Source organism: Nuphar pumila, chromosome 4 (genome assembly GCF_984573655.1).
Source record: "Nuphar pumila chromosome 4, dmNupPumi1.hap1.1, whole genome shotgun sequence".
Classification (NCBI taxonomy): Eukaryota; Viridiplantae; Streptophyta; class Magnoliopsida; order Nymphaeales; family Nymphaeaceae; genus Nuphar; species Nuphar pumila.
In genome coordinates, this window is record NC_143252.1 from 116,824,438 (window position 1) to 116,896,526 (window position 72,089).

General features: G+C 36.8%; 3 protein-coding genes across 3 annotated transcripts; 1 reads left to right on the forward strand and 2 right to left on the reverse strand.

Moving 5' to 3' along the window:
- Nucleotides 1-976: 976 nt before the first annotated feature.
- On the reverse strand, nucleotides 977-10,630 carry LOC149840756 (ribosomal RNA-processing protein 8-like). The gene is made up of 10 exons (XM_090004544.1): nucleotides 10,308-10,630; nucleotides 10,162-10,223; nucleotides 9,890-9,941; nucleotides 4,095-4,209; nucleotides 3,507-3,601; nucleotides 1,892-1,998; nucleotides 1,650-1,764; nucleotides 1,526-1,570; nucleotides 1,326-1,424; nucleotides 977-1,248 (listed from the first exon to the last, which is right to left on the reverse strand). Exons 1-9 carry the CDS (start codon nucleotides 10,521-10,523, stop codon nucleotides 1,356-1,358), a joined length of 876 nt encoding a protein of 291 aa, XP_089860670.1. The 5' UTR covers nucleotides 10,524-10,630; the 3' UTR covers nucleotides 977-1,248; nucleotides 1,326-1,355.
- Nucleotides 10,631-13,518: 2,888 nt separating this feature from the next.
- Nucleotides 13,519-27,829, reverse strand: LOC149840757 (serine/threonine-protein kinase STY13-like). Its single transcript, XM_090005132.1, has 5 exons — nucleotides 27,691-27,829; nucleotides 16,923-17,047; nucleotides 16,640-16,798; nucleotides 16,155-16,527; nucleotides 13,519-13,750 (listed from the first exon to the last, which is right to left on the reverse strand). Exons 1-4 carry the CDS (start codon nucleotides 27,827-27,829, stop codon nucleotides 16,213-16,215), a joined length of 738 nt encoding a protein of 245 aa, XP_089861258.1. The 3' UTR covers nucleotides 13,519-13,750; nucleotides 16,155-16,212.
- A 32,899-nt stretch (nucleotides 27,830-60,728) lies between these two features.
- Nucleotides 60,729-67,650, forward strand: LOC149840758 (scopoletin glucosyltransferase-like). The gene is made up of 2 exons (XM_090005133.1): nucleotides 60,729-60,920; nucleotides 66,232-67,650. Exons 1-2 carry the CDS (start codon nucleotides 60,729-60,731, stop codon nucleotides 67,648-67,650), a joined length of 1,611 nt encoding a protein of 536 aa, XP_089861259.1.
- The last annotated feature ends 4,439 nt before the right edge of the window (nucleotides 67,651-72,089 follow it).

Sequence of the window (72,089 nt, forward strand, 5' to 3'; positions counted from 1 at the left end):
GTTACATTAAACAGATTCAGATATCCATCAAATTTGGGTATTTGTCAGGTTCGGTAGCAAAAAATCAAAACCATATCTGTGTCTGATTATAATCAGATATGGTTTGGGCTAATTAAATGCATGTAAATGGAAGTGAATTTGGTCAGATATCAGATAAAATCCTATTCATTGACATCCCTTGCAGTTTAGGAAGGTTTGGATCCCACCTGCATAGGACCCAAATGTGGACCCATCCAAGTGGGCCTGATAGCTTGTTGCAGTGGTCTAGTAGCATCCAGATCTAGTTCGATCTGGACCAGCTTTCTGTATCACTTCAACTTTCTAGGCCATGACTCGACTATTAACTCAATCCTAACCACGAATGCCTCTCCAGTTCTAAAACCTATCCTTAGGCAAACAAACCCCATGTATGATTTGATCAAAATTTGGAGACCAAACCTCACCCAGACTGCTAGAGTGAGCGCTTCTTCCATTGTTTCACAAATTTCTACAGTTACCCATGCCAATTACTAAAAGTGTTAATAAGGCCTATGATTCGTATAGGTAATACCAAAAGATACTCGTCAGTGGTTTCACCTGAGTCCCCCCAAGTTGAAAACAGAATGCTTAAAATACTCCTATCAGTCTCCATATTTTCCAATTTGCCTTTCTAAACTATTTAGGAACAGTGCACAAGCAACAACAACTACGCCTTCATCTCAAAACAATTGGGGTCGGCGATATGAACCAACAAAGAAAATCATTCTGGGTTAGGAATATACCATATAAAAAGTGAAAAACTTTAGCAGAGAGGTGGATTCTGTTTTTTTTTTCAAGAGATATATAACGACAACCACAAGAAAGTGATGCATGCCTCTACGCATAGATCATCATCAACCCGTTTTCAAACAAAATGGCACTACCAACTGGTGGCTGATAACTTCTCTGGGACGTGTAAATGGCTAACGATGACACACTGTGGTGTCCAAATGTTCAATTAGCACACTAGCAAAATATTAAAATTGCAATCGGAATTTACAAACATCTGACAAACAAGAAATGAGACAAAATGATCCTCATGGGCTGATGCATATACCACAGATCAGATGAATGGTAACACATCAATGCCTTGGCTGACTTGATTATGGAAGAAGAGTAGCATAATTTGCATTGCCGGATAGCCTGTGCTTCTTGGATCGAGCACCTGTTTCTGTTCTGGCACATGAATGCCGAAAATGCATCCTCATACACTTCTGATTTACCCTCTCCCTGAAGATCGATTCGGTATGTAGAGCAGAAAAGAAAAACCACCGACTGATATAAAGCATAACCAGAATGGGCTTTACCAACGCTATTGCTGCTTTAAGCTCCCTCGTTCAACGTCTCTTGTATAAACAGGGCTTCAATCTTGGCCATAAAATAGCGCTCCTCAATGAATTTGTCTCCTGCAATATCAGCAGCAGGAAAATCTGTAAAGTTTCTGGAATGTTATGCATATGAAAAACAGAAAGCGATTGCAAGACAATCAAAATATGATGTATTATACCATCTTCTTGAAGAAAAGAAGGATGAACATTTTATTTGAGAAGTCCTGCACAGTAGTTAAATGATTATCACATTGTGATCTATTTCCACAGGTGTATGAAACGGACGTATATGACTAAACTTACCTTAGACACTGCAGTGAAACCTAGCTTGTGGACACATTTTGAGAACATACTGGGATCCGCACCTCCACTGTTTGGGTCAAACCTGCTCTTAACTTCTGCTATCAGTAGCCAACCACTGGAGACACAAAGGAACAAACACAGTTTGATGGGATTAAAGCAACTTTTAAAGATATGGATATGCTTCTCATAGAGAGGACACACAGAAATTCGCAATTAATAAATGATTGGTGAAATATACTAACCCTGGTTTAAGAACCCTGTGAGCCTCCTCGAGGTAACCTGGAAAGTTTGTTCCCATTAAGGAAAGGCAGAAAACAGCAACATCTATCGATGAAGAAGTCAGGGGTGTCTGTCATCCAGATTACATGCAAAAGCACATTAACAAAATGATTGAAATAAAAGTTTCAAATGCATAGATCAATTATGTTCAGTAAAAGATGATTTGCTGACAGTGGCAGCCAGGAGCTATAAATATGAGCATACATGAAATCCATCTTATTTTTATGGACTGAGTTGCTCAACTGTAAAGCATCATTTGTACCAGGATCACTTTAAAGATGTCTGGGTTTGCAGCATTATGCAATTGACTTTATTCAACAATTCTGCAATCACCATTTGTTTTGATGTGTCATATATTGATGAGGAAATTGCGAAAAACTGTGTTAAAGGAGAGGAATGAGAGGAGAATCACAACAGGTGGTTCCTTCTCAAAAATACCTCGGAAGGATGACTAGGCCTTACTTGCACCCTCTTTCGGGCATATATCACTGAAATATCCTCATAAAGTAACAATATACAATAATTATGATACAAAACAAATAAGACAACAGAAACAAAAGATTATTAGAGAAATAGCACCACCATTAACATGTCATCTATTTCTAGAACAGATTATTCTTAATTATTTCTTATAAAAAAATCCTTCAATATTCAACCAAAAAATGTGTAACTAGGACTGTCATTTAGTTGCATGAATGGTACAATGTTTGTTGACTATAGAACAATTCTAGCTTCTCAGCACCAATGTTTCCTTAAATGGTAGGTTCTATCAGGTTGGGTTGAATTTACAACCTGATCCAGATTATAATTTACAGGTTGAACAACATGTTTCAAACAAATTTGAGAATATGAAAAGAAAATAAGGTCGTATATGGTTTTTCCCCATCTCAAACTAGTAACCAAGTTTGAACACGATTCTGGCTTATATATGTAGGGTCGGATTACGGTTGAACCCAACCCAACATTGATCCAACCCATTGACAGCCCAACTACTTACTTGAAGTGCATAATAGATAATAAAATCAGAAATTTGAGATGCAAAACATCAAGACAATAGGGGAGCTAAATGAAAAGATGAAAGAAACAATGACTAGAAAGCACAAAAACAAAAAGGAAAAAGAGAACCAAGATTTAATAGCAAGTTGCTATCCCAAAAATTCATGGCTGCAACTCCAATACCATGTTAGGAATTAATCCTAGCTCATACAAGTTGAGATATCCCATACTTCTATTCTTCAGATAACGCAAACTACCATTAAACCTCGTGGATATATTACCAACACAATTACATAAAGACTACAGGAACACAACTAACAACCTGAGAATATTAAGAATGCCATAGTGACAATTCCTGTCATGAAATAGTAGATGGGCAGATTGATCACAGAGCATGACAGAGAGAATTTACACAGTAAAAGACAGACCCAAAGGCACATCATACGATTTTATGGAGTAATCCATTATATGTTGGGATCCAACATGGGAATAAAAATGAAGTGTCCACATGATATAGAACATATAAAATCACTTGATAGATCATAATATTAACCAAACAAAACCAAGAAACCTTACACATACCTTAGACATGTCACAAGCAATTACAAGAGGATCATTTGAGACAAGATCAATGGAGAAGACAGTATTCTTTATACTTTTTGCAATGCGTGCATCTCCTACATTAATTACAGATGAGAGTGAATCAGAATCATAGTGTGTGTGTGTGTGTGTGTGTATATATATATATATATATATATATATATATATATATATATATATATATATCATAGCTTATATATTGGTTTACAGGAAAGATCGTGTAGAAATATAGTTTTCTGATTTTTTTTTAGAAAATATTAACATTTAAAAATATTAAAATAAAAAATAATGCAAAAAATAAGAAAAATGTGTTTCAGTAATATTTTCAGCAAAGATGTGAAGAAATGTTTTTAAAACATAAAGAATATGAAGAATAAAGAAATATCTTATTTAAACTGTTAAAAAAGAAAAGTAAAAATATGAAGAAAATAAAAATATCATGGTAAATTAAACAGTGAAAATGAATACATTTCGATTTATCTTCAATATCTCTTGGAAAAAATCAATTTTTCTACTTTTAATTTTATTATTTTAAAAAATTCACAGAGATTTATCAGAAAAACTACTCACCACAGCCAAAATCAGCAACCACCAATGAAGGGCTGTGATCCTTGAGCCACTTGATTATGCTATCCACGGGCTGTTCTGGCCAGTGAGACATCTGCTCTTGGTATCCTGCATGATACTGAAACCATACATTGTACATCATGAAAGGCAGAAAATCCATTAAGAAGAAAACAAGCTCTGAAAATATTAAACTAGCAGTTCACAAACACTGCATAACGGACAACACATTTAAAAATAGTTAATAAAAGAAACAAAACAGAAGCTTTGAACACAATTCACAGACATGTTATTTCAATAGAGCACACAGTTTCAAATTCGAGGCATGAATGACATGCTACAAGAGTACCATAATGGGCCCATCACTAAACATAATTAATACCGTTTGTAAAGAAGGAAAACTTGAACTTCAAAGGCATCCATGGCATTATTATTTTGCTACAAACAAATGCACCTTTAGAAAAGAAAACTTGTTTGGACTGTTTCAACACCCCAAAAAAATCACCCATAAGCCAATCAGAGCAAGTTTCCATCACTCAAAGTGCAAAAACTTGGGGAAATTTTGCAGCTGTTTACAATCTTCCAACAGAATCATCTAACTGTTCTAGTCATTTCCCAACTTCATTTGAAAATGAGAGATAATAACGTTAACAAAAACAGGGTTCATAAGGGCAATTCTGAACGCCCATGGTATTTTCTCCAAAAAAAAAGGAAAAAAATGTTCACCAACAATACCCAATGGAACTACCATAAGCAACCATTGTGCAGACCAGATAAGAATGCGAAGATACAGCACAGCTGAGGTCTCCTAAGAGCACTGGGAGCTTCTTCTCCTTTTGTCACTCTTATGCTTTTTTTTTCAGAAAAGGAAAAACAAAACTAGTTTGACTCAAGTACATCACAAATTTTTGCAAAAAAAATATTTTTCCTAAATTTTAAGAAGCTTAATGACCTCTGACTTGGATCTTCCAACGAAAAAATAAAATATAGCACTGCCTAAGCAGAATAACATTTCAGGGTCACGACTGTAATTCCTATCTCATTTATTTCCACAAAATATAGATTTTGTTCCCACTTTCATCTCTAATCTTTTGAAGTGACAAGGAGTCCATGCCTTATAAGGAGTCTTCATGTGATGAGTCCAAGAGAGTTCAACGTGAAAAAGGCCACAAGAATTCTAATTGTATCCCAAATTGATGAAATCTCTATTATTAAGGAGACAAAGGTTGTAAGTATCGTATGGTTACCCGTATCGGTCAGGCCCAAATTAAGACAGTAAAATATCATATCGTAAAATTTTAATAAAAATTTTACAAAAAAAACTAAAAAATCAAGAAAAAAAAAGCAAAATCTTTAAAAAAATCATATCACATGAAACAATGATGAATTGCATAAAATCACATATGAAGAATTTATGTCTCTATGAGCTGCATAAGACATCACCAATCATCAACTATTATATAATCATAGATAATATTGCATGCATATCTCACAAGAACAATGCAAAATATTAAATATCTTGCAATTAAGAACATGCCACAAGACTCATACTTTAATATTACATAAACAAAATTATTACGGCAATCTATGTCACCTGAGTACGAGTACGGGTACAACAATTCAAAAAAATGTGGGTACGGAGACACAACTAAATATATACAAAAAAATATATTATATATCTAAAATATATACTATATATTTAAAATATATATTATATATTTAAAATATATATTATATATTAAAATATATATTATATATTAAAAATATATAATATAATATAAGACACGGCATTTGCCGTGTCCAGATACCAGTACCCCTGTCTACACGAGTATGACACCCTAAGTGTCGTGTCCTAGCTAAATAGATGGCAATAGTTGCGCACTCGATTTTCAATTGGTTTGCATTCATTACTTGAGTGCCTCATTGCCATCTATGTAGTCAAAAGCACTAGGCAGTGCCTAGTGAGTAGACCCTTTAAAAGACTAGTCAAGAACTAGGTGAGACTAATCGAACTAGTCGGTACCCCAATTAAATATAAAAAAATACACAAAATATACATAAAAATATGTTTAATTCTTTTACTAATAAGATGATTTCATTACACAAGTACAAAATTACACATGCTTTCACAAAATATATTAATATACATAACTAAAATATACATATATATATATTTCAATTATTCATAACATATTCAATATAATCAACAAAATATGCTTTCAACCTTTCACAGAAGCACAATACTACATACATATATAAATAACATATTACATAATTCATAATGTTAAACATGCTTTCAAGCTTTTATAGAAAAAATCATCAGAAACAAAGTAACACACACATATATAAAAAACATAATCAATTAAAATTAATTGTGCATGCTTTCAATGTTTCACAAAAAAAAATCCCAAAAGCAAAGTAGCACACACATATATAAATATAATAACTACGCATGTTTTCATGAATTCACAGAACAAACCACACAAACACACATACATACATACAATGATATATATACAAAAAATAATAAAATATATATATATATATATGAATAATAAATAACTAAACTACCCTCATGCCTAGGGAGAGGCAACTTAGTCGCCGACTAGGCACCTTAGTCAGTGCCTAGTTGACAAAATTGGTACCTTTTAAGGTACCCACCTAGAAATTGCAAAGCCTAGGTGTTTTACTTAGCCTACACTGACTAGGCGGACTAGTCAGTGTCTAAATGGGCTTGCTTGTACAATGGAAAGAGCCATTGGTTTATCCTTCCAACGAATCAAATTAGCCAAAGGTGTGCATTCATGAGCCCATGCTAAAGTTTCAATCAATTCCTGTCAATATCCATGCTAGAAAATTAAGAACATGAATCCAGTAGCCCAAACAAGATGACCAAATAAGAACATCCACGCCCAGACGGATAAACTATTCATACCTAAAGGATTATATATGTTGATAAGTTGTGAAGATTTTAACCATAGATAATCTCTTGACCATCCCATCAAATAAGTGGAAGAACTATTCAAATAATCTATGCAGCTTCAACTTCTCTCGGTCAACGCAATTTAAAAAAGAGAATAGCCTATTCTTTCGTATCTCATATGGGTTTAGTAATAATAGGAATTAGTTCTATAACCGATACGAGACTCAATGAAGTCATTTTACAAATAATCTCTCATGGATTTATTGGTGCTGCACTTTTTTCCCTGGCAGGAACAAGTTATGATAGAATACATCTTTGTTATCTTAACGAAATGGGAGGAATAGCTATACTAATGCCAAGAATCTTTACGATGTTTAGTAACTTCTCGATGGCTTCTCCCGCATTACCAGGAATGAGTGACTTTTTGAGCAGTCATAAGTCCTAAGAGGCAATTCTAATTGATCAATAAAAATATGTTTTAATATGATTTCTTTTTGGTTCATATTGCCGACCCCAATTGTTTTGGGATGAAGGCGTAGTTGTTGTTGAATATGATTTCTCCTGGGTATGGGTACGAGTACGGAGGGTACAACACGACAATTTTAAAAATGAGGGTACGGGGGCATGGCTATATATATAGATATATAAAAGGTTTGGGTCTAGATCGTATGTGGATCCATATTGAGGTCTATATGTAATTTTCCAAAAAAAAAAAGAGGGGAATGAAAATTTAAAAAACCATAGTTTTTGTATTTGTGTAATTTCTAAAAAATTGAGGAGGAAAAATGAAAAGTTTTCATTTATGAGGGGTCTTTTTCAAAAACTCCTGCCCCCACCTTTTTTTTCATTTATGAGGGGGTAGGGGTTCTCGAAAATACCCCTTTTTTTTCTCCTTTTAAAAGTGAAAGATAAGGGTATAATTGAGAACCCCCTACCCCACTCGTTCACTTTTTGTTTATGAGGGATGGGGGAGGTTTTATTTATGAGAGATGGGGAAGGTTTCTCGTAACCCCCTCTCTCTCTCCACCAAGGAAAACAAAGAGAAGACAAAGACGATGAAGACGCCAGCACACCTCTCTCTCTCTCTCTCTCTCTCTCTCTCTGATGAGGGTGGGAAGGGGGAGGTTTCACAGGAAATAAAAACAAAAAAAAACGAGTGTCCATTTTGGGTTGGGTTTTAGTTGAACTCTACTTGAACCACAAGCCCATGTACCCGTGTCGCACCTAGTACCCGTACGCATGTCGGGTCATGTCGACACGAGTATGTGGCCTGATCAGCCGTGTCCTAGTAACATAGATCCAATCCATCATGAAAGGTAAAAAATGGTTGATTTTATAAATAGAACTATTTTGATAACCCATCTTATTTTCTTTGAAAATCTCTAGAAAACCTTTTATGTTGTCTTTTAGAATTTTTAAAAAGAAAAAACCTTTCTTTTTGACTTTTCTATTTTTTTTTCGAGTGTTTTATGTGTCATGCCAGATCATTTGATGTCATCTTTGTTGGAGTATGGAGCTTGATTTCTACCTTGATATAAATCTCTAATCTCCACCTCCGAAGCAAAAAAAATTGGACGATAACTTTGTAATTTTACTCATAATAAATATTTTTTACCTTAACCCACTTCCTTGAGTGAAAAAATAGTGAAAATGCATTTTTACTTTAGCAAACGGCAAAATTCTTCTCTCTTGTGCACGGATCAGCCCCCAAATCGCTGTCACAAGTCCTAGGGTGCGTGGATATCTGTCTAATGGCTTGTAAACAAATCAGGGAGTCAACCCTCAAGAGGTCTTTAAAGCCCAAAACTGAACAATTATGATTTAGTCATTTTTTAAGAGTGTTGACCTTGTAACGTATGATACAATACAATACACCCTATATCGTGCGATACAATACGCACTCGTATCGCGATACGAGTATGTATCATATCGATATTCTAAATAGTAACGATTTGTGTCATACGGCATCGTACGATAAGTACAACATTGAAGGAGACTACATGTGATCATACCTCTTGAAAACAAAGGAGTCCCAACCAACGTAAAAAGGAGAAGTTGGTTGGAGACCTATCCATGTGTACCGCCCCATCCATCTATAAATACAAGCTCCTCACTCTCAAAGGAGCATAAGAGAGAGAGAGAGAGAGAGAGAGAGAGAGAGAGAGAGAGAGAGAGAGAGAGAGAGACCTTATTGGTCGCGGACGTAGGCATCATTAAGCTGAACAAAGTTAAGTCGTTTCTTGCATGTGTGTGTATGTGCTGATCAATCTGTGATCATAGAGTGCGTGTGAGGATCTTGTTGCCTATGGTGATTCATCTCATAACCTTTACATAATCTACTTACAATTCCTCACTATCTTTTCCTGCCTTTTTCTTGCTCCCCATCTTACCCTCATCAACTGTTTCTTTTTCTTTTCCCCTCTTTCTAATCATGATCCCTCAGTCCTACCAGAAGATTTTGTAAACGCTTACTCGAAATCTCATTCATCAATTACATTGTGGAAAGAGATACCCACAATATCATAAAGTCAAGATTGGTCTAACGCCAAAAATCTGATGCAACGTGGGAGTAGGCATTACAATTGAATTAATTTAACCTAACAACAAGAAAAGCAGGTCGATTAGTTAAAGTGTGTAGGTTTCAGTCCTTTGTATGCCAGAAGAGGTCAAACTGCTTGAATCTAATTTGGCTTCTCTTTTTTCAACATTTGAGTCCTTATCTTTACTGTGGAATATTTGGTATACATATTCTTTAATGAAGTCATCAACCCACATATTCTTTACTGGCGTAGCGGTCTTGCATGTTAGTCTCATCAAGCACAAAGCCACTTTAAGTAAAAAACAGATAATAACAAAGTGTCAAAGCGACAAAAGGTACCGCATCAAATAGTGCTGGGTCCTCTTTGAAGAGATCGAATGCTTCATTTCCACTGCAAAAAAGTAAAACACAGAAAAAAAAATTATCAGAGATAATGCGCCTGCAAACAAGGAATAAGCATATGACATAGTTGTCTAAAGTAGCAACAATAGATCTAGCAAAAAACTAAGCCACTCTTACTAGTCTTCTTCGACGAAATCCCATAAAAGAATCAAACGTTAGATAAACCGAACAGTTAAAAACCCAATATGATTCAATCAGAAAAGACCGACCTGCTAGTGTACAACTTCTCGTTGAGCATCCGGAAATGACCGCCGGACAACTTCGCTCGCATCTGAAAGATTCGCAGCATGAATAAAGTCCACATTAGAAGGAGAAACGGACTGAATTGTATCGAGAAAACGACGATGATGGATACCTTTTGGAGAAGATATGAGGCGGGTGGCTTTGGGACGGGTTGTGAAGGGGCATTAGGATTGGAGCGATGGGATTCAGATGACGATGATGATTGCCTTTGGCGCTTCGGTGGGGTTGTGCGCTGCCGGGCGACGTCGTCGGTTGCGCTTGCTCTTGCTTGGGCGAGAGGGGAGTCGTTGCGCTTCCCTCTCTTGCGCTCCCTATCGGAGCTCTGCATCTGCGCCCGCTGCCTTTGTGGTGCTTGTCGACGGAAACGAAACACACTCGAAATCGGTAATGAAGGTAGCTGGGGAGAGCGGATCCTGTAAAAAACGCTGGGTGAGAAGCAATTTCACCTAGCGTTTACCACCACAAACCACACCCCTCTTTGGGTCCCACTTGTATTGAGCTACAGTCGAAAGAGGTAAGGTTTTGCAGAGTCTGGGTGCAATCACATGGCACAAAATTTGTTCATTAAGCACCACAACTGACATGCCCTTTCCCGAGGGTGATCAGGTGCACAAATATTTGTGCAATCATATTGCACCTGATCTTTTCACGATTTTGCAAGGGGTGGAAAATCAATGGCCTATAACGTATCGAATTTTTAACCCTCAATAGAGCGTATTTTATGTCAAAAAAAAATATGTTCCCAGGTTTGATTCCTACTATTTTCACTATGCTAAACACATTCATGGGGTAAGATTTGGCACCCCTAAGAGTTTTAACCAGGGAGTTTATAACCTATGAATGTAGCCAAAATTTTCTCTGACTAATGTTTTGTACTTGAATAGAAAATAACCTAGACATGGGGTATTATGTTTAGATAATGCATCATAGAATCACTAGAATATGAGAACTAATGTGTGAACCATGATTTTCATGATTTTTTTGTTCTTTTCTCTTGAATCTAACCATACACATGTGATCTGCATGCTTGGTTTTATAAGAACCCACTCTTGTATTGTCGGATTTGGATGCATAAACGAGATTTTTTTGAGGCTTTAAAATCAATGGCTCATAATTTCATAAATATTCAAGCATTCAAAAATCACATTTTTTTCATAAAAAATACATGATCCAATGGTTGATTCCTAGCAAATTCACCATGCCAAGCACATCCACATTGTTGGATTTGCAAAAAAAGTGTTGAAAATGCCCCTATTTCTAGTTCTCATATTCTAGTTTTTCATATTCCAGTGACTCAAACATCATATTCAATCCATGAATTCCTAAATCACAGTTTCTTACCAACTAATATGTCTCTGAGAAACCAAATCCAAGTAAGATTTTCCAAGTTTTGGTTTTTGATTTGGATGGAATTAATGATCCTACATGAACCTACTTCAGAAGAAAATGAACTTACGTTGCTTAGAATGAGTTGAAGGCCCATTTAAAAGGATGGCAAAATTATCTACATGTATAAAGCACCTAAGATCAATTTGGCTATGGATGAAATGCTATAGATTCAACTCCGCAAAAATCAAGCTGAGAAAAAACCCCAAAAGGCCATTAAGTCCAACATATTCTAACAAAAAAGCTCTTGGCTCAACTTAAAATAAAGGTTAGTCTGACTAGTGGTAAATCCTTGTTTGTGTTGGAAGAGTGTGAAGCCTATTTCCAAGCTATATATAAATTTACAATTTCTGTGGATCCAACGTCACAATAAGTTAAAGGGGGTGGGAGGGGTTAGTCCCCCATGCCATTTTTTTTTTAGTGTAGTTATATAATTTTATCCTATGCTCTGATGTATCTATACTCTGATGTATCCAGTAATACTAGTAGACTCAGTTCAAAATTCATAGACTCCTCCTATTTAAGGAAACATCTTTCTCTGTATTGTGTATCACAATCAATAAAGAAAGCTCAGTGCGGTCATGAACATAGGTAATTCTTGTTGAACCATGTAAAATGCTCATTTTCGTGTGTAACTGTTTTTTCTCCTTCGAAGCATCTTTCCTTTAACAGTTTGTATTTCACGGGCTCTTGTTATATGAATTTATGAAGTAACTCTTTTAATTGGTTCATGCAAAACATCTATAAACCAAAGCCATAAAGATAACACATGATTTATACACACGTAACAATCACTCTACATCCAAGAAACTATCAAAGCTAGGTGTGTCAACGGGTCAGGTTTAAATCCAGACCTGATTTGAGATTATGGTACCCGGTCCGGACCCCAGTCTGATCAGACCCACCATAAGAAAAATCATACCCAGATCCTATAAGGATTCCATGAACCAGACTCGACCATACCTGTTTAAATAATATTTTTTATTTATTTTTTATCTTTTTTCAAACACACAAGCGTAGCCAATATTTTCCCTCTTTAATTTAGTGAAAATCTCATCCTTTGTGTAGTAGTGTGCAAATGTGGCCATAGGAAACTAAAATCACGTTACCCGCCACAGAAAAAGTTGGCAGCCCATAGAAGCTTCTTTTCACTGTAGTTTCAATATAGGCTACTCTTTAATTTTCTTGCATTCACATAATCAACTTGAGTAATTTTGGTACCCATAAGAGGGAAAATGTTTCGCGGGTTCCAAACCCCTCGGTGAGTGAGTAGGAAGGACCCCAAGGATTTTACCAATCAGAGGCATGTCAATGTGCGGTTGGTGACAGAAGTGTTTTCCCTTGATCAAAGAAAAAAGAAAAGATATTATCAACCACTGATTTTATACACCGGGCCCTGCCTCTCTCTATTGAGCCAGCCAGCCGTCTCTCTATTTCTCAGTCACATCCAAAGACAGCATTTCCGGTCATATTGTATATAACCGGTCTTCAGTTATATTAAATCTCCATCACACATCTCACTTGGGAACCGTAGGATATGTGAGAGTGCAACCCACACGTACCTCTATTAAGTGGAATGTGTCACGGTGATGGAATATGTCATATACAATATGATGATAACTGCTCTCACAGCGGGGCCGTACAACCTGCCATATCTGTCTCTCTTTCTCTGAGTTTGGTAAAGCCTAGAAGTGCCCGTAGTGGAATTGCAGGGTTGGAGCGATCAAATTTGGGAGGAACTTGGATTGCTTTCTGCCTTCGTGTGCCCTTTTATAGATCATCTCTTTGCAATGGGTGTGCCGGGAAAGAAGCACAGTTAACCAGGGGGGAAACTGGTCGGGTACTATCCGGATCAGGTGAGGTCCAGACTGAAACCGAAATTTAAGGACTAATACGAAACTTAGAATGATTAAAGCAACTCTAAAGGCCAGAAGTTATTTCTGGATTGAACAAGGCGGTTTGTATAAGCAGGAAGAAGAAGTTCTGAGATAACAAAGCCTCACATACCATTAGCTGTGACAAAAAGTACAACTGCCTCTCCAACAATGCAACATGTAGAGGTGATGAAATTACTTGAAGCAACAAAAAACTGTTAACTAACATCCGACTAGAACCACACAAGGATGTGACAGCATCTAGGCCTAGCAATGCAGTACCCTTCACCTCCTTCTGCAAACCAAACGAAACACTATCTGGTAAATGCATGGGAAAAAAGGGGAGAAGGCTAAAAGAAGATATGACTTCCTATGTTTACACAAGATGGAAAAAAACCAAGTTCTAACAATAAGGATATTCTTATGTCGAAGAGGCTGCTATTTATTTCAAAAAAACCAAGGATATTTCCACCACTCTTGTCTTAGATGTTCACAAACCAAAACTTATGACCAAATTAAAGTAAACAATGCCAGGCATAGATGGATAAGGATGTAAGACACATCCCCCACCATATATATCAAAAGTCAGAGAGAGAGAGAGAGAGAGAGAGAGAGAGGTGCGAAATCAATGACATGGGAATTCTAAAACTATAGATATGACAGCATAGCTGTAAATATGTATATGTACATAATATGCATATATGTTTTTTGAGAAAATTTATGTATGCATGCATTTGTGTGTGTGTGTATAGGGTTAATATTTGGTGTTATTGAAGGCACAAAATTATATGGAACTATGGAGCAGGAAATCATAGGTCTTAGATTTCTTTTGCTGATTAAATCCTATGAATATGATATACAAGTTTTGTTTAGCGGGAAATGAGTTTTGAGTCATATGATTGAGACAAATAAGCAGGTTTTTTAAGGGCTTCAAAAATTAATGGTCCACAGTGCACTAAAATTCCATGACTCAAAAAATCATATTTTTCGATCGAAATAACACGATCTGGCAAACAATCTTGAACACATCTATGTGGTCAGATTGAGTCGATAAAGCTTGAACCTATGATTTCCAGCCCACTAGTTCCATATAATTTTGACTTCAATAACACCAAATATTAACCCATATTATATATATAAAAGGTAATACATCAATGTTAAATGGGCACGATGCTAAATGAAACATGCTGCTATTAGTTTTTTAGTTTTTTTTTTCTAAATTATGACCATACAGATGTGATATATATGCTTGTTTTTTATAGGAATCAATTCTTAGAGCATTTGATTATGATGCATTGCTAGATTTTTATAAGGTTTCAAAAATCAACTGCCTATAATTTTTATAAATTTTTGAGACTCCAAATACCATTTTTTCAGTGTCAATTTCTAGTAAATCAATCATGTTGAACACATCTATGGGGTTAGAATTGCAAAAAAAAAACACTGAAAATCTAATAGCATGTTTTATTTGGCATTGTGCCCATTTAGCATGGATGTGCTTCTATGGTGATAGTGTACCACCATAGCTTACGGTAGTACATGTTTGATTTACATAGATCTAAGCTCCAAAAGCAAAATCTAATCATTGGATCATGCTTAACAAATACTATTTATTATTTTCATGTCTTAAAGTTGACTCAAATATGATGTTTTATACCATTTTTAAACACCCTTATTTTCATGAATTGTGAGTCGTTGATTTTTACCCTCTCAAAATTTAATCCAATGGTGTATTAAACATGATAAAACCAAATATACTAAATAAATCATGCTAAACATATTTGTACCATTAGATTTACCATTTGGTGGCTAGATCTATGCAAACAAGAGAGTACCACCGTAAGGTATCATGGTACAAAACCACACACACACACACACACACATATATATATATATATGTGAAAAATGTTTGCTACTAATGAAGGTAAGGAACTAATGAGCTAGGAATCATAGGTGCAAGTATCAACTCAATCTAACCACATAGATGTATTCAGCATGGTTTGTTTGCTAAGGATCAAACCTTGGATAGTGCTCTTCTGATGTAAAAATGTGACTTTTTGAGTTATGAAATTTTGGCACATTGTGCGCTGTTGATTTTTGAACCCCTTTAAAAACCTAATTACTTGTCATAATCACGTGATTCAAGACAAGTTTCCTACTAAACAAACCATGTAGATCACATCCATAACATTTGATCTACAAAGACTTGGAAGTTTTTGAAGAAAAGAGTGCTTTCTACTCATTAGTTCCTTAACTTCATTAGAAGCCAATATTTATACCCCCCCCCCACCCACCCACCCACACACACATATATATATATATATATATATATATATATATATATAGTGTGTGTGTGTGTGTGTGTGTGATGCAAGAATGGATAAAAACAACCCTTTATGTACCTTAAAATGGATGAAAACAGGTAATGGATCAGGTCAGATCCAAAACTGGTCGAACTGATACCCAATGAAGTACCAGTGCCCATGTAGAGATGGGTACGACACCATTCTGGAAGTACACATGTTATACACACACATGCATACATAGACAAACACACAGATTGTAGACACAAATCTGGTTTCAAACTAAAGCATAAGTCCATGACGCAGCTGAAAAGGCCTAATGTAGGAGCATGCAGCATCATGATGGGACATGTTATGAAAAACAGAAAAAAATTGCATTGTATGATCAGGTATTACCTCAAGCTTTACTTATGCTGAAAGGCTTTTACGGAAAGATCCTTTTCTGCATCAGATTTCAACAACACTGGTTGAAGCAGGATAGGCAACCTCTTGGTTTGTTTGTCAACTTCATCTTTTGTGTTTCACCTAAATCATCCCGTACAGCAATCAAAGAGCTAGTGCCAGGAGACACTGGAGGCAAGACTACATTCTCAGAGGAAATCATGCGAGAGTGAACTGCAGGCATTGGAGGTGAGATAAGGAATAAAAACTCTTGGAGAATATTCACAATTTGGCTAAAGTTTGGTCGGGAATTGGGGTCTTCTTGCCAGCATGATGTCAAAAGCAAAGCCATATCCTCAGGAAGGTTGTCTGCACTAGGCCTAACATTCTGCAAAGAAATTGAACGTTTAGGTTTTACTAATGAAAGAAAGCAGCTATAATTCTGAGATATAATACAGCCAGGAAAAAAAAGAGATTAAATCAATATAATAAAAAATTACTTTGAATGCAGCAGCATATGCTGCTTGCAAGTTAGACATGCCTTCAAATGGCATACGATTGTGTAACAGCTCCCACAGTACTATTGCAAAGCTGTAAGCATCAACCTTGTGAGTGTAGTGCTTTTTCTCTCCATGCCTTAAAGTTACTGTGCTGTACAACTACAGAAGTACACAGCATAAGGCTATTAAGCAAAAACCAACCTTGGGGAAATCAATGAAGCTTATGAAAATAGTTAAAAGATAAAAAGAAAAGAAAAATGCAAGAACGGCAAGTTGCCAACACCTCTGGAGCCATCCATCGGTATGTTCCTGTTTCTGCTGTCATCATTTCTGTTAAAGCCACTTCCCTTGCTAAACCAAAGTCTACAAGCTTAACAGTTTTCTGGTCTTCTGTTAATAGCAAGTTTTCTGTGGAAAATAGAAAAAGAGGAAGGTTTTAACTTTTAACACTAAGAAGCTACTATTTCAGTCTACTTGACGGCTGCAGAATACATAAAGCTCACATAAAGAACCAATTAATCAAACTACACAATGTCCATTAATCTCTTGCATAAATATTAAAGGATGAAGAGCATTTGAACCACGGTTGTAAGTATCATATTGTTACCCGTATCGGTTGGGCCCAAAATAAGATACGTATCGTATTGTATTGTATTGTAAAAAATCATAAATTTTTAAATAAAAAAAAATCAAAATTTAAAATATCAGAAAATATTAGCAATTTTTTTAAAAAAATCATAACACATGAAACAATGATGAATTGTACAAAATACAACCATAAAATCACATATGAAGCATCTATGTCTCATCTTCGTCATACATATCCTCCCAGGGATGTTCATCTTTGTCATACACATCATCCTAAGGCTACGCATACCCCATTTCTACCTCACTCATCGTTTTTTTTTTTGTCTTTTTTTATCTTAGACCAATGAGTAATTGCTGGCATTGTCATTTCATGGCATCCGACAAATTTCTTGACATGCAAGCTACAACATTGATGTTAAGATGCATGTATACATATAGTTATTTATCTCTGTAATAGGTAAATACCACATCTTTTCTTTCTGTAATAGGTTATATTCTCTAGGCACTTTTTTTTTTCTTTTGTATTGTCTTTATCCCAAAGACTAAGGGCAATGAGGTCATTTACCCTTAGAGTCATTGGAAGCATCCCAACAACTCTATGGGAGCTCCCTTCTTTTTGTATATAAGGGACTTATTGTTCCCATTTCATATAATGCTTCTCTTAAGTATTATTTATGCTCAATAAAGATGAATATTTTTTATACTTTGTGTTTTTCTATTTAGTCCTTTAATGTTTTATATGCACTTAGTGCTTGTGTTGTTGTCCCTTGTTGGCTATTGTGTTGTCACGTAGTGGACTTGTGCTTATGCACATTGCAATTGTGATCTTGTAAGCTCTTAGTAGCACTAGTTTGTGCTTATGCACTTTTGTGATTGTGATATTGTAAGCCCTCAGTAGCATTGTTTTTGTATTTTCCATTATTTCATTACATGGTATCAGAGGCAAAAAATTCTTCTTGAAATTTTGCCTTTTTTTTGTCTTGGGATTCTTTGGTTCGAGTTCGTGCTTCGTGAAAGATTCAAGATCGCTGTGTGACTTAGATTCAAAGGAAATCTAGTCCTGACATGTATCTTATATTTTTAAGTATTTATTGTATTATCTATTTCATGCATTATGCATAAGGAAGCACTTATTTTCTTTATATTTAAATATATATATATATATATATATATATATATATATATATATATATATATATGTTATCTTTTATTAAAACAAAAAAAAACTTTAAATATTTTTTTTTAATTATCATTGAACTTGTTTTTATAAGGATTATTTGTTTAATCTTGTGAAATTAGATTTATATGTATTTTTTTTAAATCATATTTGAATCTTAAATTTTCAAAACTTGCTTTATTTGATATATATGTATACAATCTTGTATGCTTGAGCATGTATTGTTGGCATTTAGATGGTTTATTTGAACAAGTCATGATTATAAATGTTAAATCATGTTCGTATTTATTATTGAACTTTGTTTTGTTCTTTTTTGAAAAATTATCATATATTTTAAAATAATGGTGTTGTGTGTATTTCACAAATATGATCATATAAAATTTTGCTTAAACTTGTGTTTAATCTTTTTTTTGTATATTAAAAGTAGCATATGAAGTATTAAAAATTATGATATACATTATGAATAAATAATTTTTACATTGATATTTGATCCTTGTGCACTTATGATTGCCTTACATGATGAATAAGATTATTCGTGTATAAGGTATTGAGCATAATTTCTTATGGGAAGTCATTCACTTTAATAAATGTCCTTTATAATCTTTTTGTGGGACACTAGTTATGATATTAAGTGTTTCGCTTGTTGATCCTTTTTTTTGGTATTTAGGATTATGTTATTTTTCTCATAGCATGTTTTGCATGGGATTTAAATATTGTGTTGCATACTTGGTTTTTAATAAAATATTAAGTTGAGGATCGTGAGAAACTTCTTTGTGTTTGCTCTTTATGGGTGTTATATATGTTTCCCTCATGGTTCACTTTAGTACTTGTCCATTATTGATGAACGTACTTGTCCACTTAAATTTTTGGTGAACATGTGTATCTTTTATTCCAAAACCCTTGATTCATTGCATACTTGTTATTTATAAAATATAAATTTTTATATTGTGCCTTTAGTGCCTTAATTTATCACATGCATATCTTTTGTATAAGATATGTGTCTTTAAGTTATGTATATTAATTACATATACATGAGTTTTTTTATCTCTTTATGAGTATCCATGGTTAGTTGTACTTGTGTATGTACTTGATTTTCTATATGGTCCTTTGAGAATCTCTATATATGTTTTGACCCTCTTTAATGTTATATGACATTAATTGTCTCATGGTAGACTTGTAATCTAAATTGAGTTATCTCTCTATATAGCTTGCTTATATTGATATTGCATATGATTGCATCAATTGTCATCTTGTTGTGCATATGATTGCACTATACTCATTCGAAATTTTCATCTATCGGTATTAGAATTTGATTTAAAACTTCGTTTTTCCAAATCGGTTCTTATATATAAAATCATTTATTTGAAAATTGATTTTCGTGAGTATTTATTGTTTTCTTGTGGCATTTGTTTTGTCCATCATAGACTTTTATATGATGCATAATTTTTTTTACATTATTACTGTTGAATGAGAGATGTTTGTTGGGGTGAGTTGTGTGCAACTCGTTTTATGTCAGTTTAGATTATCAACTTATAGTTTGGCTCTAACTGGTAGTTATGTGATCTTTAATTGTGTGAGTGTTGAATCACTCATTTGTTTTTTGTCATTGTCTTTATTATAGATGCTTATAATTATGTGTATATGTGATGACTATTTATTTTTGAAACCATGGTGTTTTAAAATATTATTAAAGATTGATATTCTTGGTGACATTAGCCTGTTTCCATTACAAGCTCTCTTACCTAGGATGTTTTCTCCTACTATGCCTATTATCTAAGTGTCATTATATGTAGATAAGAGATGTTTATTCACACCCTCGTGTATTTTTTGTCCATTAGTGACATTCTTATAATCTTGTTTTAGTCACTGATACACTTGTTTTAAGTGTCATTAATATAGACAAGGGATAGTTTAAATGTGGTGAGTTATGTGCACCCATTGGTTATACTCTTGATCTAGTCACTGATACACTTGTTTTGAGTGTCATTATATTTAGACAAAAGATGTTTATTCACACTTTCGTGTGTGTGTTTAGCTTATTAGTGACATTCTTGTTATACTCTTACTCTAGTTTACACTTGTTTTGAGTGTCATTATATGTAGACAAGAGATGTTTATTCACACTTTTGTGTAACTTTAGCCTTTAATGACATAGTGATTATGCTCTTGTTCTAGTAGCTGATACACTTGATTTTTGAGGTTTGGAGGCTTAGTGAGGTGATTGCTTGCAGTGGTCAAACTATTGTTGAAGTTTGCAAAATATTCCTTCTTGATATTGTGAGAATTTAAATTTCTTCATATTTTTCGCAAATTGGGGTTGATTTGCAAATATCATTTTTTTGTTATGTGAAATTTTTAAAATCTCTCCTTGAGATTTCTAAATTTTTACTACTTATTTTTTCCTTGTATGGAAGATGTTTATGGATAAAAACATAAAGCATTTTTGCATACTTATGATAATCTCATTCTTTATATTGTGAACCTTCTTGTATGTGCCCCTTTATAGGTTTTGCGAGTGTGTTCTTTAAGTAAACACTTGTGTGTTGTCCACTTGATATTGATGGGCACTTTGGTTTGTAATTGAAGGCTACTTGATACTTTACAATAAATTCATGCATGTTATGTGCATTTTATTAATAAAAAAAGTTATCTTTTTATTGGCGTTTTATATGCATCAAATATGCTTTAATTGCATGATGCATATATGTGTGTTTCATATTAATTAGCTTGTTCACATTATTGTATGCATGAATTTAATTAGCTCTTCTTTTTTAGGCCGTGTTTTTATTATATGCATGATCGAAATACTTGGGATATTATTTATGCATAGTTGTTTATTTCTTCTTGATGAATCATATGTCCTTTAATGATCAAATTTTCTTATGATCAATCTTATGTTTTCTTGAAAAATATGTTGATTTTAAGATTATGGTTCAATTTCATAAAAATTGATCCCTGAGGAGTACTCCTCTTATCTTTCTTAATGATTATCTAACGTTTCTAAAATTATTACTACTTTGTTTGAAAATTCTATTCTTGTTTTAAAATATATTGATTTTAAATCTTTATAACTATTGATCTAGGATATTTTCCTTGTGTAGTTGAAACCTTTTGGTTTATTCTCTCTACAAGCTCTTAAAGATGCGATGAATTGAGAAAAAATATCTTCAAATGTATCATATCATGCAGATGAAAATAGCCGATGAAGGCATTTAAGGATGATCACCAATAAAGACATTTATTAACAAAATTCTCTAATGTGGCATGAAAATGATGATTTTCCAATAAAAGACTCTTGAAGACTTGGATTATCCCCATTGGTTCTTTTTTTTGTATTTCCAAACTTTTGGTATAACAATATAACTCATTGTAAGTTTGAGAGGCGGGGGGTGTAAGTTTTCCCTTTTGTTCCTGTATTGAGAAAGAGAAGAGAAAGAGAGAGGGAGAGGAGAGAGATCGACTGCGGCTGTCACGATTTCTGTAAAAGAAATCGTGACCTAAACATGTATTTAATGTTACATTACACTATGGGTCGGGTCTGGTATATCCAGACCCGATAACTAAATACATGGTTTACATACATGGACGGTGACATGGATCGGGTCGGATCCTGCACCTTTTTCACCCTCCCTCAAGTTGATCATGGTTTTGGACCATGAACAACTTGCTTTTAAGCATCCAAAAGCGATCCTTGGTTAACCCTTTGGTAAATATGTCTGCAACCTGTCTTTCAGTACTGACAAACTCAGGTTCAATCTCTTTTTCTTCAACCTTCTGCCTCACAAAGTGTTGGTCGATCTCAATGTGCTTGGCACGACTATGATGTATTGGATTGAATGACATATTGATAGCACTTTGATTGTCACAGAGCAAGGTAGTGTGGGAGATCTTTTCTCCTACTTCAGTTAGAAGATGCCGGATCCATGTGACTTCGGCAGTGGCAGCAGCCATGGATCTATATTCAGCCTCAGTGCTGGATCTAGCTATAGCTTTTTGTTTTCTGCTGCTCCAAGAGACTAAATTTCTTCCAATGAAGACACAATATCCTGATGTAGATCTTCTTTCGTCGGGATCTCCTGCCCAGTCTGCATCACAATATACAGTAATTTCGTGCTTGTTTTGGCCATGGGACTGTGGTAAATATATCAATCCATCCTCAATAGTCCCTTTCAGATATCTAATGATCCTCTTGACCGCTTCCATACAGTACGTGGCGCATGCATAAATTGAGACACTTGATTGACTGAATAAACAATATCAGGTCTAGTGAATGTGAGGTATTGTAACATTCCTATTATGATGCGATACCTGGTGGGGTCATCACACAGATCTCCATCATGAGCGCTAAGTTTTTGATGAAGTACACTCGGAGTTCCTAGAGGTTTGCAGTCTTTCATGCCTGCCTTGCTGAGAACATCTACGGTGTACTTGTGTTGAGTGAGTGTCAATCCATGAGCCTGGTTGTCAACTTCTACACCAAGGAAATAGCGTAGAACTCCAAGGTCTTTCATTTTGAACCTTTGACCTAATAAGTCTTTTATTTTTTAGATGTGGTCCGCAGAGTTTCCTGTGATGATAATATCATCGACATAAATTAATAATAGAGTAGTCACAGACTGGCTTTTAAAAATAAATAATGAGTGGTCCAGCATGGAACGTGAAAATCCATGTTTCTGAATCTCTGATGAGAAGCTATCAAACCAAGAGCGAGATGCTTGCTTCAGGCCGTAGATGGCTCTTTTTAACCTGCATACATGGGTTTTACAAATTTGTTCTTGATATCCAGGGGATTGTTCCATGTATACCTCCTCCTTCAAATCCCCATGTAAGAATGCATTTTTTACATCAAGCTTACTCAACTTCCATCCATATTCAACAGCCAGGGAAATGATAATTCGAATCGTTCACATTCTTACAACCGGACTAAAGGTCTCATCATAGTCTTGCTCTGCTTCTTGAGTGAATCCTTTTGCTACAAGCCTTGCTTTATATCGTTAAATGGTTCCATCTGGCTTGTACTTGATTTTGTAGACCCATTTGCATCCGACAACATTTTTGTCAGGTGGTCTGGGAACAACTTCCCATGTTCCACATTCATGTAAGGCTTGTATTTCATCATTCATGGCTTCTACCCATTTCATAAAAGCTGCTGCCTGATAATACATGATGGGCTCTTCATCCTTATTGATGGCAGTGAAAAACAGTTGAAAATCCAAGGAGAAGTTGTTATAACTAACCCACCTGTCAATAGGATGTCGTATGCGATTTGATTTTCTGACTGCGAGGGTATTAGAAGGAGTAGGATTGGCGACTGAGACATGATCTAAAAGGCTTGATGTTGTCGGTTTCTGTCTGGAATAGACAATGCCTTTATATCTGCCCGGTACTTTCTCGACATTCTGTGACCCCGACGTCCCAGTATCCTCAAAGACCTCTTCTTCTTGTTACACGCAATCTGAGGAACATGTTTCATTGGAGCCAGCAAAAAGTTCTGAGCTTAGCCAAGGATAGTAAATTTCAGGTGACATATTTGTTGTGTCAGCTCCGTGATCAAAATTTTGTTCATCAAAGACAACATTTCTTGAGGTTCTGATACGTTTGTTAGTGGGATCATAACACCTATATCCTTTGTAGTCATATGCATATCCCACAAATCTGCACTTTTGGGCTTTATCTTGAAACTTGTTTCTCAGGGACTGATTGATATGCACATAGCAAACACATCCAAAAACACACAGATTATAATAACTAGGATAAGTTCCAAAAAGACAGTGATAAGGAGACTTATTTTCCAGAATAACCATAGGCAGTCTGTTTATCACATGCACGGCAGAATGGAAAGCTTCTGTCCATAAGTTGATGGGAAGATTGCTGTCATGAAGTATACTCATGGCACTTTCAACGATATGCCTGTGTTTTCGTTCAGCAATTCCATTTTGTTGAGGGGTGTGAGGACAAGACACCCTTCTTCTTATTCTGTTACTTTGAAGAAAAGAGATAAAATCACGGGATGAGAATTCCCCACCTCCATCACATTGGAAAAATTGAATGGACTCAGAAAATTGATTTTTGACAAGGGAAAGAAAATTTTGAAACAAAGAGAAGACTTCTGACTTATTTTTTATTAAATATATCCAAGTGTATCGAGTATAGCTATCAACAAAGATTAGATAGTATTTGCTCCCAGATCCAGAGGCAACTGGGGCGGGTCCCCATACATCAGAACAGATTATCTCAAAAGGTTTTGAAGCTCTCTTATTAATGGAATGAAAAGGCAATACATGACTCTTGCAGGAAAGACAACTGGAACATTTGTGACTGTTCTCATCCCTATTTAGACTTTCTTTTGGAATGAGATTATTAGATACAAGTTTCTCAATGAAATGACCCCCGCAATGTCCTAATCGACTATGCCATAAGAATGACTTATTACATTCAGAAATACTAAAAACATTAGCAGAAGAGGATGAACACGACTCTAATGAAGACTCTGAATTCAGGTGGACAGGGCGGACATCATGACAAGGAGCTTCTTCAAAGACATACATATTGCCTCATCTCTTTCCTTCAGCGAATGTTTCCCTCGTGCGAAGTTCCTTGACCTGCACAGAGAAGGGAGTGAATTCAACTGAAGCATTATTATCATCAATAAGTTTGGAAACATAGACAATATTTTTCTTAATGTCAGGAGCATGAAGAACGTCAGAAAGAGTAAGAGTAGAATTTGACATGGGAATGACAGTTTTTCCAACATGAGAAACAGGATGGTGGGATCCATCTCCAGTGACAATCTTACTTTTTCCAAAATAAGGAATGGGATTAGAAATCTTACCTGCATCACCTGTTACATGAGTCGCTGCCCCTGAGTCGACAAACCAGGTGCCTTCATCGCTCTGCTTCAATTTCAACTCTGACAAGGCAGATATCAGCAGATCTTTAATCTCTCCACTGCTTGAGAACTTCCTTTTGTTTTCTGTCTGTGGACCCTTTCCTTTATTCTCTGGATTATGCCAACAATTCGCCTTGATATGTCCCTTTTTGTTACAAAGGAAGCAGGTAGGAATGGATCTTGACGCGTGCGCATGAGCTAACATATTTGGAATGGGAAGCAAACCACGCCCTCCGTGTCCACTTCGCCCTTGTCCTCCTCGTCCGCGTCCTCTACCATAAGTTATACCTATGGCAAAAACTTCCTGAGAATTTGTGTGAACGTGAGATTCCTCAGAGAACCCTTTCAGAGTCATCTCATACTGAATTAATTTTGCTCGCAACTCATCAAAGGTAGGAAGGGCAGGAAGACACAATAGGGAAGTGACGATCATGTTGTAGTCGGATCCCAATCCACTCAGAGTCTGTTGTACCATATCGCTGTCACTCACCGCGCATCCTATAACTGCAAGTTGGTCTGTGATAGTCTTCATCTTGTTCAGATATTCCATGATGGTCATGGAATCTTTTCTCAACATCTGGAATTCCCTCTTGAGAAAAACCATTCTCGCCTGCGAAACTCGTGAATATGTTTGAACCAATTTTTCCCAAAGTTGTAGAGCAGTACAATTGTCGGGAATGGCAACAAGGACCTCTTGGGACAAGGTGGAAGTTATGTATGCAACCACTGATTGGTCTTTCCTTTCCCAGTTGAGGTACTCAATATTCTTGACATACACAATTGAACTTACTCCTTTGTCGTCTTTTTCTTCTCTCGTAACAAATTCGAGTGGGACGGGAGTGGTTCCATCAAGGTGACCTAAGAGACCTTGACTCCTTATAAAAGGAATGATTTGTCTCTTCCAAATCAAGAAGTTTGAGGTAGTTAACTTTTCAGAAACGAGTTGAGTGAGAAAACTTGAGGAAAGATTGGATGAAGAGGAATGAAGATCCATGAAAAAGGAGTTGTAACAAGAAAGGAAACCCCCCTTTTTTTTGGAGTATTCACAGAGTGCTCAGTCTGCAGTCAGCGAAGTTTGCTGATCGCCTTTTTTTTTTTTTGCGCTGAGTAACTTAAAGATAGACGACCAGAAGCTGTCAGAACTGTCAGAAGAAAAACTGTGTTTTCACCACTCGTAACTCAAATGATACGAGAAAAGTCAAAAGAGAGCAAAGAAATGAACTGTCGCACAGCAGGCTGGATAGCAAAAGAATTTTTTTTTTTTTTTTGAATCCCAGATTATATGTCAACTAGGGTTATGCAGGAAAAGAGATCTGAATAAGAAAGAATATGCACGTGAAGTAGATTCACGTGAAATTCACGACCTTTTGATGAACAACGTTCACGTGAATCCTGCGTGAACAAAATTAGGGATTCACGTGACGTGAATCCTGCGTGAACCGATTAGGGATTCACGTGAGATGTGAATCCACTAAGAGAAGATTTGAAAAATGAGCAGATTAGGGATTCACGTGAGATGTGAATCCACTAAAGGAAGATTTGGGGAAAAAAAATGGAAAACGGTAAAGGAATCGTGGTAGAAAAAAAAGGAAGGTGGAGATTGAAATCGTGGAAAAAAACTGAAGAAAATGAAGGAATCGTGGAAAAAACTGAAGGAAATGAAGGAAGGAATAGACCTCAAACCTTGATTTGCCGCACCTTCGGAATCCACTTCAACCCTTAGCTGGATCTTGACTCTGATACCATGTAAGTTTTCCCTTTTGTTCCTGTATTGAGAAAGAGAAGAGAAAGAGAGAGGGAGAGAAGGAGAGAGATCGACTGCGGCTGTCACGATTTTTGTAAAAGAAATCGTGACCTAAACATGTATTTAATGTTACATTACACTATGGGTCGGGTCTGGTATATCCAGACCCGATAACTAAATACATGGTTTATATACATGGACGGTGACATGGATCGGGTCGGATCGTGTTAAAATGTATGTATATATACATTATATATATAATTATTTACCTCTGTATATGTCTTCTTCTCCTATAATAGGTTCTGTCCTCTTGGGATAGACTTTTCTTTTTCTTTATTTTTTATTTTTTATTGTCTTTATCCCAAAGATCAAGGGCATTGAGGTCATTCACTGTAACAACCGTGGAAAAAAAAATCGTGTCTGACACGAGTCGGGGTCTGAACCCCTGTGTCGGACCCGGATCCGGGCTGAACCCGAGCTCGAGCCGACCCGCGCCCCGGCTTCTCGAACTCTCGAGAAGTCGGTGTCCTTAAAAGGACACAACGTCTCAGGCGAGGGGAAAAACCCTCGCCCCTTCTCTCTCTTCTGCCCCGTCCCCCTTCACGCTGCCACCGACGATCAGAGACGTCGGCGAGCGTTTCCGTCCCGCCGACCTTCGAGCAGCTCCGTCCGGCAGGCCTCCCCGTCGCCGGTGGCCTCAGCCAACCCTCCACCTTTGCTGCTGTCGGCGATCGAAGTCCTTGGCATCCCTTCAACCATCGACGATCTTCTGCTGCCGACATCCTCGGCCATCGACGGTGACCTTCGACTGCCGGCAACCTCAGTCGCCTCTTCGCTTTCTCCCCTTTCGCCGCCAGCAAGCGTCGCCGCCACTGTCTCCTCTCTTCACCAGCCTCCTGTCGCCGGTGAGCCCGAGAGCTCTGGCGACCACCTATTCTCTGGCTCCCCCTGTTTCCCCTGGTCGATAACCTGCGGTTTTTCGCCTCTGGCCACCTGACATCGTTAGCTGCTGGCAATCGACAGCAGCATCCTCGCTGCTCCCTCTGAGTCTTCGCAGGCGGCCACCACCTCTTCACTTCTTTCCAGCCCGATGACTCCCCCCTTTGCGGTTTTCGGAGGTAAACCCTCCCCTTTTTCTCCTTTGTGCAGGGTAGGTCGACAAGGGGGCTGAGCCCCCTGTCACCTCTTGTCGGCAAAGGGTCACCCCCCTGCCTTTTTGCAGTGGGTCGACAGGGGGACTCAGCCCCCTGTCGTCGTCACTTGTCGACAGGGGGGCTGAGCCCTATGTCAGCAGGGGGTTCCGTTCCCCCTATCTTTGCTCGTTCGGCTGGGGAGGAGGGGGGGGATCTGCTTTCCCCCTGCTCTTGTTGTGCCGGCAGGGGTCTCAGTCCCCTTGCCATTCGTTTTGCTGGCAGAGGGCTCTGTCCCCTTGCCATTCATTTTGTCGGTAGGGGGCTCTGTCCCCCTGCCATTGGCCTTTCGACAAGGGGGTTCCTCCCCCCCTGTCCCTTTTTTTTCTTTGGTGCTCTTGGGCAGAGGGCGAGGCTCCCCCTGCTCTTGATGTCTCAGCAGGGGGCGGAGCCCCCCTGCTCTCTTGTTCCTTCTCGGCAGGGGGCTCTGCCCCCTGCCTCCTGCATTGTGTCAGCAGGGGGCGAAGCCCCCCTGCTTTCCTGTTTTCGAGCAGGGGCTTGCCCCCTGCATCTTTGTTGTTCTCTGGCAAGGGCTTTGCCCTCTTGCCTTGTATCCTCAGGGATTTTACCCGTTTGGTGTATCCGCAGGCAACGGTAATTAAAAAAAGAAACTTAAATGGTATGCATTTAATAGGGCATGCATATGGAAATGCCAATTTTAATGAAAGATAGTAAAGTGTTCATGCATTGCACATAAATCATGCATATTCCTTCTATGCATTAGATCCTGCATATTTTACCTGTTCACTTAATGGTTACATGTTGGTGGATGCATGATGTTTAATTTCTAATGCATGTTAAATGTCCTACTTACTTAAATTGTGATTTCTGCTATTGATTAATGTTCTTCCATGCTTAATAAATGCTCCATGTTGCATGAATACTTAACTGAATTATGTAATTATCATAATTGCATTCCTCTAACTTATTGCATGAAATCTTATCTGTGTTCTTTATGCTCATTTATTTCATTAGAGCGATTTGTACGCAAAATTCTTCGGATTTCTGACTCCCTTTTTTTGTGATTTTTTATAGCCGCAAGTGATTAGTGAAGCGATTGGCTTCTGGAGAAGTTACGGGTGTCACGCACTTGCTAGACAGATTACAGATGGACAACGTGGCTCAGTCTTCTTTTATTTCCTTTTTGTTTCATTTAGTTGTTATTGCACTCTGAATTTCATTTATGCAATTGTCTCGAGACTTCTCACTTGTTAGTTCAATAAAGATTTGGTTTGGTATGGATAATGGTTTTAAAAAAAAAAATCTGCATTTTCAAGGGATATGAGTTGGGGTCGGTACATTATCTTTGGGATCAAGAGGGTTCATGGTGTATAGTGATGCCTCGAGAACCAGACTGAGTTGTATCGTGATGCAACACGAAAAGCTTATCGCTTATGCTTCTCGGCAGCTGAAGGTGCACAAGAAGAACTACCCAATGCATGACTTGGAGTTAGCAGCCGTTGTCTTTGCATTGAAGATTTGGTGTCACTAGCTGTATGGAGAGCAGTTTGAGGTTCTGCTGACCATAAGAGTCTCAAGTATATTTTGTCGTAAAAGGATCTAAACTAGCGATAACATAGGTGGCTAGAGTTCTTTAAGGACTATGTGTTTACTATAGCTTACCACCCAGGTAAAACGAATGTAGTGGCAGATGCACTAAGTAGGAAGACTTCGATTTTGGTAGCAAGTTTGATTGGTCAGAGTTGGGACTCACTTGAGAAGTTTGTCAAGTAGCAGCCATTTGCAGACAAAGTTGGACACATCTATTGTGCAGGGATGAGAGCACGACCCGAGATCATTGATCGCATGGAGGAGCTACAGTCAGCTAATCTAGACTTCAAGAAGTTGTGTGAGAGCGCTCAGAAGTTGAATGTGAAGTTCCATCATGAAGAGGATGGGACTATTATATTCAAGGACAGATGGTGGGTTCCGAAGGCTCTTGAGGAGGAGCTGATGAGCGAGTCCCACAGGTCAAAGTATTTTGTTCATTCTGGTAGCACCAAGATGTTTAAGGATTTATAGCGAACATACTGGTGGAACGGGATAAAACGGGACGTTATAGAGTTTGTTTCGATGTCTTACTTGTCAGCAAGTTAAGATCGAGTACTAGAGGCCTGGTGGACAGTTACAACCTTTGAACATCCCTGAGTGAAAGTGAGACGATATCGATGTGTTTACCGATGACCTGTCATCAGCATGATGTCATTTGGGTAATAGTGGACCGATTGACGAAAAGCGTGTATTTTCTGCTGATTAGGGTGAGTTAGAGCTTGGCAGACCTGTACATAGATGAGATCATCAGATTACACAGGGTACCAATTTTGATTGTGTTGAATCGAGATCTTCACTTTATATCTTGTTTTTGGCGCCAGTCGCAGAAAGCCTTGGGTACCAAATTGAAGTTTAGCACTGCTTTTCACTCGCAGATTGATGGACAGAGAGAGCATATTATCCAGACCCTTGAGGACATACTGAGAGCATGCACGTTGGATTTGGAAAGAGATTGGGATAAGCATGGGAAGCTTGCAGAGTTTTTATACAACATCTACCAAGCTAGTATTGGTATGACCCTGTATGAAGTTGAGTATGGTAGACCTTACAGATCCCCAGTGTGTTGAGATGAGGTTGGTGTTAAAGCGATGGAGTCTCCAAAAGCGATCCAGCACTATTAAGATCAGGTGCGGATGATTCACCAGCGGTTGATTGCTGCACAAAGCCGACATAAGAGCTACACTGATTAATGGTGTAAGGAGCTTAGTTTTACAGTAGGCGAGCACGTATTTATTCGAATATCATCTACGAAGAGTGTTTTCATGTTCGAAAAAAGGGAAAGCTTAGTTCTCAATATGTTGGATCCTTTGAGATTCTTGAGCAAGTTGGCGAGTAAGCATATCAAGTAGCACTTTCACCTCAGTTTTTCCAGATTCACAATATTTTTCACGTCTAGATGTTGAAGAAGTATGTACCAGACTTCTCACATAAGTATGAAGCAGTCGAACTACACCGAATTTGATGACAGATGAGAGACTGGTGGAGATTATTGATCGCTAGGAGCGAATACTTCAGAGTAGGATGATTCTGTTCGTAAAAGTGCGTTGACAACATCACAGACTGAACGAGTGCACCTCGGAGCCCGAGTTCGATATGTGTGAACATTATCGACACTTATTCGGTACGTTATAATTTTGTGGACAAAATTCTTTTAAGGGAGTAGGGATATAATCTCACAATTTTTTCTCTATTTTTATTTTTTATAAATATAAATTTTAATTAAATAATTATATTTCTGATGTCTAAAATTTAAAATAATATATAGAATATATATTAATATATATGGGCTGACGTCAAATGGATCTTGACATGGGTCATGGGTCCAACCAAGACCCATAATCCATCCATAAGTCTTTAAAATAAAGAACAATTTAAACTTTAACTAAAGAAATATATATATATATATAGGTATATATATTTAAAGAGATAAGTTAGGGAAGAGTTCTATTTTTAATAGAACTCTATCCCAAACAAGAGGGGCATCAACTCCTAAGAGGAGTCCCTATTGCTTTATAAAAGAGAGGCTAAGCCTCTCCCTCTCTCAAAAACATCTAAGTGAGAAAGAGAGAGAGGTAGAGAGAGAGAGGAGCGTCACCTCCTCTAACGATTCTCCTTATCCACCTTTTTCTTCAACTTTTTCTTTTCCGTAGTCGTGAGCAAAGGTATGGGTTCTTTTCTTTTTTCGATAAAACGAGGATTTAGCATGGGCTAAATCGCATAGGTTTAAAGGAGAATTGAATCTGTGATTTTCTGCATGTATAAATCTGTATTTTCTGCATTTCTCATGTATAAATCTGTATTTTCTGCATTCTTGATGCATAAACCTATTTTTTTTTGTTCTTGATGCATAAATCTGTATTTTCTACATTGTTGATGTATAAATCTGTATTTTCTGTGTTCTTGATGCATAAATCTGTATTTTCTGCATTCTTGATCATCTTTGAAATTTTTTGTATGCATGTCCGTGATTTTTTGCATGCATCAACCTGTGTTTTTCGGCTGGGCTTGATTCGCAGTATATGTATATATACCAGCTTACGATTTTACTTGTGTTCGCAACCCGCAGCTGAAATATATATATATATATATATATATATATATATATATATATATATATATATATATCAGTTTGCAATTTTGCTTGTGTCGCAGCGCTGATATATATGTGTATCAGTCTGCGATCTGGGTTATTTTCGTAGTTTAAAAATATATATGTCAGTCTGCGACTTTGATTTTGTTCGCAGCCTTGATATATATATTAGTTTGCAATCTGGTTTGTATTCGCGACTAAAATATATATATATATATCAAACTGCATTTTTTATTTTGTTCGTAGCCTTGATATATATATCTATATCAGTCTGCGATCTGGTTTGTATTCGCAACTGAAAAATACATATATATCATACTGCGTTTTTTATTTTGTTCGCAGCACTGATATATATGTATATCCGTCTGCTATATGGACTGTTTATACAACTTAAATACATATATATCAGTCTGCATTTTTTATTTTATTCTCAGCCTGCCTGTCATCTGGACCATGCTCGTAGACAATATATATATATATATCAGTCAGTAATTTTGATAGTGGATTCAGCATACATATATATGTCTGTTTGTGATCTTGTTAGTGATCGTAGCACAGATATATATGTGTCTGCAAATCTTGATTTTTGTTTGCGGCAGAAACACATATATGTCTGTAATTTTGGTTTTGTTTCGCAACACACACATACATTATATATATATATATATATATATATATATATATATATATATATATATATATATATATTTCTACTGTAAGTGTTGTCAAGATTACAGACAACTATATATATACATATATCTATGTTGCAAACAATGTAAATATCGCAGACAACTATATATATGTTGCGAATATTATCAAAATCGTAGACATATATATATATATATATATATATATATATATATATATATATATATATATATACATATGTTTGCGATCTTGATAGAATTCGCAAGAGAAGTATATCATGGACAGTTATTCAATCTATGGATTTTTAACTATTTTGACTTCTTTGACAATATGGTATGACCGTTATACATGGTTCAATATGCATTCATTAAATTTCCGCAATTGTACCATGAATTGTGTTATGAATATGAAAAGTGGATTAGTTATGAGTGTTTCATGTTCACTTAAAAAAATCTTACAATGTTATCTGATTGTGGTAATGTTTGAATCACAGACGGGCCTTTGAAGGCCATGAGCATGTGTTGCTTACGAAATTTTAAATTATGAATTGCATTGCAAGGATTTGTTGAAATTTTGATTTTTTTTAAATTAGTTATGCAATTAAATGAAAAAAGGTGCATTTGTTGGTTGGAGAGCACGAGGGTGCATTTGTTGTCCCCAAGATGGCGGTCATGGGGGATTGTGAGGATACTAAACATTGTGTGTATTTGTTGTCCCTAAGAACCCGAAGTGTAGTTCATATTCCCGACCACGGTTGTAGGAAGCTTCAACTATTTTGCCTGGGGGTGGTGTTGACTCAGTTGTAGTTATTGGTATACCAAGAAAGTGGCGGTAATGAATATTGATTTCTTTGTTGTCCCGACATTAGTCCTAATATTCCAATTGATGGTGATGATTCTTGATATCGGTCGAGGAATAAGTATAGAACCTAGTAATAAAATATAATTTGTGTGATAGGCTACTACTAAGAACTGCCTTAAACCTCAAAAAATTTACCCATTTTGAGTATCTACGGGTTGTTAAGAATTAGTGGACATTAAGTAGGAATATGTAAGAAAAAGAAATATCGATAATTAACTTAAAAGTTATCCATGCATGTTGCACTGATTCATACATCTTTAAATGTTTATTTTAGTATAAAATTCCTATTTGTTTGCTTGAACTGTTTAGATGGTAAGTTTGTTCCGATGATGTGTTACTTGTGAGCCCTCTTAAGCTTGTGTTTGATTTAATTTATGTTAATTCCTTAATGTTAGGATTTGAGAGGGTCTCATACGGGAACTTCAGTTCTTACTCTATTTTTAAAAACCTTTTTCAAGTATTGAGGCACCATGATAGAGGTACTGGCTGGCTCGAGAGCACGAGGGTTATGATTTGGTGACACGTTCTGACATATACTAGATACTTTATTTTTTTATTTGAGAACTATGTGGAACTTAATTGAAATTATTTGATTGAGTAAATGCAATTTTAGTTCATGGTTTAAAATTATTTTATGTCTGAAATGGTTGATGAGTTGTGAATATTAAATCTGTAATGTGCGCCGCCCGGGTCTTTGGGAGTTTTTTCGCAAATGTTAAAAAAAAATCTGCATTTTTCGAGGTTCAGTTTGGGGTCATTACAGTTTGCTCAGCAGTTATGGCCCCAAAAGTGTTGCTAGCCAATCAAGGGTAAGACAGATGCTTATATCACATTCTTTTACTTGTGTGTTTGCCAAAAGAGTTTAAATAGTAGCCTATGGATAGGAACTATTGTCATTAGCTAATTTAGTTTTTGTGAATAATGAGGTAGAGCCAAGAGGGTTGGTGCATAACGAATGAACAGAAAACATTCTGATCGATGATAGACAACAGGTTCATCCATGTATGTCATAAGAGAAATCTTATTGCCAGAAGTTGACTATTCTAGGAGTAAAGGATGATCAAATTTTTCCTCACTACCAGATGGAGGAAGTTCTGCAAGCCACTTGATCATGGGCTGTGTTTGTTCTTCAGGGATTATCAAGACTTTCTTGAAAAGGAGAATCAGAGGGACATTGTTCAATTTGGTTGAGAGCAATACCTAGGGAAACCTGCTCCTAATCCACTGTTGGAATAACCACGCAGAATTACACTGTGTAGATGAATTTAACTGTTAAGAGGGGACATAAAAGGGTGGCTTCATATTAATGAAAAAAACTCTCTCCAAGAGGAAAAATGTGAGATGAAATTGATTTTAAACTTGAAGCAACTGTACAAGAAAAATTGAAGACATGAGGAGTGGCTCAAGATTACATGAAAAAAGAAAAAAAAGAAAAGAAAAAGGAGACAATACACAATCTTCCAAGTAAAACTGATACATGTGAGTGGACAGCTGATCCCCATGACAGGCAGAGAAAGATTTATGCAGCCACTCTAACAAAATCTTCTATTGATTCACATCTCTCATGCATTTGAGGAACTTCAATGAAGTAATATTAACAGCCCATATGGAATTTATGGCTTCCATTGGTGCAAATCCAATTGCCTTTGTTTGAATTTGGGATGAAAAGTGACTCCTCGTTGACCACAATTGAAAGGATTATTCTAAGCTGATTAAAGTCCAAGAGAGAACTCAAAAAATCCCAAACTCTGTCCACCACACCATGAGGTTGGATAAACATAGAAGCAACACTTTCTTTGCCAGTAGCAGAAAGATACAAGCCCTAGCCACACTCCTACCCCAACCGAAGCAGAAAGCATATTAATCAATTGTGTATATTTTAGCAGTTACATGACATGAACATCATAAAAATTGAAGAAAACCTATATGTAACATCTGTGCTAATCCATTCAGCCCTACCAAGTCAAACACATGAAGGCGAAAATTAACACATTATGGAGAACAAATATAATTTGAACAAAATTTCTTACCAGGCTTCAGGTCACGATGAATGATGCCATGTGAGTGTAGGCACTCCATTGCTTGGGCAATATCCAGAGCAAACGCCACAGCCACACGCATTTCCAAACACCTTGGTCGCATATTTAACAAATATTTGCGTAATGTTCCACCCAACAAAAGCTCAGTCACAACAACCATCATAGGTTCCTTACAAGCCCCAATGAACTGTTCACAAGATAGGCAGCCATCACTAGAACTTTGCAGAGCTAAACAATTCACAAGATTGCACTACTTTTTTGAAAGGGATAAAGCCACAAATACACATGGTGGTTTTTCAATTTCATAAAAAATAGAATTGTTTTCTACATCCCCAAAAAGGGCACTAGAGGAACATTTCGGATAAGTTTCTACTGGAAGATAATGCAGTCCATCAGGAAAAGAAAGAAAGAAATATTCAGCAATGCAAACCTTCACCAAATTCTTATGTTGCACTCTAGAAAGCATTGACACCTCTCTTGCAAATCGAGCTGCTCGTTTTGCAATCTCTTCAGGTGTTTCTCCTTTCTCAACAATTTTGATAGCAACATTCTGGTTCTTGTATCTAGAAAAACAAATCTAAATATGTGAGATTGTTCGGAATACAATTACCAAACTAATTTTAGTTTGAATCAGTAGAAGCATTTCTTAATATGGCAACATGGCACCATTGTCATATCTAGGACTGCTTTTTCACCTCAGAAAAGTTGAATTTGGCAGGATATTGCCCCGATTGAATGAAGCGCCTTAAGTCTAAGATTTAACTAAGATATAGCTTCTTGATTTAAGGTCAATTTGAAAGACTTCGACATTTTGAATTTCAATTAAAACACTGCTGCATTCCTCCAAACAGTATATGAAGTAAAATTGATGATACAGATGGGATAGAAAAGTTAGATATGAACTTTTAACTTGTACTAACCAATGACACAATATCAGAAAAGAAGAAGAAAGGGTGATACTCACTTTCCCTCATACACTTTAGCATGTGCACCTTCTCCAATCCTTGGACCAACAAACAAAAGCTTGGGATCAATCAGCAACTTAGAATCCAAATAGAACTCGTCGCTGAAGTTGGTCGGCACATCGATCGAGAACCCTTCGCGGGCGGCCATTGCTACAGTTGGGAAGAACCACACAACCAACCGAAGCTTTTGGGCCTCATGAAATTCAGGCCTAAGAAAGCGCCATTATAAAACCAAGCATTTATGGTGAAGTGAGGAGGGCTCATATAAGAGTAGAAGGATTAGTGAAAGGCAACAAGCGTGGGGAATTGGAGCCAAAGCATGGGCAAACTGACAAGAAGCAAGCAACAAAGGGCATGCTCTGCTTCCATGGGAAGAGCAGAGGAATCATCTCAAAATCTGCACCAAATTAAAATGAACACCCATCAAAATTTTCTCAAAAGTGCCCCTACCAAAATATAAACTACAATTAAAATCCAATCATGCAACCACTGACCACCCCAAGAAAAAGCAAAAACAATAGGAGAAAAACACTCAAAAGAAGGGTCGTACATATATATACACTAACAAAATCTGATGTTTTTTGGGTGTTCAGGCAAGTGGGCAACCGTTTCAGAATACAAAAACAAAGAAAAAGTTATTAGATTGGCAGTGTGAGATCATCGGAAAGAGAGAAGAGAATACCCAGCAGTGGTCATCAAATAAGCAACTCTTAGAATTCAGAGCGACCATCCCTCCGAGTCCAATCCGTCACACTGAATCAATAGCAGCGGTATCTCAAAATCACGCCTCTGCAGAGGGCAACTTCAGACACCCACCTATCCATAAAAGGCATAAACCATCGTTCTGCCCAAGCAAATGCCAAGTTCTGAAGTCATTATCAAATAATAAGTTAATAGTAATAATAAGCTACGTGGTTTGCTTTATGGTGGACATATGCACGTAGATTATAATAAAGATTGTGGGAGCCGAAAAAACTAATCAGGTGCACATGGGCACTGAACCTCAAACACGGCGACAGGCCACCAAAATTAAACTTCACGGTGAATTTCCATTTCCTAAGAGAATCAAACGAGGACTCGTTGAAATAAGAAATACTTTTTCTCAAACAAAAAGCAATAATAAATACCAATTTTGCCTAGTGAGCGATAGCCTAATCTACATAAAAACATTTGCAAACTAAACAAATCACCTCCCTATTACATTTTAGGTCAATTTACACATAGGTACCTAACCCATGGCAACTGCTTAGCTTTTTAAGAAATTGCTCAGATGATCTCAGAAAACAAACAACATCATGAATCTCTCAAAAACCATCATCTTATTTTCCCAACAAAAAGTTAAAACTGTCATTTTTTAAGATATATCTAGAGTTAGGTGAATATAAAACAACTTAGATAGACATCTGAGCAATTTCTTATTTGTGTTTAATTATCTTAAATCTTTGAAACTTGAGGCATCTAAAATTAAATTTGCTATATGTTGTCGCCCATATGTAAAGCATCCTAAATTTTATGTGTCAACTATAAGCGTATATTTGAATCTTGAGGCATGTAAACAATACATTAACTATATTTTAGTGGCCCATATGTAACAGTATACTAAAATTTACGTATCCAATGATACAATTGTATAACTGGTGGGGGTCTGCCAGCTTATATATATATATATAATTTCCTAAAAAAGTATAAAGTATAAGCTTCATCTTTTTCCTTCACCATAGAGGCCCGTACCCTACTCTCTTTCCCAGAAGTGCATCTAAAACTATTAATTTTTAGGCCCTTGGCAGCATTCCTTCAACTAATGGGGATGCTTATCACCGGGAAGGAGACATGATCTTTATCACGGATTCGCCAATAGCGTCAGCATATATTTTCTACTGCAAACACGTGAGTTCTATGTCATATAGGTTAAAGCGATCTAGCGGCTTGACCAGTGAGGGTGTCTATCTAAATTTAATCGTTTCTGTTGATATTTTTTTTGGCGCAAATCTCCATAGCTGTAGCACTTGGTGGTCCAGATGCTATAAACCCTTTTCCCCACATCACTTGATGGGTTTCCCATCTTTATATTTTCCACATTTTCTAGTAAATTATATATATATATATATATATATATATATATATATATATATATATATATATATATATATATATATATATAATTTTTTTGACGGAAACGCAGAGCTCCCTCTTCCCCGATCCTCGTATAGGGGTCCACTCTGAACATGGGCAGCTCCTTTACTTTATGGCAATCAGATTAGAACGCTTGTAGAGTGTGTTTCCTTTACCTTAAGTTTGAATATGCAGGCTCAGTGGTGGGCAAGAAGGGAGGCTGGGGTTTTTAACTGCATGAGAGTGGACCACATGACCGAGCTTAAATCTCTCTCAGGCCTACAACTTGAACCAAGGTTTTCTCTAAATATAAAACAAAAGAGGTTATTATTTTTTTTTTTTTTTGAAAGGCAAACTGGGGTTAAGCAAACCCCTACAAATTATACAACTATACCATTGGTTTTTTGAGCCTGCAACGTCCCAGCACAAGGTGACGTGCACTAGCTGCTCAGCCCCTTTTGTTTAAAAAAAATAGGCTAATTGAGTAGTTGACCCACCCATCTTAACTACTCAATATAAAGTTTGGGCTGCCGAAGTGTTGACTGCATCGAGAGCTTGATCAGATTTGTACAGAACTTTGTGGAAGTTGTGATTGTTGGTCACAAGGTCATTTTAGTCACCAACTTTCATAAATTCAAGAAAAAAACGTTGATAGCTGGCAATCACAATCACAATTTGTACTTTTCTCATGTTTCACTAACCTTACAAAGTATTGTGATTGTGATTTACAATCATGAATCGTATAGCATTGCAAATATGCTCAAAATAGGGGTACGATCAAACTTGCCATATAAGTTCATTTTTTTTAAACATGACATGAGAAATATTTGTTTTAGTGTTTAATAAATAAAAAGTATTTCTTGATATTTTAATATATAAAAAAATATTTTTATGAAATATTATCAAAATATTTTAAAAATTAAGATAATGTACTTATATGTTGGTGTCGTGTCGGCGTGTCAGAGCATGACTAATTTGTGTAGCGAGAGATGTGCCACCAAAATGGCAGTTCATGTGCAAATCCTTTCATACCTCTTCTTTATGAAAGCATTCTTACGAAAGGACTGATCTGGCAGGATTTTTTCTAGAAGTCTGTGTTCATTCTTACGAAAGGCCTTTTCTTTTCATAGGAATGAAGCAAATGAGTAGAACTAAAAAAAATAATAATCTTATTCCTCCCCACCCCACGTTTTTCATTTGTTTTGTCTTAATATATGTTGAATTGAAATCCCATTCCACCTAATTCTTGAGAATCACATTCCCCCAACGCCATATGGTCTCATTTCTTAACCTAGTCTGGATCTTTCTTGTGGATTCCAGCCAAATCTGGTAGGGAGGAATTGAATTCCAATGATTGGAATCTTTGGAAATTCAATTCCAGGAAATGAATTCTGCCGGTTCCCTGAATCAATGTCCAAACACGCCCTAAAAGAAATTATTACGTTAGTTTCTGTAGGATTTGAAGTTCATACACGGTTAAATCATGATCAAAATCTGTGGCTTTTGTGTTTGAATGATGACCTCAATGCAGGTCCAACATAATGTATACTTCCTGCTAGCTTGTAGCCAAGCCTAGCCAGTCGGGGCTAACAAGTAGGGTGTCAAGGGGTTGGGCTTGCCCGGACCCGAGTCCTATCAAACTCTATAAGGTCCTGGTATGGTGATAAATAAGAAAACCTGATTAAGACCCGAAGGTCCGATTAATACATGAATCCGGGTATAGTTTATGAAATTTTATACCAGACCTGGGCTCGACATGAGTTTCAATTAGGACCCACACTTTTTTAATGTAAAAATGATAAAAAATAGTATTTTACCGGGTATGGCCCAGGTCTGGTTCATCTAGTTCTTATCGGGTCCGGGTATGGTTTCTCTTATGGTAGGTCCGATTAGACCCAGGTCCAAACCCGATACCATACCCGAAAATTGTGGCCAGGTCTGATTCCACCTGGGTCCTAACCAAACCCGACCCGTTGACACCCCTACTAACAAGTATATGGAATTCATAATGGTCAAGATTGGGCTTGGTTTCTGTTCAGCTTGGTAAGCTTATACAGGCTAGCTGATGCCAAACTTAAGATTTTTTGGCTTGCAGTAATGCAATATCGCAGTTTTCAAATAGATCGGATTGCATCCGATATCCGACCAAATCCATCTTGGTTTACTCAGATTTGGTAAGTCGAAACCATATCCGATCATAATCCAATGAGGATATGGCTTTGATTTTTTGTTACCAAATCCGACGGATATTTGATGGATTTCCAAACCGATTATATGTAAAAAAGCAGATTTGGCATGAACTTTTCACCATCCGAGTCCAAATCGAATTGGAATCTGTTTAGGCAACATCCGATTAGTCTATTGAGCACATCTGACCTGAAACCGAACCGTTTACATCCTCAGGTTCGGCATACTGAAACTAGTTTAACTGCCTATGTATGAGTTGGTTTTTGCAAGGTAAGGCAATAATTGTTTACATGGAAAACCATTGATTCCAATCTTTGTATTGGATCCAGTTCTACTACGTGAAATTTGGGTCTGGATTCAACTATACTACATCATTTCTAATTCGGATCCAAGCTTGGATTCAGCCCTGCTGCTTAAATTTTGGATTTGCATTTGGATCTGCCATAATCCATCCGCCCCCATCCACCATAATCGCAGCCCCAGGAATCAAAACTGAAAATGAATGCAGGTGAAGTTGAATGAAAAACAGGATTGGTTCAGTCATGAGCTGATGGACCAAGCAAATGGGAAGGTTATTTTATCACAGGATCTAGTGATCTCATGTCCCTTAGTTTGGATCATAGGACCAATCACATGGTTCCATTTTGACTGGGGCCCGAAATTGATAAACTGTTGTGTGGCCTATAAAACAGCACCATGTGATTGGTCCGTGGACCCAGGATATGAGACATGAGATCATTTGATCCGAGCTCAGTTACTTCCAGCAAGAGAGAAGGAAGCAAATGATTTAATTAAGATCAGTCCATGTGTTAATAGGTCCTCCAAAGGGAGAGCATATATATATATATATATATATATATATGAGAACTGAACATATTAGGCCCAATTTCTCATTCTGCCTCATAGGTTTTAAGTGTTTTATGATAGATCTGAACCGTTTGATGTGTTTAGCATGCTCGTTTTAGTGGGAATCGACTCTTGGATCATGTTTTTTCGATGAAAAAATATGCTTTTCTAAGCCGGAAAAAACTGGTACCTTCATAGCCATTGATTTTGGATCACTGAAAAAACCTGTATACATGTCAGATTCCTGTAATCCAAAAGCCTGTTCCCGCTAAAAAAATCCTATAGATCATATCTACGGTGTTAGATGTGAGAAAAAAATACTTCAAACTGCTATTTTTGAATGGGGGCTAACGAAACCTAACCAAAAAGGGGGCCTAAGGAATGCATTACTCTATATAATATGTTTTCTACAAACGATTGTACCTATAATCTTGAGTGAATATCATGATAAGAGTTATTTTGATACAATCTAAACACATAAATGTGTTCAGCATGCTAGATTTAGTAGGAATTGACTCGTGAATCATATTGTTTCGATGAAAAAACATGTTTTTATGAGTTGAGAAAAATCGATGCCTTCATAGCCGTTGATTTTTGGATCACCCAACTCACTAAACAAAACCTGTAAATCACAGGGAATAATATTCACTTCATTGGTTTTGCATATGCTACCATTTCAGGCTCTTGCAAGAAAAGAAAAATCCTTAACTCTCTTTTACTATTTCAGGGAATAATATTACAAAATATTTTTTACTTACTGGCTCACTAAATAAGTGTGTCAGTAAAAGTCTTTTATTGGTGCCAGATTAGCGCCAATTAAAACTAGTAAAGGCATTTAAAAATTTTCACTGATGCTTAATTTGAGCCAATGAAAAGTCTTTACTGGCACAATATTTGCACAAGTGAAAAAAAAATCCACTCACAAATGTAAATTGCACCAGTAAAACTTTTACCAACGAGGCAAAAGATGCGCCAGTAAAAATCTAATTTCTTGTAGTGATTCTTAATATTGTTTTTCAACTCTCTAAACACAATTGATTACAAAATTAAAGGCAACACTTATTCTTCATGCATTAGAAGGAAACCTATACGTTCCATCTATCTAAGAGAGAGAGAGAGAATGCCTTATAGAACCTCTGATGTGACATGTACATCGGGTAACCGACCCAAAAGCGATAATTTTTGGCACATAGGTACTATCCAACTATCATTGGCATCGTCATGTAACCAAATCTGAAACATTGTGAGTTGGGTTTGAACTTTGATTCTGTTAGTTCATCCAGATCTGACTAATATGGAAATTTATATTGGGTTGGATCAGATGGAACTGGTTAATTGGAAGCCCATGCATTATCTTTGATTATTTTTACAGGTTCACCTTTGATGCTTTCTATAGTATCATATTTTTTAGTAGCTCTGTTAACTCAAATACCCTCTGTATCTGGTTCAGGACCAGTCAGTTTGCACGTTAGGTAGGTGTTAAACTATATGCGTTTTATCCAACTAATTTGTGTGGTCCTATTAGACGAGGACTCTGTCAATGTCAATGGGTCTGATGTCAATCCATTAGGGTGCACAGAACCTGTTCAAATATTTTGTAGTGAAGTTGGGGCTATATTGGTCGAGCAACTAAAATACCAAAACCGCCTCACGTGATTTAAAAAAGTAGTTTCAGAAATATGTAAAACAATCAGCCAGGGTCAATTAGGGTGTCGGTAAAAAATCATAGCTCTAACTATTATGAAGATGTTGGCGATATTTTGAAAGTATCACACAAGAACACGAAATATCGTGAGATTTATGAACATCTTATAATCGCGTGATTTCATACTCATATAAATACTTGTGTTTTCTTTTTGTAATTATGTTGCAAATCTTTTCGGTGATTTTAACTATATTTGAAGGGTCGTAATATATTTGTGTGAATGTGAGAGTTTGCACTATAATGCCCCCCGAATTTCTAACCCGAAAATTTGTCAAAAATTTCAACCATTTTTTTTTTAAAGAACATAATGCATCTCAAACGAGGGGATTGTTAAACAACAGAAATCATTTTGGTTTTGAGTTAGACCACTCTGAGCGAATTACAGGAATTAACAAACTACACTGGTCTGAATCAAACTTTCTATTTGGACTTAGATCCAGGACTGCACATCAAACAAATCCAACTCCACAATAAAAAAAGGAATGACCAACAGTAAAAACATTCCAATCGTTAATCATGATGTAGCAAATTTCAAACTTAACAATATCATTCTAAAAATGTAAGTCAAAAAATCTCAATTTAAATTAGGATAAAATTCAAGAAACGATGGAAGATAGATCATGGTTCACCGGCCTTGCCACCATATTGCGACATAGCACACCACCTCATTTAATCACCTGAAATTTTATAATATCAGACTTGTGACAGCTTGTTTGGTATACACAAACACATAATGATTGTACAAGCTAGAACATACATAGTATAGATGGTATTGTAATTCAACAAATGCCATATCCATAATATGAATTTAAACAAAATAAATATCAAACATTTAACTCAACATTCAAGGATAATTCTCATTCACTATGTTAGTGAATTTCTCTTAATTACAATCCCGTTGGGTACATGTGGGACCACACTGACTTAGAAGAGACTAAAACAAGCATTTATTATTTTGTGTCCCAATTATCCAAAGTATCTAAGTGATCAGTAAATCTAACCAATGAGCAGTTTGTGATTGAGAGATTTTCCTATTAAGGATATCAACAACATTAAGATGCATCATGTACTACTGCAGTCGTGGGATCTATCAACCTAGTTCATATTTGGTAGTTCATGCATCCACTCGAGAATAAGGGATCAGATGAAACACCTTGCTTTAAAAAATATATCAACATGGTCCTCAGGATTGTACCACCTACCCTCTCCAAGATAGATATCTACCGAATGGGTTATGGGGTCCATCTTCATTAGGGCTATTAAATTTCATCTCATATGCCTCACGTCATTAGGCATTTTAGGACTCAATAGCCCGAGTACTCCTTTCGAGTAACTCACGTATTTTATTAGTCACTTTATAACTCATTTCATAATCCCCTCTGCCTTTAAACCAATCAAGTGCCTTTTAATTTGTGTGAGCATATATTTTCATAATGGGGTTACTCTTTGCACCATAAGGTTTTCATTCTTTATGTGTACAATCGTACCCTTTCACTCCTTATAGTAACATCATCACATGCCTCACATCTCATAAGCATTAAGCCACCCCACAAGTTCATCAACCCATATTTTCCATCATGGACATACGTGTACATACCTCATGACTTACATCATTACAAAAACTCATGTAATATCATGCCCAATGTTCTAGCTTAGGACAACATACTTATTATGCATGACAATCATTTTACATGTAAATTAACATTACTGTAGGACAAAATCAATAAAACCATAGTTTTAGAATCAATATGACTATAGTTTTAGCAAAATTTAATGCATGAATTACTATGACTATAGTGCATATTCAATATGACCATAGTTTCATTATTAATATAACTATAGTGCATAAACAATATGACTATAGTACAAAATCATTTTGACAATAGTGCAGAATCAATATGAATATAGTTTTAGGAAAAATGAATACATAATTAAATTTGACTATAGTGGGGAATTTAATATAACTATAGTGCAGAATTAATACAACTATAGTGCAGAAACATTATGACTATAGTTTCAGAAAAATCAATACAAAACTTAATATGACTATATTGCAGAATCATTATAACTATAGTTTCAGAAAATCAATGACTATAGTGTAGAATCACTAAGCCTATAGTGTTAGATTAATTAAATTAGAACTAACTTTGTTTTAGATTAATTAAAATGGAACTAACAAAAGTTTCAGATTTAATAAAACACAAATGACTATAGTTTCCTATTCAATAAAATAGAAATGACTATAGTTTCAGATTTATTAAAACAAAACTAACTATAATTTTAGATTTAATAAAATAGAAATGACTATAGTTTCATAATATTTTAAAAAAAGTAACTATAGTTTTAGATTGATTAAAAATGAAATGACTATCGTTACAAATTTAATAAAACAGAACTGGCTATAGTTTCAAATTCATTAAAACAGAAGTGACTATAGTTTTAAATTCATTAAAACAAAACTAAATATAACTTCAAATTTAATAAAATAGACATAACTATTATTTCAAAACATTAAAAACAATAATGGCTATAGTTTCATATTCATTAAAACAAAACTGACTATAGTTTCAAATTTAACAAAGCAAAAATGACTATAGTTTTTAGAATATTAAAAACAAAAATAACTATAATTTCATATTCATTAAAACAGAAATTACTGATTTAATAAAATAGAACCAACTATAATTTGAAATTTATTAAAAACATAAATGACTATAATTTAAGATTCATTAAAATAAAAATAAATATAATTACAAATTTAATAAAACATAACTGACTATAATTTCAGTTTAATTAAAAGCAAAATGACTATAGTTTTAGATTCATTAAAATAAAACTAACAATAGTTTCAGATTCATTAAAACAGAACTAACTATAGTGTCAGATTTAATAAAACAGAAGTGGCTATAGTTTTCAAAACATTAAAAACATAAATAACTATAGTTATAGATTTATTAAAATAGAACTGACTATAGTGTTAGATTCATTAAAAATAGAAATGACCATAGTTATAGATTTAACAAACAAAAATGAGTATAGTGTATAGTTTCAAAATGCATTAAAATAGAACTAAGTATAGTTTCAGATTTAATAAATTAGAAATAACTATAGTTTCAGAATAATAAAAATAGAAATGACTATAGTTATAGATTTAATTAAACATAATTGACTCTAGTTCTAGATGCAATAAAACAAAAATGACTATAGTTTCAGGCTTACTAAAATAGAAATGATTATAGTTTCAAATTCAATAAAATAGAAATAACTATAGTAAAAAAAATGATTTATGAATATAAAAAATGCATAAAACATGAATCAATGCATGAATATAAAAAATGCATGCATATACATCATGAGTAAATGCATGAATATAAAAAATGCAAATATATATTGAAAACATAATATTATAGTTTCAGATTTATTAAAATAGAGCTAAGTATAGTTTCAGATTTAATAAAATATAAATGACTATAGTTTCAAAATATCAAAAACGACTATAGTTATAGATTTAATAAAACATAACTGACTCTAGTTCTAGATGCAATAAAACATAAATGACTATAGTTTCAGGTTTAATAAAATAAAAATGACTATAGTTTCAGATTCAATAAAACAGAAATAACTATAGTAAAAAAAATTTGATTTACAAATATATAAAATGCATACATCTAAAACATGAATCAATGGATGAATATAAAAAATGCATACATATACATTATGAGTCAATGCATAAATATAAAAAATGCATATATATACATCATGAGTCAATGCATGAATATACAAAATGCAAACATATACATCATGAATGAATATAAAAAATGCAAACATATACATCATGAGTGAATATAAAAAAATAAACATATACATCATGAATCAATGCACAAATATTAAAAAGCAAATATATACATCATAAATGAATATCAAGAATGCAAACATATACAATATGAAACAATGCATGAATATAAAAAATGAAAACATATATACCATGAATAAATATCAAGAATCCAAACATATACATCATGAATTAATGCATGAATATGTTAGAGATCTTTATCCCTACAACATACATTCACAATGGCAGATGCATATTCTAGCATCTAAAATTCCTATGAGAGAGGTGTTCAACCCTCCCCTTAGTGTAGAATGAAAAATAACCCAATTAAGGAAACTCTTAAAATAAGAACGAGAGTTGAGAGGTAGTGAACACCCTTTAAAACCATGTAGAGGGGAGTTTCTGCAGCTCCCTACCCTATACGTGAGACTTCAAGTGATTGACTAATTCAGATAGGCAAAAATTGGGCAGATTTGGTGAGTGTCAACTGTAACCTAAATTGTATCGTGTTGCCTACGAGTCTTTGGTAGACCTACCACAAAGTCCATGATAATACCTTCTCATTTTCATTGTCAAATCTTTATTTGTTGCATCATTCCGCCAAGTCTCTTGTGCTCAATCTTGATTTACTGGCAAGTCAAGCACTTTGAAACATATGTTGTCACTCCTTGCTTCATATTGTTCCCTTAATACCTTCATTGGAGGTCTTTGAATATCTTTGTACTTTCAGGGTGAATGATGTACTTGGTCTTATGGGTTTCATCAAGTAATTTTTCCTTCAACTTTGGGTCATTGGGCACCAAAAGTCACTCATTCATCCAAATACTTTCATTCTCTTTGAGTCTGAAAGATACATTTTCTTGTTGTGTAAGTACTTTCAGCATTTCATATGGTGGATCATTCTTTTGTTCAGCTATTATCCTAGTAAGGATCTTAGGTTGAACAGTCAAGCTAAACAACTTAATAGTACCATGATCACCGGCAAAAGGTTTTCAAGCAACAAACCCCTCTATCATCTTTTATTTTTTCCCTACAAAGACTGGTCAAAATGCCATTAGACATATGACTGAGGGTGTCTACTATAATATTTGCCTTCCCTGGATGATAGGTGATGTTAAATTCATAATCTTTGATAAATTTCAGCTATTATCATTGCCTCATATTTAATTCTTTCTACGAGAATTGGTACTTTGAGACACTTGCGGTTGGTAAAGACTTCAAATTGTTTCCCATATAAGTAGTGCCATCAAATCTTCAGCGCAAACATAATAGAGAGAAACAGAGAGAGCGCTGACTCTGGCACCAACTCTTTGTGTTTGAGAAGAAAAGGAGTGATGAAAGGGGTGGTGCCCCTTTCGCCCTATTTTTTTCTTATAGGCAACCATATCAGTCGGTCTGGGTCCAGCCCAGACCAAACCATGTCAGTGTGGGTGTGACCTAGACTGAACGTAGTTTGGGTCGCACCCAAACTAAATCAGGTAAGAAAAAAAATGGTACTTGGTTCAGACCGAACCGGTTTGAATCAAACCATCCGGTTCATACCTACTCAGTCAGACCGAACCAATTTGGGTGTGAATTAGAATGAGTTGGGTCTGATTGGGTCTCAATTCTAAGTTTGGATCCGGTCTTATCTTGATCAGACCAAATATGGATCCAGTTTGATTTAGTCAGTCTGGATCAATCCAAATTAAATTGGATCTAGATAGAGTTGGGTCTAGATCTTGTTTGACAGATTTGGATCCAGATCAAAACTAGATCTAGTTCGGATGAGAACTAAATCCGATTTGAATCAGTGCTGAATACATATCAAAATTGAATCTGGATCCAACTGAATGGATCACTTTTGGATTCAAATTAGAACTAGATCTGGATCTAGTCTGACAGTTCTGGATCTAGATTTGTGTTGAATTTAGATCCAACTCATAACTGGATGGATCAATTACGGATCCAGATCAGAAATGAGTCTAGATCCCGTCCAACCATTTTGGATCCAGATCAGAAATGGATTTCGATCTAGTTTGTGATTAATTTTGAATTTTGAGGATCCAATTAAGTTTTTGAACCAAACCTAGATGGGTTGAGACTAGGTTCAGTAAACCTAGTGCTCTAAGCTCAGTCTGAACCTATTTTGACATAGGATGAGTTGGGTCAAATTATAATTGTCAAAATAACCAAATTACCCTTGTATGTACCTAAGATCTGTTTAGGTAAAATGGGCATAACTTTGCATTCCGAATTTAGAATTTAGTGAAGTTTGGTGTGTCGAAATCATATCATAGAGGGAAATCTCTTTATCCTCTGGCTCAGGTCAAATCAGTAATACAAAAATCAAAGTCTGATGCATCAACTCAGGAGGAGTGTTTTGGTAATTTTGTCAAAATATGAGAAGTTATCTGTATTAATACGAACATGCTTGTGTGATGATCATGTACTACTGTTAGAGCCTTTAAAGACTCAATTGCGACCAGAGCACAACATTCGTATTCAAGGTAAGGGATATTATAAGTAATTTTAGTTGTGAATAAACATTTTTACGTTGCATGTTATTGTTGATGTGTTGTATTAGCATAATTAGAAAGATAGCGCTTGAATGTGAACATGATATGCATAAAATTATGAGATGATTACATACACATGATAGTCATGATATGTTATGTATGTTAGAAAGATATTATTTTTGTGATAGAAATTTACAAATAACATGCAATGTGATAAGATTGTGATTATATTTGAGTCCCTTTATTCTAGTCATGTCATATGACTTTTACATTAAAATTAGCATGCATAACCCCTTAAATCTCAAAAGTGGTGATCGGTGGAAAGGGCTACTTGGTTTGTGGCTAGAGTGCAACCACCATGGAGAGTGAGCCACTGGTGATTTAACGATATAGGGACTCTACATTATTGCATGCTTTGTATGCAATAAGTGTAAACTCTAATGCTATTATGAGATTGAAAGTGAAATCTGTCGTGATCATTTTACGATATCACTCGTGAGAGAATGAGTAAAACACAAGATTGAGAATATTGTTCAAAGTATGAACTTAAGATATGACTTAAGGTTATATTCACACAATATTTGAGACTCTAGACAACCATGGATGATTGAAAGCCATCATGGTTAAAATGTAGCATGAACCATGCCAAGATTGAGATTGATTATGACCTTCTAGCTAGCTACCTGTGGGGTCTTCTTTTTGTTTCACTATAGTGCCTGGTGATCTGAGGATCACTGGGAGTGTATGGTTTATAGTCTGGCTAACATATAAAATTTGGGTGTACTACGCGGGTTGCTACGCCCATAGACGACTATGATCGGTATAGCCGACCTAGTGATTTAGTTTGGTGTGAGTCAGTGTTTAAGAGAGTTTAAAGGGGAATAATTAAAACATACAAACCTTTTATAGTGTGTCAAAAACTAAACTCATACTTGGGGCTTAGAGCCCACTATAGTTGTAAGTTAAAGCATTTATTTACTTATAAATATTTCTTACTGGGTTGTGGACTCACCCTCTGTATAATTACAACTGTAAATTCCAGGCACACTAACGCAAGTAGGATGTGATCGACTACTTTAGCAGAGTACTTGGTAGTTTTTATTTTCTTGTCATTGAACATTCATGTATTTATAATTTTCTTTTATTATGAATGATGAACTTTGTGAAAGAAAGTGAGTTATTCAAAAAAAGAATAAAAAAAATTTATCCATGTTTTTTTTATGTGAACTCTGTATGCTTTCCCTTTGGAAAGTAATACCAATCAGACTCAAACTCTTGAGATCTCTGATCGAGGTGTTATAAAATAGTATCAAAGTTGGGTTCACAAAAAAATGTTCATCATTCATAATAAGTTCTATGACATAAAATATGATATAAGTCTTTGCTCGCTAAAAACATGTTAGTGATTAAGAATGGCTAGCGAGCACGATAAGCACGGAGATCCTAGAGCGCAAGATCATTCTGAGTTGTCGGTAGTAGGGAAAAAAGAATTTGTCATTGTAATGATGATGGCTACTGGAGTCATGGCGAGCATGTCTCAAATAATGAGACAGTTGATACCACGACCCCTGCCAATTTTTATCATAGTCGGGGAGAGAGATGCATACCGACTGGATGACCCCGACACTACTCAGAGGCAATGGTGTCAGTCTTACGAAAGTTAACCATAGCCCCATGGGTAAGGGACTCATCAATCTCACCGTAAGAGAGCTTGGTCAGTACGCAGGCAAACGATGAGAGATTGGATGATGTCTCGAGGAAGAGTCGCAAATAAAGCATCCCCTAGTGAAAACTTTGCATCTTAGAGAGGACCTAAAATAACCAATGCATGGGGATGACATCTGTCTCGAGTCAGTTCTGCGGCTGTCATGAGTGCAACCAATCGAAGAGTTTCATATTCGATCGAGGAGTTTCTTGCTGAAGAAACTAAGAGAATTATAATTTAGGTCGCAAAAGCAGCATGGCATGCAAAACAAGTGAACGAAAGCGGCCCAAGACTAGAACAGGGATAAACAACATCAAAAAGTTTGTGGAAAGAAGGAGAGGATGAAGATTTCACTCTTATGCTTGCCTCGCCTGCCTCACCTACCTATACTTTTGTTTCACCCCTATACAATATATGTACTCTTCCTGTGCCTGAGGATCTCATTGTTGATCTTGCGTCACCTATTACGCTCTTGCTTTGCCCTCATACGACTTGAATGCTCCTTATACCCTCAGTAGACACGAAGGAGTTCAGGGAGAGAACCAGGCTTCAGATGGATTGAAGAGTGATATGACGTCGCATTTAGAAATGCTTAGCTTTATTTTGTATAGTTTGGTTATCTTTTGTTTTACTTTGTTTCTTTCTTGTTTTGTCTAGTATTATTTTCTTTATGTGTACTGAAATGATTAATGAAATAAAAATATTTTTGACTAAATGAGTATCACCATTGCTTATATGTGATAGAATTTTGTGCAGATATAAACGACCAAAATAATAATAAGTCTATTACGTGATGATTCTAATGTAGTAGATATGGCTACACATAGGGGAACATCCTATTTATCCAAGGATACTATAACCGCCAAACAAAGAGATGAGGCAGCTCAATGCAGTAACTAGGGATGGAGAGCACCTGGGTGGACCATCCCTGAGGTCACCTTTATCATCCCGCACCTTGAGAGATGCACCAGTTTAGAGAGCGCTTTCATCTTTTTGTACTCTTGAGAGGCATGCTCCACGTGATGGTGGAGAAGAGAGTATGGAGATCCCACAAGGATCGTCGATGAGAAGCTCAACATAAGAAAGAATGAGGATACCTCCTGAATATACCATAAACTGCATCTTGTACGAGCTCTTATAAACCACCCAAGCTTAACAAAGTCAACCCCAAACGATCATTTCTAGCATCATCTCTTGGGCTAAAAGGTTCAAGAATATGCAGTCTTGACTTTTTGATGGCACTCCTGATGACATCTCAGTAGAGAATTGATTCATGTAAATGAAAAAAACTTTAGATGTCATTCAGTGTCCAGAGAATCAAAGGGTATGGATAGCAGCATCAAACTTGACTAGCAATGTTAAGCACTGGTGGAGGTCCATCCGAGACACTCTAGAGAAGAACACCTATTTGCCCTAGTCCTTCTTCGTGAAGAGGTTTTACAGACAATTCTTTCCAAAGTGTCAAAGAGTGGAGGAAGAAGAATTCAGGAAGCTGAAGCAAGGTGATATGACTGTAGCCCAGTACACAACCTTATTTAACTCTCTTTCTTGTTTGGCTAAGTCCTTGGTGGCGAATGAGAAAGAAAAGTGCAAAGGGTTTAAGAAGAGCTTGAGACCCAAAATTATGAGATTGGTAGGACCACAACAAAAAAATAAATACAGTCGGCTCATGGACTACGCTTCAAGGTATAAATTTTTGGAGTTGAGGATGAAGGAGAAGGCCAAACACAACGACGGTGATGTGGTTGAGTCCTCTTGAAAAAAGTTCTAGTATAAAGGGAAGTTCCAACAAGAGTACAAGAGGCACTATTGAGGTCAGACCCAGGGTAAGCAAGTCAAGAATACGGGAAGCCCACAAACTAAGAGGCAAAATATTCAGAAGTCGGCCCAATCAGACAGTTTGTGCATGACTTATGGTTTCCAGAGGCACGAAAGCATGTATGACCTAAGGAATGTCAAGTGCTTCAACTACCAGCAGATGGGTCACTATGCCAATGACTGCCCACAACCTGATCAGAGAAACAGTGCAGCCCTAAAGTAAAGCCCACAGTACAAGGTCGTGCTTATGCAGTCGCTTTTCAAGAATCCCTTACCAGCCTTGAGGTGGTTGAAGGTACACTCCCTATTTCTAATATTCTAGCATATGTGTTGTGTGACTCTTGAACTACACATAGTTTTACCACCTCAACCTTTGGGAAATGATTGCAGTTACACCTTCACGATTGGTCGTTTCTCACTTGATAAAAACACTCATAGGCGAGTCCATTATAGTGGACATTGTGTACAACAATTATATAGTATAAATAAGGAACTGTGAGTTGCCTGTGAATTTGTTACAAATCGATTTCAAGGATATAGACGTTGGCCTTGGTATGGATTGGTTGTCGGACCACCATGCCACTATTGTTTGCAAAAACTCCATACTCCAACTTTCACATATCAGGGTGTTAGAAAACTACCCAGGCCAACAATCATGTCATGTTTGAAGGCCAATAGATACATTCAAGAAGGATGTATTGGATTTCAAGCCTACATGAAGACCGACAAGAGAGAGGACCTCACCATATCAGATATGGATATTGTTTGAGAATATGTTGATGTTTTTCTAAAGGAACTACCAGGTCTCCCACCTAATCGAAAGATTGAGTTTCAGATTGATCTTATTTCGGGAGCAACACCCATTTCAAAGGTCCCTTATCAGATGGGACCTACAGAACTTAAGGAATGCAAAGAGTAACTGCAAGAATTATTGGAGAAAGGTTTTATACGACCATCGGTATCTCCTTGGGATGCTCCAATTATGTTCGTTAAAAAGAAGGACAAATCACTATGAATGTGTATAGATTAATGACAATTGAATGCAGTGACAATCAAGAATATATATCCATTGCCATGGATTGATGACTTTTTTGATCAATTTTAAGAAGTTGCATGTTTCTCAAAGTTGGATCTGAGATCAAGTTATTATCTGATGAAAATTAAAGAAGGAGATATGGCTAAGACGACATTCAGATCAAGATACAACCATTATGAATTTTTAGTCATGCCTTTTGGTCTAACCAATGCACCAACGACCTTTATGGATATGATAAACAGAGTTTCAGACCATATTTAGATAAGTTCATGATAGTATTTGTTGATGATATTCTTATTTATTCAACCATAAGGGAGCAACACGGGGAATATCTGAGGATTGTTCTATAGACACTCAGAGAACATCAGTTCTATGCCAAATTTTTAAAGTGTGCATTTTGATTAGAGCAAGTGTCCTTCCTTGGATATATTGTATCTAAAGAGAGAATTATGGTAGACCATGTGAATATTGAAGCAGTCACTAATTGGGCTAGTTCCAAAAATCCTATAGAGATTCATAGTTTATTGGGATTGATTGGATACTATCAACGATTTATGGAAGAATTTTCTGTGTTAGAAGCTCCAATGAAAAAAATCATTAAGAAAGACATAAAGTTCGAGTGGAATGATAAGTGTGAGAAGAGTTTTTAAGAGATAAAGAATCCTTTGACCACTGCTCGAGTTTTGGTCTTACCTTCTGGATCTAGAAGCTTCACTATTTACAGTGATATTTCTCATAAGGGATTGAATTACATTCTGATGCTGTATGGTAAGATGATAGCTTATGCATCTCGCCAACTGAAAATACATGAAGTCAACTATCTAACACATGACTTGGAGCTAGCGGCAGTGGTATTCACCCTTAAGATATGGAGATACTACCTATACAATTAACATTTTAAAGTTTTTACTGACCATCAAAGCCTCAAATACTTATTTTTGTAGAAAGACTTGAACTTGAGATAAAGAAGATGACTTGAATTTTTAAAAGATTATGACTTCAAGCTGAAATATCACCCGATAAAGGCAAATGTAGTCGCTCACGCTCTTAGCAAAAAGTTAGGAGCATTGGCCAGACTCGCAGATTGAGATTTGTTTTCTTCAGTCGCATATCAGAAAGCAAAAGCTTGATGCTTACTAGGTCGATTATTTTTTATGAAAATCACGTTGAGGTCAAAATTATGGGAGCAAATTAAGAAAAAACAACCTTTAGATCCGAAGTTGGCCCAAGTTAGAAAAAAATTTGAAAAGTGAGGAGTCAAACTTCAAAGTTGATGATCAGGGACTTCTTAGATTTCGTTATAGAGTGTGTATTCCTAAGGGCGATCAGCTCAGGAATTAGCTGTTGGATGAGACACACCACTCTAGATATGCCATCCACCCTGGCAGTACCAAAATATATCAGGATCTTAAAGATACATTTTGGTGGAGTGGAATAAAGAGAGATATTGTTGAGTTTATATGCAAATGTCCGGTATACCAGCAAGTGAAGATTGAACACTAATGACTCGAAGGACTACTACAACTACTTTTCATACCTAAATGAAAATGGGTAGATATTACTATGAACTTCGTCTCATGACTTTCAAAAACCAAAAATGAGATGGATTCAGTATGGGTGATTGTACATAGGCTAAGTAAGTCAACTCACTTTTTGGCTTGTAAGATGACTCATACTTGTGACTAGTTGACCCAACTTTTTATGAGAAAGATAGTCAGACTTCATAAAGTACCCGATTCAATTATTTCAGATAGAGGCTCTAAGTTTACGTCATGATTCTGACAGAGTTTTCAAGAGGCAATGATGACACAGTTAAAAATGAGTATGACATTTCACCCTCAAACAGATGGACAGTCAGAGCGAACCATTTAGACCCTAGAAGACATGTCTTGAGCATGTACTTTATAGTATAATAACTTGTGAAATGGCATCCTACCTCGGATAAAGTTTGCCTACAACAATAGCTTTCAGGCAAGCATAGACATGACTCCATTTGAGGCACTGTACGGTCGAATGTATCGAACACCCTTGTGTTGAGATGAGGTCAAAGAAAAAAGATTGTTAGGGCTTGAAATGGTGCAGCGTATGACATACTAAGTGAGATTTATTTGAGAGCATCTTCTGGCATCATGAAGTTGATATAAAAGTTATATGGACCAAAGACATCGCGAGTTAGAATTTGATCAAGGTGATCATGTATTTTTGAAGATATCTTTCTTTAAGGGAATTATGCGCTTTGGTCGAAGAGAAAGAATGAGTCTAAGATATATTGGACCCTTTGAGATACTCAAGAGAGTTGATAAAATGGCATACCGGTTAGCTTTGCCACCTTCCTTGTACCGAATTTATAATGTATTTCATGTCTCTATGTTACGATAGTATGTGCCTGATCTCTCTTATATACTCGATGCAGTTGAGTCAATAGTGGAAATCCAGAATGATCTGAGCATGAGTGAGAAATCTTGGATGCGAAAGTGCAGAGCTGAAAAACACAGAGATATCACTGGTATTAGTCAGATGGGATCATCACAACAAAAATGAGGCCACATGGGAGCATAAATTAAACATTTGTGCACAATTTCTATAATTGTTTGCAGGTAAGATTCATGACGAATCTTCTTCTAAGAGGGGTAGAACTGTAAAACCACTCTGATGATTTTGCTGGGGAGGAAGAATTTAAAAAAAAAGGGATAAGGGAGGCAGTTCCCTAGGAACTGCCTCCCTTGTAATCGCTGGGGGGATGAGGGTAAACTTCACCCCCCACAACCAACCGAGGGGGGGGGGGGGTGAGGTTTATTCTCACTCACCGTGAGGGCTATAAAAATGCTCATGGTGTGCCTCCCCTACCACTCATCGAGTAAGAGAGCAAAGAAAAAAAAATCATCTATTTGAATTAAAGAAAGGCTCTCAAAGTGTTAAGGAATATATACAGGATGCAAAAAAAATTCACATAAACTGGCCATTGTCGCCAAGCCAGTCTCTAAAGATGACTTGATGGCTCATATTCTTTGTGGCCTACCTTCTGAATTCAATTTGTTCAGTACAGTCATTACTACTCGTATTGAACCTATCACACTTAATGAACTTCATGGGCTTTTGTTGATTCATGAAGTGCAATTAAGTGAAAATGAGTTGGTTTCTGATGTGACCATGGCCACAACTAATCTTATTACCCATCAAAATCAAAATTCGAATTGGAGGGGTGGCTATAGTGGCAAGAATAATAATGAAAATCATGACGGTTATAGGAGAAGAAATAGAGGATATTCTGCAAACTCTAATCAAACTCAAAGTGAACAAAACTATGAAAGTAATGGAAATCAATCAAACAAAGTCATTTGTCAAGCATGTGATAAACTGGGTCACACGGGGAGGAAGTGTTTTCCATACACCTTGCTTTATGAATCGAGCTCTTCGCAAACCTATCATGTTGCCCTAATGATGTATGATGATGATTCTTTGTACCCTGACTCTAGCACCACTCACCACGTCAACAATGATCTTAACAACATGTTTCTATATTTTGAATATCAAGGCAATGACACTCTGAAAGTCAGCAATGGCTCAGGTTTGTAAATTCATAATGTTGGTATGATTCATTTTCCTAAAGCTCACTTTCTTCTCAAAGATATGTTGCATGTTCCTCATATAACAAAGAATTTGATGTCGATCAACAAATTGACTAGAGATAATAACTTATTTGTTGAGTTTTATCCTGATTATTATTATATCGAGGACAAGGCTTCAGAGAGACTTCTAGCCAACAGAAAGAGTGATGGAGGCTTTTATTGAATTTCTCTTCAAGCATGATGGAATAAAGAAGCAATGGTGGGTGAACACACCATGTTTGATCAATGGCATCAACGCCTTGGTCATCCTTCCAAAATTGTTCAACATGTACTTCGTCAGTTTCATTTACCTTTTCAAAAATAGTTTGAAAATAAAGTTTGTGAGGCATGTCAAATCGACAAGAGTCATAACTTGCCTTTTGTTTCTTCCTTTCATCGAGTATCTAAACTTTGGGATTTAATTTTTTCTGATGTTTGGGGACCAGCCCCTATTTCTTCAGTTAATAATGAACGTTATTAAGTCCATTTCCAAGATGCATATTCTCGATATTGTTGGATCTATATGCTACATCAAAAATCGCAACTGCTTGATGTTTTTAAGCAATTCATGGTTCATGTTGAGAATGTTTGTAATGGTAAGATTAAATTTCTTCATACTGATTGGGAAGGTGAGTATCGTAATATTTATACCTATCTGCAAGCATGTAGGATTGGCCACCGGGTCTCTTGCCCTCACACACATGAACAAAATGGCAACGCCGAACCAAAACATTGACACATCGTCGATGTTAGCTGCACGCTCATGGCCCATGCTGAAGTTCCTTTGAAATTTTAGCCTTATGCTTTTCAAACTGCAGTATACCTCATTAATGGACTCCCTTCGACCACAATTGCTCATAAAACTCAGAACTTCTTTTCAAACAACCTGCTGATTACAATTTTTTGCGCATTTTTGGTTGTTTTAGTTTTCCTTGCCTCCAACCTTATTGCCATCATAAGCTCGATGCTCGATCCATCCTATGCATGTTCTTGGGCTATAGTCCCTACTACAAGGGCTATGTGTGTCTCAACAAGACCACCTTCAAACTTATTATTTTCTGGCATATTGTCTTTGATGAATCCCGTTTTCATTTCTCTCAAATCGGTCATCTCTTTATTGTCCCCTCCACAGTCTCTCAGTCTCCTACTCTCATTCCGACTGCCATACCCCATCCTTTCAACCGTCCTCCAGCTGCTCCTATATCTCCACCTTCCCCTTCTACTTCTTCCCCACCACCCTCCCTTCCCCTACCAATTCCCATGGACCCATCTTCACCTCCATCCCCCTTTCCTTCTACCAATCTCGTCTTGTCCATTGTTCCTACTGTATTGGTGTCTTCTCCTTCTCTGGAACCAATCCACACCCATCACATGATAACTCGAACCATGGATGACACTCACAAACCCAAACTTTACCTCTCTGCTAAACATTCCCTTCTTGTCGCCCTTCTCTATGAACTAACCCAGGATATGGAATGTACCTCCTTCACCATAGCCAATCAAGATCCCCGGTGGCAGTAAGCTATGTACTCAGGGTCTAATGTACAGATTAAAAATGACACTTGGGTTCTTGTTCCTCCTTCTCACCATCATGTTATTGGTTGCAAATGAATTTATAAGGTTAAAAGATGGTCTGACGATTGCCTCGAATGCTTTAAAGCTCGTCTTGTTGCCAAGGTTTCAAATAAGAAGGTGTGAATTATTTTAAAACTTTCAGTTCAGTGGTTAAACCCACTACTATTCGCATTGTTCTTGCTCTAACAACTGGACACAACTGGTCGATTCAACAACTAGATGTTCAAAATGCCTTTCACCATGGTGTTCTTAATGAAGAAGTCTATATAGCGCAACCTTCTGACTTTCAAGATCTTTTGTTTCCTCATTATGTGTGCAAGTTACAAACATGCTTTATATGGCCTTAAACAAGCTCCTCGTGCATGATTTCACCAGCTTAGCACTTTTCTCTTGGGCAGGGGCTTCGTTGGTTCCTAGACGGACACTTCTCTCTTTATTTTTTGGAGCTCTCTTGTTTTTATTTTTGTGTTAATTTACGTGGATAATATTATCGTGACTTAGAACTCTCCTCCTAAATTTTGTTCTCTTATATCTGATATGGGCCATGAATTTGCCCTCAAGGATTTGGGACCACTTCATTTCTTTCTAGGAGTCAAAGTTATTTCTCTTCCCACTGGGTTTCTTCTTTGTCAGCGCAAGTATATTTTGGAGCTTCTCACTCGGACTAACATGCTTGGCGACAAACCCGTCACTTCCCCTATGGCCACTAATCTTTTATTGTCTGCTTTCAGTGGTACTGCCTTTGAGGACCCCACATTATATTGCAATATTGTGGGTGCCTTGCAATATTACTTTAACTAGGCCTGATGTTTCGTTTGCAGTGAATAAAGTGAGTTAGTTCATGCATTGATCCACTATTGATCATTGGCAGGCAGTAAAGCATATTTTATGCTATCTAAAGTCCATAATTTTTTATGGGTTGAATATGACTCGTTCCACTAATTTTGACCTCTCAGTGTACACCGATGCGGACTGGGCCAACTGCCCAGATGATAAAAAATCTACAAGTAGTTATGCGGTGTTCATTGGTCCTAACTTGATATCCTGGAGCTCCAAAAAGCAAACTACCATCTCTCGCTCAAGCACCGAAGCCGAATATCTCGCTCTCTCTAGCTCTGTTGCCGAAGTTACATGGGTTGTTTATCTCCTGCACGAACTGGTCATTTCTAGTCCTCCCCCAATCATCTGGTGTGACAACATTGGCGATGCACCTTGCCTCTCACCCGATTTTTCACTCGCACTCCAAACAGATTGAAATCGATGTTCATTTTGTCTGTGACAAAGTCGCCAAGAAGGAGTTACAAGTCCGGTATTTGCATACTCATGATCAACTTGCTGATTTGTTCACCAAACCCTTATCGTCTCAACGTTTTTCCTTATTGTGGTTCAAACTCAATGTATGCCCAAGCTCATTGTGTTTGCGGGGGGCTGTTAGAGATAATGTTCTGTATGGATCAATCACCCCAATGGCTTTCCCATTGGACTCTCACATTAAAGTCCAGCTGAAGAGAAAGACATCTAATGCCACAAATGAAGATCACAATAAGTCGGTTTTGATAATAGTCCATAAACCGTCTTCTACTAGTGTCCAGCTGAGCTTACCTAATCCTAAAGATTGTGATAGAGAGGAAAGGTCTCCAGCTAAGATTAGTGTTCCTAATTCTATGACTAATCTAGATGTATTGGACTCTCATTGTAATCTATATAAAGGCAATAAGAAGAGAGCCTCTATTCAAAGTTTTTGAATAGATCAGAGGTTATCGTGGATGTAGGTAATTACCGAACCACGTTAAATAAGCTTTGTGTTTGTGTGAGTTTATATGGTGTATCGTGAGTTTGGTTCATATTATCGTGTGAGTGTGGTTCTTGTTAGATGTAATCTTGTTCCTAGGAGAGCAATGTATGTTGCTGGCACTAATTCTAATTTTAGGGACGGATAGTTTTCTCTCGCTAATTCATCATAACATTACGATGAATTATTTCCGTCGCAAATTTCCATTGTTAAATAACATTTTTCTTGTAGTGTTAGCTTTGTATCTTTAAGCGCATGAAATTGTTCTGGCCCAAATTGTTCTCGCAATGGGGAGAGTTTGATGTAATCTTGTTCTTAGGATACTTGCCTTTAGGAAATGTATGTTGCTGTTGGCCCAAATGTGTCTCTCATTGTTCATTTGTGGATTTTTTTTAGTATTATTGAGTTTTCTTTCTCTATTTTCTTTCTTCTATTGAAGGCAAAATGGTTCTTTGTAATTTGGGTTAGATGATGTTGGTCATGTTGCTTTAACCAGAAAGTAGGCTTCATTTGGCTGTTATCTTTTCAAGAGTTACAATGATGTGAGGATGTTTGAGACATGAATTTTGGAACTTGTTATGTTGTTGCTAGAGGAATGAATTAACTGACAAGTGACTACGGGTGGTGAAACACCCATATATAAAGTCCTCCTCCTCATTCATCTTCATTTTGTACATTTTCTTTATCATTTATCAGTTGCGCACTTAACAAGATCATCAAAAAGGAACAAGGGTGGCCTCATAAATGATCTCATATTGTAAAATGACACTCAACAATTTCATCGGGGGTAGGAGAGGAATTTAAAAAAAAAAAGGATAAAGGGGGAACCACCATCCCTGTAACGGCTGGGGGAGGGGGAGGTTTATCCTTACCCACCATGAGGGCTATAAAAACCCTCAGGGTGTGCCACTATCGATCGAGCATGGTAGTAAAAAAAGAAAATCGAGAGGAGAGTGAAGGCGAAACTAATTGCAGTGGAAGATTACTAGAATTTTGGTGGTCGGCGACGTGGCTAAGGCTCCTCTTCTTCCTCTTGTTTTTCTGATCAAACTGAGAGCCGGAAGCCATGGCTGTCGGTGAGTTACAGAAAATAACATAAAATAAAGAAAAACATTGTTGCCGAGAGCAAGAGAGAGAGAGAGAGAGGGTCTGTCAGTCGACGCCGGTGGCCGGCCCCTCTACAACAGAGAGAGGGCTGGCTCTGGCGCCGGCCCCTATGTGTTTGAAAAGAAAAGGAGGGACGGAAGGGGTAGTGCCCCTTCCGTCCTATTTTTTTTCTTATAGACGATCATACCAGTCCATCTGGGTCTAGCCCAGACCGAACCGGGTTGGTGCAACCCAGACCGAACGCGGTTTGGGTCGCATCCAGACTGAATCATGTAAGAAAAAAAATGGTACCTGGTCGAACTCCTAAATCAAGTAAGAAAAAATCAATAAGATGGTTCAGCAAAAAATAACGTTACGTCAAACTCCTAAACAAGAAGGACATTAACAATTAGCACATTATCTGCTAACCGACTATTTTTTCGTAAAACAGCTTCAGCATGTAGCTCCATCTGGGGAAGCATTCGCTATGCTGAAAGGATGTCTTGGATAACAAACCGGATCTTAATTTCCATTACCAGTCAATATTTAGCAGAAATTGCCTGTTCCTCTTCATCCTAGCAAAGAAAATAATAGCAAAATTTCTTGTATATGCAATCCTGTATCATATACATTTAAGCATTCGCAGATGTAAAAATCTCTACACAAAAAGAAAATAATAGTATATGCAATCTTGTATCGTATACATTTAAGCATTCTCAGACTTAACAATCTCTACATAAAAAGGAATCTATGGTTCCTTTTCTTCACTGCTGTGTCCCAACCACCTGAACCACAACCACTAGCCTCACCGAACAGTCGTCATCATCACCACCACCACCATTATTATTTGTCAAAAATAAAAATAAGCAAAAAAACAAACATTCCACATTAAATAATAATACACACTTTCCACATTACAAAGGGAAAAAAAATAAGAGCAACAATATAGCATAACCAATAGATCTAGATTCCTTTATCTCATCAAACTCAAACAAAAAATCTGGATCTTCATGAAAAAAGAAGGGGAATTTAATCAAGTGACTGAGAACTTGTCCCATCTACAGGGGATTGGCCCAACAACATTTTCTGCTAATGCTAAAAATTTGACAAGATACGGAAGCAGATAATATTTGATATTAATGAGTCATGAAATGTTTTTTAGAACATTGAACCCTTGGTAAAATGTCGCAAAAAGGAGAACACGTGATTTTCCCAAGAGGAGCGATAAACTGTAGGCACTCAGCACCAAGAAAAGTCCTAAAAAGTTTTAATTAATCCATGAGATGATTATTTTAATTTAATGAAGCGCACAACCACCATTATTTTCCCAATGGTGCGCTTTGAGTGTGCCACTGCACCTGACCACTGTCCATCTCTGGGGTACAGCCCGTCAGTTGTGAGGCCCAACAGAAGATGGTAGGCGGATATGTGCAGACCCACACTAAAGTGTACAATGTGATTGCACCTGATCAATGGTCTCTAATGTCGGCCAAATTGCAAAGGTGTTATCAACGTGGATAAAAATGATATTTAAAATGAGTTCATTCGTGCCTAATTGAAGGCGACAGATCAGGTGCAATCACATTGCACACTTTAATGTGCCTTTGCACCTTATGGGCCCTTCATTGGGCCCCACAGCTGACAGGACAGTCAAGTGCAGCGGCACACTTAAAGTGTGCAATGTCACCTTATTTGCACGTGACGTCATTTTTGTATAAATTTCTTTTAAGAATAGTATAAAGACAGACGAAATAAGGGTAGGTTGGACTGTTCATTGGAATATCTATTTGATGTAGGTTTTTGTCTTTTCTTGTGCAAGGGCATCGTTCTTAACTGCTGGGACACAGAGATGGGACAGAAACCTTTATGTCTCTCCGTTTGACAGCTCCCAAAACTCAAAGAGCAAATTCCCATAAAACAGAGCACATGTCCTGTAGTTTTAAACGCATCCCATTTTCAGAAATCAAGAGGAAGTTCTTCATTAGTGTTGGTTCAATTCTCATGGAAGACCATCGTCTCCAACACCACCACCCCATGTTGTCATTTTCCCTCTAATGGCACAACACTACATGAAACCCATGATATAATGCATCCACCATTCTTGCTATACATGGCTGTAGACTTACCATGGTCACCACACCCTTCATTCCAATAGGATTTTCCCAAGAGAAACAATGCACTGTCGGAAAGAAAAGTCCAAAAAGTTTTAACTATTTCAATTTAATGGAGCGTACGGTTTAGATTCCAAAATATTTTCTTCTTTTTTTTAAAGAAGGCGTTTGAAATTAGTGCATTATTGTTCAGAAGATAGTTCAGTATTGACCGTTGACGTCTTTTTTTTTTCATAAATTTCAATTAAGAATACCATACACTTCTAGAGATCATCCTCCCTTCTGCAAAGGCATCTCATGAATTTCCACCTGCCGGGATAGAGATCGGGCAGAAGCCTCTCTCTCTCTCTCCCTCCGTTTGCCATCTCCCAAAACTCAAGAGCAATTTCTCATACAAAGAGCACGTCCTATAGTGTGAAGGGTATCCCGTTTTTAGAGATCAAGAGGAAGTCTATCATTGATCACTGTTAGTGCTAGGTGTTGGATATTTCGGGTTTGGGTTCAACTCATATGTGACCAGGTTGAACACTACAAGTAATGGGCTAGTGGTTAATAGCGAGGAGTTAATAGCTTTTACGTGAATGTGAAAAGACTACATGTGATTTGAAATCTCATGCAAATAAGAAACTGAATGTGATTTGGAATCAAATTTGAAGTGTACTCATGTGAGTTGAAATGTGATTTGAAATCATATGTTCAACTCACATGTGATTCCATTTCATGTGATTCCAAATCACATGAGATGCAACCAACATTGGGACTCCACGTGGTTGGTAGGAGCTGTCAGTTCAAATGCAACCAAACATATTATTTCAATTATAAACTGGTTTTTCTTTTCAGGGAAAGAAAAGAATTCAATCATTAATTTGTGTTTGAGAAGAATCATTAATTTGTGTTACACACTATTATTATATGATGTAAGATATATTTAAAATATATTTATTGTTGATTAGTGAGTTTATACAAGCCAAGTACAACTGAACGCCTACTCTTCATGTTCGGTTTGCCAAACTTATTTTATGAGTTTGAACAAGCTCTTTACGAGTTTAATGGATCGTACAGTTTAGATTGATACTTTTGTTTGAAGACATTTAAAATGAGTGCATTGTTTTTCAGATGGAAGCTCATTATTGACAGAGTGACGTCCTTTTTTTCATAAATTCCTACTTAAGAATACCATACAGATTAACCGACACAAGGCATCTGTCTTCCTGATGAATTTCCACCTGTCGGGATAGAGATCGGGCAGAAGTCTCTCTCACTTTCTCTCTCTCTCTCTCTCCGATTTGCCAGCTTCAAAAATTCAAGAGCAATTTCTCATAAAAATTAGCACGTCATATAGTTTTATGGGTATATATCCCGTTTTTAGAGATCAAGAGGAAGTCTGTCACTGATCACTAGTAGTGTTGGGTCCTATGGAAAACCATAATCTCCAACAGCATCCCCATGTGGTACTTTTCCCTATGATGGCACAAGGCCACATGAATCCCATGATATACACTGCCAGGATCCTTGCTAGCCACGGCTGTAGAGTCACCATGGTCACCACGCCACTCAATTCCAACAGATATGACTCGGTGCTGGAATGGTCGAGATCCTCGGGCTTGGATATGAAAATAGCCCACCTCCCATTCCCTTCAAAAGAAGCAGGGTTGCCAGAAAACTGTGAGAATCTAGATTCCACAACCACCACCGAGATGTGCATGAGGTTCATAGTGGCCACCAGGATTCTTCATCAGACATTTGAAGATTTTGCTCTGAAAGACCCTCCCAACTGCATCATTTCAGATATGTTCTTCCCTTGGACCCTACAAGTAGCACAGAAGCTGAACATACCAAGGTATACCTTTCACGTGACCTCTTGTTTCAGCTACTGCGTTATTATGTGGATCAAACTCCACAAACCCCATGAAGGACTTGTCTCTGATGAAGAAGAGTTTGCGGTCCCCGGTTTGTCTCATGAGGTGAAGATAACAAGATCTCTAATGCCTGGGGGTGGAGGTGACAGCCAGTTAGGCATGGAGGCACTTTTTGAGGAATATGAATTGGCAGAGAAAGCCAGTGATGGTGCCATTTTCAACACCTCATACGAGATGGAGTCGGCCTACGTTGAACAATACAAGAAGGCAACCGGCAAGCCTGTCTGGACCATCGGTCCCCTTTCTCTCACCGATCCACTTGGGATGAACAGAGAAGAGAAAGGCAAGAAATCGTCCTCCATCAACGAAGATCAATGCTTGAGATGGTTGGATTCGAAGGAGGCTAGGTCTGTGATATACGTCTGCTTCGGTAGTATTACTTCGCTTTCAGAACCGCAACTCATTGAGGTAGGAATGGGCCTTGAAGCCTCACATCACCCTTTCATTTGGGTGATCAGGGGAAGTTTAAGCAGAAGCTTTGTGGATGAATTGCAGGAGAAGGTGAAGGTGAGAGGGTTGATAATCACAGGGTGGGCACCCCAGCTGCTCATACTCTCACACTCTGCAGTGGGAGGGTTCATGACCCACTGTGGATGGAACTCTGTCATGGAAGGTATCAGTGCTGGTCTGCCATTGATAACATGGCCCATGTTTGCAGAACAACCCATCAATGAGAAGTTGCTGGTGGATGTCCTTCGAGTTGCCATAGCAGTTGGGAACAAACACGTCATGGGATTTACTGGAGAAGGGAAGGTTGAGTTGGTGTGTCGTGAGCAAATAGAGAGGGCCGTGACAAGGGTTTTGGATGATGGACAAGGAGCGAGGGAAATGAGAGAGAGAGCCAAAGAGCTTGGTGAGAGGGTACGCAAGTCTATCGATGGTGGTTCTTCTACTCTCAACATGAATTTCATTTTGAACAGTATTGGCAGTCTTGTTTAGTGAATTCACGTACATTGTGAGAAAGTTCTTGGAGATCCAGAGTAGCACATGTGGGATCTACTTCTAGCTAGTAAAGATGTGTAATCTCCCTGTTGGGGCTCTCAATAAATTCAAGTTTTTATTGAATATTTTGTTACCTTTAAGTTCAGAGAACTACAGCAAAGATGAAATTAACGCCAAGAAGGCTGTTAAATATTTTGTTATTTATGAATGGCTTGTATAAAACCATTTTGGTTGTCGCATTAAGAGACTACAATTTAACGATGTTGCTGTTATCTTTAAAGATAAGCTCAAAACTTCTTATCAAGTCTTAGTATTTTTGGTCATTTTTCTTGTTTGCACCGCGTATTATTGCCAGTACTTTCAAAATATTATGATTTTACTATGATTTTTTAAAAGCTGATATATCAAGATAATCATGTTTGGTCATGAATCATCTATGTACTAACATGATATATCTTTTAAATCAATCAAACATGTTTCATTTCAATATATGTCCTATCAAGTTGAATAAAACTTGGTTCTTAGTCTTTATTTTGAATCCACTACATCAACATTTACATATCCAATCACACTATGTTCAGGAATAAAACAATTTCAAGAGTTATTTAAATAACATATTTTTTCATGTATATCAATGAGAGTAAGACTCCATAATCATATTTATCACTTATCATGCTCTTATGACTAATATTGCCTACAAAATATATCACTTTCTCAAATTCTTAATGACAAAAGATATGCATAGGTTCAATAAATCTTTAGAAATGAAATTCAAAATCCATTCTTGCATTGCATACAATGTTGTTGTGGTCCTTAGTCGGTTCGGCAAACTGACCTAATGTTTTGACTGTTACAGTATTTTTTACAGTCTAAGAATAGAGCTTAGTTTTTCACAGAATGTAGATTTTTTTCCAGCTTTCTGATTCCATAAATCGCTTATAAAAAAATTTTCAAACAAAGGAAATATGATCGGTTTAGTGCTTGCCCATACTTTTTTGTTTTGACTCTCACTGTTTTGTGCACAGTCTTAGAACAAAGGTCAAAATTTTATATATTATGTAAAAAAAAATTTGGCTTTCCAACACAGTAAATCGTTCATAAAAATTTCTCTAAACAAGAGAGATACAAATGATTTACCGAACGTATGTCAGGTTGGTTAGGCATATTAGGGGGTAAAGTGCATTCGAGTGGCCAGAAATATGCAAACCGAATTTAAATTTTTCATTGTTTTTCACTAACAACATATCATACATGATTAAATAAAATTTATACACTAACAATAATTTTTTTTTTACAAATTGACCACATATCCACAACCATTAAACCAAAAAAATGGTCCATCATTTCGAGAATAATTTTCTCAGAAAAGTTTTTGATATTTTTCATACACCATATGCATTTATTTTGAACAACAATTATTTTCTATTTTCAACTTTCTTATACTGATAGTATAGTCCACAATTGAGAGAAATATCAACATAAATATCAGTTCTTTCATGCAAAATTAAGTAAATAACCTGCATTGAGTTCAGAATCCTTGATCGAGTGCACGTTCGATCAGTGCACATGCATAGATATCATCCACTCCGGATCAGTACAGTGGTGAAACTCATTAGAGATAAAAACCTAGACTAATTTAAACTTGATGGATATCAACCTAGGGTCTTATCCATAATCGGATCAACCCCCTTTCAAGCTCTCAAACCAATTTTTTCGACTTACTGATTTATTTTAGTTTGATATATATATATAAGGGGGTCGGGGGTTCCCCCGACGCGGGTCGGGGTCCAATTTTTTTTGCTGGTGTGTTTGTTTGAAGACTCGTTACCCACGTTCTGCTTGTTGTGTACTTTGAGGCAACGGGACAATTGATGAAACGAAAGGATTGGCAATTTGATCGACCCAGCTTGCTGCGTTCTGCTGACTGTCATGATTCAATCATGTCTGAAACTCCCTAGTCTTCACGAAAAAAAATATAAGTGCAAGGTTTGATGCGGTTTGTTGGAGAGAGAGTCTTCATGAGACCTACAACTCCACTGCCACGCCATAGGATTCTTCAAATTTCATTTTATATACAGCTGCACGACAGCTAAAAGAAATTTATTGGATTGGACATGTGGAAAAGAGAGGTCTACACAAGGCTACAGCTAGAGCAGGAGAACAGTGAATACTAATAGCCAGCAAGGCTACCACCATCATTATCATTTATTATGGAGAGAGAAAATCCTTTACGAAAAAGAAGGATCTGGATTGAAAAGGCTCTTCAATTTTAGATGGTTTTAAAAGTTCCCCTTTATAAAACAAGAGCAGCAGCAAGCAACTGTCAGCAGGATTTTTTTTTTTTAAATTTCGCAGCACATTTCATAGAGCAATGTTTTTTTTTTTTTTTTAAAAAATCCAAAAAAAAAATGAACCTAAATGATCCTGGGTGCGGTCAACACACCCAGGATCGGGTTGACCACACTCGGTGCCGCACCCGCGTCGAGTCGCGTCGACGCGGGTGCGGCACCCTGCTAGCCGAATACAGGGAACTTCATGCAGTACCTCTAAGAAAAAGCCCTCCGTTATTTGTAAAATTGAATTTAAATTAGAATAAACTAGAGAATATTCATGACTTCATGAAAGAAACCAGCCCATAACAGCAAGCTAAATGCCCATAGTATATTAACTAAGTGGAACTTTAGTTATAGGTGGAGCCCATCTGTGCCATACATGTTGTAGCTTCGTGACAAAAACACCTAAAGGACCAATAGCAGTCTTATTATTTATTTCAAACAGTTAGGAGAGGAGGGGAGCAACTACTGCCAAGCTTCGTATGGTCCACCCATGCAAACAGAGAGATCAACACCCCTCAAAAGGCCAATAAAGTTCAGACATACAAAATTAACCTTGATATCATGAATGCTAGAAACATGATCCTCATATTACCTTTAGATTCCAATGTCATTTGTGATTTATGTGGCATGCTGTAGGACTAAAATCAGAAGACCACACAAACGTTTTCCAAGATAATCCTGCTGGAAACCAGTTCCTATGAAATGCAGAAAAACCAAAACGTGTTCCTGTATTGAGACTGCAACTTTTGCATCTCCTTGTAAAACTTCAAAGGCAATTTGTTTTCCTAATTCTAGTTCTGCGAGTGTTTGGTGAATTGGAGAAGACCTTGACCAGCTAAAGTTCATGAGAGAATCAGTCAGGTAATTTCTTGGCAGATACCACTTTAGCATTGATCATCCCAGTCCAACTTATTATACAAGTATAGTCAATATAAAAAAGTTGCATTAGCAACAAAATGAGAGAACACCTTCCACCAGTTTCAACCTACCACTTGCACTACTCTTTTACCACTATCAAAGAAACTATCACCAGAATGAGAGTCAGACAGTTGCTGAGACTTGGTTTTTAAACCAAACGTACATCCAACAAAATGTCCATGGTAAGTTCTCTCAAATACAATCAGCCCCTCTGTAGTAGTTTCTATAAATTAACCGCCTGTGGAGACAGCTGCTTAGACCACAAAATGCTTAACAAGGAGACACTGTAAATATGGACCCAGTAATGGATCCTGTCTCAGATCAATACTGATCAACTCGAGTACAATCAAACCCAGCTGTCTGGACTGATTACCAAGCTCTTGGCTGGGGCATCCTCTCATTTAGTTAAAAGGTAGAAAAATCTGAATGAGCAAGCGGAGATCAATGCAAAATGTGGTTCAGTAAAACTCAAGTGGCTTAGGCAACAGTTGTAGATACGTTCCCTCGTATTTTCAAACAGCATTGTTCAGGGTCCACAATGATCACCTTTGAAGATGAAACATTCTTTGTTGCCAATAACAAAAGTTCATCCTGAGATCCATTTTTGTGGCCAGAGTTTTGGCACCAGCGGAAGGGTGGCTTCCATAGTGAGTGGAGAGAACGACTTTTGTATGAATGAAAAATGAGTATTAGACTTGGAAGACATGATCAAACCATGAGCAAATTTGAAACTGAATCTGGCATGCCACCAATTCTCCCGTTGAACATATGACGCAATTTTTTTATAAGAATTCAAGAATCTCTCCAGACCACCCATCACTTGTTCTCCGTAACTTGTGCCTCCCACCCTAATTGGTGGCTATGGGGAAGAGACTCTTTTGCCTATCGGTAGAAGATGAAATAAATCTTACGATGCTATTTGTGGCTTTAATAATAGCGTTGGTTATCATGGCAATTACAATACCACCTGCACAGCAAGTCCGTGTATTGATCCATCGTTGCTACGGCTCGTAAATGCCAATTCGGTCGTTTCTTGCAAGGGAAATGAAAGCCTTACACCGTGATATTTGTTTCTTGTCTCTGTCATTTTTTCTCTGATGATGTATTTATCAAGCAAGATGATTGCATATAGCAATTCATTTGTCCTAAAACCATCTGTATGCTGTGTATGCTTGTGAAACC

What these genes read in the sequence shown, in the direction of transcription:
- LOC149840756 (XM_090004544.1), bottom strand. Translation starts at nt 10,523, where the DNA reads ATGCAGAGCTCCGATAGGGAGCGCAAGAGAGGGAAGCGCAACGACTCC. An exon ending in GAGAAGTTGTACACTAGCAG is followed by an intron (nt 9,942 to 10,161) that starts GTCGGTCTTTTC and finishes ACTTTTTTGCAG; the next exon opens with TGGAAATGAAGCATTCGATC. An exon ending in ACCCAGCACTATTTGATGCG is followed by an intron (nt 4,210 to 9,889) that starts GTACCTTTTGTC and finishes GTATGGTTTCAG; the next exon opens with TATCATGCAGGATACCAAGA.
- LOC149840757 (XM_090005132.1), bottom strand. Translation starts at nt 27,829, where the DNA reads ATGGCCGAGGATGTCGGCAGCAGAAGATCGTCGATGGTTGAAGGGATG. An exon ending in CCGGACGGAGCTGCTCGAAG is followed by an intron (nt 17,048 to 27,690) that starts GTCGGCGGGACG and finishes TATTTTCCACAG; the next exon opens with AAAACTTGCTATTAACAGAA. An exon ending in CATATGCTGCTGCATTCAAA is followed by an intron (nt 16,528 to 16,639) that starts GTAATTTTTTAT and finishes ATTTCTTTGCAG; the next exon opens with AATGTTAGGCCTAGTGCAGA.
- LOC149840758 (XM_090005133.1), top strand. Translation starts at nt 60,729, where the DNA reads ATGACTCGTTCCACTAATTTTGACCTCTCAGTGTACACCGATGCGGAC. An exon ending in ATCTCGCTCTCTCTAGCTCT is followed by an intron (nt 60,921 to 66,231) that starts GTTGCCGAAGTT and finishes AATCTCCAACAG; the next exon opens with CATCCCCATGTGGTACTTTT.